Source organism: Equus caballus, chromosome X, assembly GCF_041296265.1.
Source record: "Equus caballus isolate H_3958 breed thoroughbred chromosome X, TB-T2T, whole genome shotgun sequence".
In the NCBI taxonomy this organism is placed as follows: Eukaryota; Metazoa; Chordata; class Mammalia; order Perissodactyla; family Equidae; genus Equus; species Equus caballus.
In genome coordinates this window covers 143,166,077-143,237,767 of record NC_091715.1, presented here as the reverse complement: position 1 = coordinate 143,237,767, position 71,691 = coordinate 143,166,077, and the positions used below count along the sequence as shown (strand labels likewise).

At 44.2% G+C, this 71,691-nt stretch overlaps 2 protein-coding genes across 3 annotated transcripts; both read right to left on the bottom strand.

The window, feature by feature from the left end:
* Window positions 1-5,854: 5,854 nt before the first annotated feature.
* On the bottom strand, window positions 5,855-10,759 carry LOC100063552 (melanoma-associated antigen 10). Of its 2 annotated transcripts, XM_070257103.1 has the most exons (4): window positions 10,600-10,759; window positions 8,791-8,885; window positions 7,890-7,959; window positions 5,855-7,759 (listed from the first exon to the last, which is right to left on the bottom strand). In XM_070257103.1, the coding sequence occupies exon 4, from the start codon at window positions 7,749-7,751 to the stop codon at window positions 6,645-6,647; it is 1,107 nt and encodes a 368-aa protein (XP_070113204.1). In that variant the 5' UTR covers window positions 7,752-7,759; window positions 7,890-7,959; window positions 8,791-8,885; window positions 10,600-10,759; the 3' UTR covers window positions 5,855-6,644. The 2 variants fall into 2 exon arrangements, with proteins under 2 accessions (XP_070113204.1, XP_023489824.2); XM_023634056.2 differs by lacking the exon at window positions 7,890-7,959 and having other exon boundaries at window positions 5,855-7,816; window positions 10,600-10,746.
* Window positions 10,760-35,960: 25,201 nt separating this feature from the next.
* On the bottom strand, window positions 35,961-56,172 carry GABRQ (gamma-aminobutyric acid type A receptor subunit theta). Its single transcript, XM_014729262.3, has 9 exons — window positions 55,710-56,172; window positions 53,597-53,685; window positions 48,182-48,249; window positions 46,384-46,604; window positions 44,478-44,560; window positions 43,857-43,994; window positions 43,391-43,543; window positions 42,437-42,684; window positions 35,961-41,836 (listed from the first exon to the last, which is right to left on the bottom strand). The coding sequence occupies exons 1-9, from the start codon at window positions 55,856-55,858 to the stop codon at window positions 40,913-40,915; spliced, it is 2,073 nt and encodes a 690-aa protein (XP_014584748.1). The 5' UTR covers window positions 55,859-56,172; the 3' UTR covers window positions 35,961-40,912.
* Window positions 56,173-71,691: the final 15,519 nt, after the last annotated feature.

Here is a 71,691-nt window from a genome sequence, read left to right as displayed (position 1 = left end):
AAGAGGACGATTGGAAAGGGATGTTAGCTCAGGGCCAATCTCCGTCACCAAAAAGAAAAAGAATAAAATAATGTTTAAAAAACCCACTAAACTGTCAACCAGTTATCTTTTTAATCTTTACAGCAGTTGATTGATCAATGGAGAAATGAAACCAAAACAAAGAAACTGTCAACCAGTTATTTTTTTAATATTTTACAGCAAAATTGCCTTGTGGCCAATTAGTTTTGCGGTGAAAATGCTTGCAGTGAAGACACGTATGGCAGAGATGTTCACCAAGAAAACACCGGACCCAGGAGTCTACATCTGTATACCTGTGCAGGAGCATAACGAAGTCCATGCCTAAAGGATATTCTTCTAGCAAAGAACTTTCCCAACTGTGCTCAAAGAGCAGCCTAGAGTTCTGTGGTTGAGTGTCAGGACCCACTGCCCCAAGGGGGAAGAAAGGGTGCTGAGTGCACAGGACTCTGGGTTCATAGTCCTCAACTCAACCAGACTACTGTGCTTTCCTCCTGTTCATGGGGTGGATTTGCGTGGGAGGCTTCAGCTGGAAGAGCTGGTTCCACCTCTAAAATTTTGACAACCAAGGTCTCCCAGTTAGATCCGGGATGCATCATGGAGGTTTTCCAGTCAGATGTAAAGGGATAGGATGGATTCATGGAATCCTAGCGTCCAGGTCCCTGGGCCCAAGGTTGCCTCCAGCCCCTTGCTCCATTTGTCCTGAGCAACTTTAGTGCCTGCAGAGCTGCCAGCTGCCCAAACCAAGGCTCGAGGAAGTACGTGTCTGCGTGTTGGTGGATGTATGCTCAGCCTTGACAAGGATGCCAGGAGCAGAGTGTTAAAAGTAACTCGAGATGGCATGTACATATATGCCTGTACTCAACCAGAAACCCACCAACCAGAGGAATAATTACTGGAGGGTCCCATTTGCTGATTTACAACGTGCAGCCTGCTCCTTGCCTGAGCCTCCTGCCTCCATGGAATGAGCACAAAGTGCGCAACTGCTCACGTAACTTCAGAATTCCCACGGGAAACGCTTACTGGGAGTGTCCTTATGGACGTGTCCTCCCCAGGCCCAAACACCATCTTAGAGGTGGGGATGCTCTCAACAGGATGGTCCACAGCGCTTCCTGCATTGCCCTGCACACGTCCCCATCAGTTTAACGAGGAAGGGTGCCACCTCCACGGGTTTTCCAACCACCCTGCAATCGTCTGCACCTGGGGCCAGTCCTCCATCACAGACAGTACCTGGTGGCAATGTAGGGCCGCAGTCATAGCCACAGGACACCTGCCCCTGGTGTGCCGAGAACTCAGAAACCCCAGGAGGCAGTCTGAGCCAGGGGCACCATCTGGACAGTTTTTTAACACCTGTCCACACCCAGCCCTTCATCTGCAGAGTCTGAGGTGATGAGTCCCCCCCTTGCCCTTTCCAATTTCACCCTCCTTGCAGCTGCACACTCCCTTACACTGCTCATGGTTATTCCTGGCCTCTCTCAGCTTTCGGTCCTCAGTCACCAACCCCACTCACTCACAAAGCCCCAACCTCTATGTATGGCTGCACTGCACCCATGGGGAAAGTCCCCAGCCCCCAGCAGGCTTCATGACAGCTCCCTGCCCTGGGACCCTGGCAAGAGTGCTCTGGACCACTCGAGTAGTCAAGAGATGAAGCTCACCCGAATGATGCAGGGAGCCAGGGGTACTCTTCCTGAGAGAGGTAGGGGGACTCTAAGTTAGTGGGGGGTCTGGGTGCCACTGGCCCATTCATCCAGTAGACCTGCCCACTCAGACCACTCTGTAACCTCCAGCTGGTGAGGATGATTCAGAGACTTCCCCCGCCTCCTCGTGTTCCTTGTCCTGAACCCCTCCCTCTCCCCACCTTCTCTCCTTCAGGTCCCTTTCCCCCTACACTGAACTCTGGACACAGGGCCCTGACTGCCAGCCTGGCCGGGGCTCCCTGGACTTGGTTTTGTACTTGGTCTCTCTCCTGGACTCTGGCACTCGCTCTCCATGGGATGCTCTCAATGCCCCTCACTAGCTGAGGGTGTCCTGTCTGGTCCCCATCCCTGGCTCCTGGTCATTCTGACCAAATCCTTCCTTCTCAAAGTAAAGGGAAAATGGCTTATTGACATTTCAGAATGTTAAATCACTTGTGATTTTTATGAGAATACAAATCAGTACAGCATTTTGGGAGTAAAATTTGAGAAGTTTTGGTAAAATATTAAACTAGTCACGCCCTTTCCACTCTAAGCAATGTCTATGTTAGTATGCTTATCTTCTTAGCAAACATTCACGTCTACCCAAGAATTCCTATTCAAAGTTGTTGATTTCATTTCATTAATCATACAACAAAGGGAAAACAGCCCTCTGTCAGGGAGAAATTATGTAATTGGTTGTGGTACATACATACTTTAGCTTCCAGGGAGCAGTTTCAAAAGTGAAGTCGATCTGCATGTGCTGCCAGGGGAAGACCCTCCATCCTTTTTATCAAGTGACAGAGGCAAGAGGCAGATCAATATGTACATCAGACCCTATGGACGTGGAATAAAACAATATGTTTTCATAGCATATCTATCTGTCTATGGAAAAGACCACGGATGGCTTTAAAATAACACACACTAGACTTTTAACTGTGGTGACCTCTGAGCAGGAGGCTGGATTGTGGAGAAACTTTGAAAAGGGAATGCTGTGATTTATCTGTATTTTTAGAATTTTTAGCAATAGGAACACATTCACTACTACCTTTGCAATTAAAAGATTTATATAAAGCTCACAATAGAAAAGTAGCTGTGTCAAAGCAACTGCTAGTTGATACAACAGACCAACCCTGACATTGAAAGGCTAACACAGGAAAGTGTATTTGTTGTGCACATAAATTCTGACATGGTTTGCGAGGGGCCTTCCCCTCTAGGTGACCCAGGGATCCAGGCTGCTTCCATCTTGTGGTTCCACCATCTCAGTACGGGGTCACTATGTTTACTGGTGAATCGAGGGAGAAAGCATGGAACCGGCATACTGGCTCTCAAATGCCTGGATGTGACAAACAATGTTTCTGCTCAGGTCTCCCTGGCAAAGGGTCGTCACATGACCCTCTGTAACTACAAGTGGCCTGGCAATGTAGTGTCTCCTGTGTCCAGGAAAGACAGCTAGACAATATATGGGTGAGCACTCTACAGGATGCCATGTTACACAGTAGGTGCCCAACATAAAGCAACCATTATAACTTGTTATGACAACATCCGTGTTCATTGTGTGGGTGAGTTTCTGAGGTCACATTTGCCTTCAAATTCTCTGAAGTGTTAAGTGCCTACTATGCAACAGATGCTCTCAAATACAGAACCACATCTCATTGTAAGAGGATCCTGTCAATCTCAGCAGGTAGGGTCGCCTTCTTCGCTCTATGGCTTTTTCTGCACTCCCTTTGCAATACCATCTATAATCTCAGTAGGCTTCCTTCTGATGCAGGGGTGAAATCTTAGCCTGTGAGTCTTGGCTACCCTCAACAGGACTGAACTTCCCTGAACAGCGTGACCTCAGGCTCACTGAAAGCCAGGACTTTCCTGTGTGGCAGGTACCAGACCAGAGACAGTGGGAGAATGGTTGTTTTTTCTTTGTAAATTTGACCTAACACGTTCACAAGGGAACCATTTCTCACCTCCTAGGAGGATTCCAGGGTTCACAGGAATTTGGCTTCAGTGGATGATTCCTCCTCATCTACTGCTTGTGATGAGGCGTTAGTTTCTGACCACTTTAATCAGCTCTTTCATCTGTGTATGTGTTCAGTTCCCAGCATCAAATAAGGAGCCTGTTAAAGTCCTACTGCAAACACCAGGATGGCTTCTCAAACCCTCTATGTAACTTCAGGGTTGTATCCCAGGCCCCAGTAGATTATAGGCACCATCAGACTCTACTCACAGCCCATTTGGCAAACAGCAAGTGTGTCGAAGGCTCCCAGGGAGGGATAACCAGGTGTCTAAATGTCACAGTCCAGAGTAACCTTTTCCATGAAAGCGGCTGTGCCTCTCCGACAGGATCGAGGGTGAGCTATGGGAGGGCCCAGGGACCCCTGCAGGGAGTAGGAATGCTCTGTGTCAGGGGGAGGGCAGGAGGTCCTGTGTAGCCTCCAGAGGAGGCAGCAGTGACGAGTATGTCAGCCAACAGGTTCCAGAGTTGGATGGGAGGACACACGGGGGAAGACCAGGGGAAGGGTGCTGTCACACCAGAAAGAGCTGGGACTGGACAGAAATGGCGAGACCTGGAGTCAGCTCTCAACAAGCCTGGGACCATCCCCAAATTGTATTTGATTCTCATTGTTGCCTTCCTTCTTTAGGCCTGTTTTCACTAACCGGGCCTCAGGGTCCTAATTTTGTCACCTGAGAGACATCATGGATAACTGAGAAGAGAAATGAATGATGAGTCAGAAGGGGGGCCAGAGGCTGGGATGGGTGGGAACAGCATGGGCTCTAGATGAATCTGGACAGGGGTCTAATCTGTCTGTCGCTTACTAGCCATGTGATCCTGGGAAAGTTAGCAAGTGCTGTGAGTCTCTGGCTCTTCCCCTTGAAGGCAGTGGGTTGGTGAGCCCTTCTTGTAGGACTGCAGGAATGGATGGGATGTGTGGAAAACATCTGGCACAGTGCCTGGTATATATGGGATCTTTGAGGACTGGCACTTATTTCTAGGATTATTTTTCTTTTTGCTGAGGAAGATTGGCCCTGAGCTAACATCTGTGCCCATCTTCCTCTATGTTGTATGTGGGATGCTGCCACAGCATAACTTGATGAGTGGTCCATAGGTCCGCACCCAGGATCCAAAGCTGGGAATCCTGGGCCGCAGAAGCAGAGTGTGAGAGCTTAACCACTATGCCACCGGGCCAGCCCCTCTAGCATTGTTTTGATCCCAGATTTTCCACTCTCTCCTCTGGAATTTTGCTTGTTTGTTATCCAGGTCATATCAGAGAATATGTAGCTTAAGAGGACATGGAATAGCTAATCAGCCAAAAAGGATGTTTCATAAATAAAACTCAGTAAATCTTCCCAGCTAGAGGATATATGTGAAAATTCGGGGGTGGGGGAGTCTTCCCAGCTGGATGGAACACAGAGCTCCTAGAAACAGAGTCAAGGACCGACTCCTTGCCTCCCTCCAAGCTGCTCTTCATCCAGACCACTACTTCCTTTCATTTCACCCCACCAAAATCTAGCCCTTGATTACAATTGGCCAATTAAACTCAATTAAGATTAACACCTAATTTATGCTGTGGGCTCTGGTTCTCCCAGGCCTGGGAGAGGAGTGCCAGGCCACTGACTTCTGGGCATCACTTCAAAGGAATGTCACCGTATTTCTCAGGAAATCCTTGGAGATGATGGCTGTCAAACACCACGTTCTTCACTGTGTTCAACGGCAATGCGACAAGAGCCCAGGACACCTTCCCTTCCTGCCCAGGTGGAGATTTCTCTCTGGTTACCTGTGATCCCTAAGAAACTCTTCAGAGAAATTTTCCAGTTCAGACTTGCCCCTCAGCCCTAAGACACACTGTGAGTCTGGCCATTGCCACCACCAAGCTTCATGACAACCAACTCCCACAGAAGGAATCACAGTTTCCTGAAGCCCCACACTGCCCTGGCTCGGGGCGTTTACACGTGAGCCCGCTCTCCTCGGGCCGCACCACCTCCCACCTTCTTTGACTTGTCCTGGAGGGGACACCTCACCATTTTCCTTCTAGGACTGCGGCTCCTAGACTCTCATTCTATGGTTGTGAGGGGGCCCTGCTTACCCTCGTGTCCCCACAGCTGACACAGAGCCACCAGAGAGCAGAGGCTCAGCAAATGTCTGGGGACGAAATGAGCCAGTGAGCAGAGAGTTGATTTGCTGCTATTTAATTTCTTCTACATTCTTGGATAAGTTAAGAAAATCTTGGTATATATCTCTTCATTTTACACAATGATAGTCTAAAAATGATAATTCAAAAAGGAACCATTTAAATTTTTTCTCTTTTACTGCTAAGTTCTTTCACATTTCCAGTGAAATTCCTATTCCAATGTCAAGTTATCTTGTTACAGAAGAAATAAAACAGAAGGTATTCCTCTTTTATTTTTTCACAAAATGGCAAAACTTTCTTTTAAACTGGATAAATAGCAATAAATGTGTGACCAATGTCATTCATAAACTTAGATTTGGAAGCTAACACATGTTCAATTAAAAGTAACAACATTTTAAAATGTAAAAAATAAAAGAAGAGGGGCCCGCCGGGTGGTGTAGCGGTTCAGTTAGTGTCCTCCACTTTGGTGGCCCAGTTTTCATGGGTTTGGATCCCTGGCACGACCTATGTGCTGCTAATCAAGCCATGCTGTGGTGGCGTCCCACGTACAAAAGATAGAGGAAGACTGGCATAGATCTTAGCTAAGGGACAATCTTCCTCAAGCAAAAAGAGGAAGATTGCCAAAAGATGTTAGTTCAGGGCCAATCTTCCTCACCACAAAGAAGAAGAAAAGCAGAAAGAAAAAGAAGATGATACATTTCAAAGTCACCCCTATGGAAAAGGAACACAAAGCTGTTATGCCCTATAATACCCTCAGCCCCAGCCTGACCCTCCACTGCTTAGATCATTGACTGCCTTCCTAAAACACAGAGTGAAGAATCTGCTTTAGACTTCACTCAGGGCAGGAGGAGCTACTGGGCACGGTACTACAACTTGCACTGGCCGTGTCAGTAGCATTATCCGTGCTGGCAATTCTGGCCTGAACTCTCTCTTCCTGATCTCTCAAAGCTTCCTCATACGACACTGGGAAGGACCTGGGGTCACTCCCAATGGCACTGGCCAAAAACTCCAGGAGACTCATCTTGCTGGTTTCAGCGTGGGCCCTGGGACCCCACAGGAACTCGTAGCGAGCAGGATCGCTGTTGGGCACCTGCCGGTACTCCACGTACTGCTCCTGCACCCAAACTTTAGTGATAAGCTCCCTGGGCTCCCCGTAGATGAAGTGCTCCCTCCCGGCATGCACCCCCATGACACTCAGTGCTTCCCAGACGTCCTCCTCGGGGGCACAGTCGCCCTGCAGGAGGATGACGCCCAGGAGCATCACCAGGAGGCCGGTATTGGGCATGCTCTGCTCATCGCTCAGCATCCCATTGTAGGTGAGGCCTAGGGTGGTGACCAGGACATAGGCGTGGTCGCTGGGGTCCACTTCCTTCACGTCAACGCCAAAGATGAGGTTCATGCGCTCAGAGGCTTCACTGAAGATCACAGGGAAGTGGTCCTGGTGATCTCTGAGGACCGTATTCAGCATCTCCGCCTTTGTGGTGGGCTCCTTTGTGCGATACTTGACAAGCAGGAACTCCACCAGCTCAGCCACCTTGCCATCAATCACGTTTCTGGGAAAGGACGCAGTGTATGGCAGGGCCTGTGAGGTGCTCGGACCCTCCTCTCCTCGGCTGCTGGAGCTGTCGTCTTCAGACTGGCTCAGTGGAGGGGAGGCCATGGCAGTGGGGGAGGGGCGGGCACTCTGAGGGCTCTGGGGAGGACTCGGGGCCCCAGCGACATCATCAACCTCCTCTGGTGTGCTCGACAAGAGAGGATAGCAAGAGGAAGAGGAGGAGGAGGGGAAAGAGGAGGGGAAAGATGAGGAGCAGGTGGAGGACGAAGAAGTATCCTCTTCCACAGCCACAGGAAGCAGTGCACCCACTGGGCCCTGCGTCTCGCTTTGGGACTGAAGGCCTTCCTCAAGCATGTAGCGCCGTCGCTTTGGAGCACGAGGCATGATGACTCCTGTCAGGGCAGCCGACAGGAGCGTGGGCAGGAGGCGACCAATGGGGACCCACGGGCCTGGGGGGAGAGGGAGTGTGAGCAGCCTTAGGTGAGAAACACACCCTTGGCGGCTCTGACAGAGGTGACTTACGGGCCTCCTCTTAGGGGCACTCTCGGCTTCACAGGGCTCTGTTGTCCAGGGCGGCCTGTGTCCTAGGGATCTGAAGGAAGAAGTGAGTCGGCCCCTCAGGGAGGACCCAGCACAGCCCGAGGTTCTGGGGCTGACTGTGGGCTGGGGTGGGGTGGGCTCCAGATCTGTGGGGTCTGACAGGAGGGCTGGGCTGGACTCTGTGAGGTCGCCAGAGCTCTGGGGTGGGCGGTCCCCTCTGAGCTCACTCAGGGTCCTCACCTTTCCCCTGGCTGGTCCTGGGCCCCACCGTGCTGCTGCCCTGAGGCAGACCTCTCAGAACAAGACCACGCACCACTAAGACTGAGTAGAAGGAAGCGAGGGGGCCCACATCTGGCCACAGTTGCAGAGGGGCTAACAGGAGGCACCAAGGGACAAGAAGTGAGACCCAACGCTGTGGGTTCCATCTGTCCTGGGACGGGTGGTCCACTCAGTCTTCACCTTGACACCCTGCAGGGCCTGGGTCAACTCCTCTGTTGACCTGAGGCCACCCTCCTTAGGACAAGACACCGGAAGAGGAAGTGAGGGGGACTGAATCCACCCACCGATCCCGGGTGTCCCCACGGCAGACAGCAGGGTGGGGCTGGCCTGGGCTGCACGTGTCCCGGTGTGTGGGGGGGTCCCCAAACCCTCACCATGACCCCGGCCAGGGCCTGGGATCCTGCCTCTGCTGACCTGAGTCCAGACCCTCACATCGAGGCCCTTGCCCCCTTCCCGAGACACCGACCTGGAAATGAGGAGGGGCTCAGCCAGACAGGCCCTGCCGGGGGTGCCAGAGCTGACAGTAGGGCCAGGCCAGATTTCCATGGGGTCCCACTTTGTCCTGGCGATGGGGGTACCCTCACTCCTCCCTCGGGGTCCTCACCTTGACTCCTGGAATGTGTGTCAGCTGAGCAGATGTGCTTCCTCAGATGACCTGATGTCGTCCTCGCAGACCAAGGTCCTCACCTCCCTGAGCCTCTGAGAGAAACCGGAGGAGATTGCACATCCACGCCCACCCGCCTGCCCCCACCGCCGCCATCCCAAAAGGCTGGCAGCAGGGACCAGCCCTGTAGCCTGGGGTGGGACTTCCCCCAGTACTCCTGTAGGTTATTCGTCTTTCCTCCTGGCCCCCCGTCTGGGACAGCTGACATCTCCCCCTTAGACCAGGCCCTCTCCTCCTGAGGGCCCCCCACTTTCCTGCCCTGGCTAGAAGTGAGCGTGCCATTTCGGACCACCGCTGACTGTTCCTTCCAGGGCTGAGAACAGGGGACAGCCGGACTATGTGCCATCCTTTCTTTGCTGAGGTAGGGGGTACACTCAGTCCTCAGGGGGGTTCCTCACCCTGACACCAGGCAGATCCTGGGACCCTGCCCTCGGCTGACCTGTCGTGCCCCTCAGACCAAGACCTCACCTCCCTGACATCCCCCATCCCCAACCATATGACGGAAGTCGGAGCAGGCCACGTCCAGCCCTCCCTGCCCCGGGGCCTCCCTGGGCCGAGAACAGGGGAAGCTGGCCTCTGTGAGGTCCCTTCTCTTCTGGGGTGGGGGGAACCTCCATGCCCTCTGTTCCTCCCAAAGGCTCCTTGTCTGGAGTCCGGGCAGATCCGGGACCCCTTCCTCTGCTGACCAGATGTGGCTCCCTCTGCTGACCCGCCGTCGCCCCACAGAACAAGGCCTCACCTGGCAGAGCCCGAGGCAGAGGTGAGTGGGCTGCACCACCAGCCGCCAACCCTGCCTGGGGTCTTCAGGGGTGACAGAGGCAGGGCCGATTTCAGTGGGCCCCCCTCTGCCTGGGGTGGGAGTCCCCTCAGAGTCCTCAAGGTATTCCTAGTTACTCCTGGCCAGGCCTGGAACCTTCCCTTCTGCTAACCCGAAGTAGCATCCTGCAGGCCAAGGCCACGATGCCACTGAGACCCCGAGCAGGAAGTGGACGGGCCACCCCTCCTGACATCCTGCCTGGCCTCCCAGGACTGACCACAGGGGCAGATTTCTGCTGGGGTCGCCTATGCCTGGGCTGAGGGTCTGCTCAGTCGTCTCTCGGGGTCCGGGGACCCCACCCTCGGCTGACCTGAAGTCACAGTCCTCACCCCCTGAAGACTCCGGAGGCAGAAGGCTGGACACGCCTCCTCAGGTGGCCCTCTCTGGGGCCTCCCAAGCCCGAGCGCAGTGCCACAGGAGGCCGCCCTCTCCGTCCCCTCATGTGCTGTTCCTATGACTGAGTCCCCAGTTTCTCTCAGATCAGGATGCGAAAGGCGGGAAAGGCCGCCACTGGTGATGGTGCCCCAGGGCCTCCCGGTGCTTACGGCAGGGGCGTGTTTCTGTGGGGTCCCCTTTGTCTTCCCTCAGGGTCTTTAGCTTGAGGCTGTCAGGTCCCGGGACCCTCCCTCTGTGGACCTGAGGCCCTCACTCCCCTGAGACCCCACGGGAAGTCTGTGGAGGTCACCTCAGGCCACTAAACCCGGGGACGCCCAGGGCTGATGGCAGGGGCCAGTGGGGGGTTACTCCCTGGGGTCCTTGGCCACCCTCTGCTCCTTCCCTGACCCCCAGCATGGCCTGGCCCCGCCTCTGCCCCTGAGTCCGCTCCCTCCCCCGGGCCCTCCCCAGCAGGCTCCTCTGAGGAGGGGGGCGGGGGCTCAGCCTGTCCATCCCCCGTCCCCCAGGGTCCCTCAAGGCTGACAGCAGAGGCAGACCTGGACGCCCTGGGTCTAGTGTTCTCCCTCCTGGGGCTCCCTGGGCCCCTGGCCGGGACTGGCCTCCTTCCCTCTGCTGCCCTGAATCCGGCCTCCCTCAGCTAGGCCCTCGGCGACCCCAGGCCTCCGAGGCGGAAGCCAGGGGACGTCACATCCGGTCACCGTGGCCACGGGTCTCCCGGAGCTGACAGCACGGGCAGAGAGGCATCCGGGGGTCCCTCTGCCAGCCCTCTGCTCCTCTCCTTGTCTCTGGCCGGGCCTGGGCCCCTGCTCCTGCACCCTGAATCTGTGCCCATCACCCCCAGGCTCTGACCCCCTGTTGGCTGCGGAGGGAGCGGGTAGCCCTCGGCTGGCAGCCCTGCCCGGGGCCCCCCAGAGCACACAGGAGGGGCGCAGGGCTTCTGTGGGCCTGTGCTCTGGGGCGGGGCAGCCCTCCGGCCTCCCTCGGGAGGGTCCTCGTCCACCCTGGCCGAGAAGGGCTGCCATCCCGGGGAAGGGCTGGATGGGGGCTGCGGCGCCCAGGGCCGAGGGGTTCACGGGAGAAACCCCCTTCCCGTGGGGTCTCGGCACCAGCGAGCCGGACTCGGCGAGCCATTTCTTTTCGGGATTGCGTTTGTGCTGACGAGGCTGAGCAGCTGCGGGGGCTTCAAGATGCTCCTCCGGGTTTATGGTGACCTCCCATTGTGTGCTCAGTGCAGGGATTTTCACTCATTTATCCTCCTTCCTAGTAAGAAATACATTGTACATGTCTGCCCACTGCGGGAGCCCTGTATCTACATCTAGAACAGGTTTGTAGCTTATATGTGTTTCTAGACGCGTGTGTGGACATGCCACGGGAGTATGCACCTAGGCACGTGTATATGCACGTATGTTCCTATTAGGTCTTTATAGCTATATGTAGACTATACGTGTGTATGCTTATTTCATGAAAGAATACCTTCTCTTTCTCTAATATGACTACCTCTGATACTTGCTATTCTGTTTCTTGTCTATTCTTTTTTTTTGTTACATAAAGATTGGCCTTGAGCTAACATCTGTTGCCAATCTTTTTTTTTTCTTTTCCCCAAAGCCCCTGCAGTACATAGCTGTATATTCCAGTTGTAGGTCCTTCTATTTGTGCTATGTGGGATGCTCCCTCAGCATGGTGTGATGTGCAGTGCTAGGTCTGTGCCCAGAATGGGAACTGGCAAATCCCTGGTCCTGGAAGCAGAGCTCACAAACTTAACCACTTGGCATAGGGCCGGCCCTCTTCTCTATTCTTTACATTATATTAAAATGAGAATCTTTTGAAAAGCCAGTCCTCACCCACTAAGATGGTTTTAGGTGATTATTAGCACAAACTCCAAAGTCAAATGCCTCAATCAACCCATCTTTCCTGTTGTCCATGTTTTGCCCCCGGCCACTGGCCCATGTGGTCTGAGGGCTTGCTTGTGATGTGTGCAGTGAAGTAGGAGCAGAAGTTTGAAATTTTTCCTCCTGCCCATCCTGACATCTGCATCTTTATAGCCTCCAGCCCCTCTCAACTTGGCTGCCTGCTACTCAGACCCTTACCCAAACACAAGTACTGGGCTCATCACAGTCTTCAGTCTCCCCCCAGGCTTTCTCCTGTTTCGTTGTTCAGATATTGTTGATCTCCCCCTCCCCTTCTGTAGTTTTCAACGATTGATTTGGGGAGCAGGAGTCAGCTGTCTGAGCTTGGTTGTTATCTTGGAAGCTACAAGTAAGGCACTAAATCTATAAATCATTTAAGCAGAATTGACATGGTTGTAATTTTCTAGTTTCCATTAATGAATAAGATATACTGGCCAATTTATTTGGGACTTCTTTTACCTGAATCTATCATAAATTTGTATACTTACATATATTTATATAGAGATATATATATATAAAATTATATAACCACATATATGACACAGATCATATATATGTATAATATACATTATTGTGTATAATTATAGTTTTATATATATAAGTACATAAATCTTGTATATTTTTGATTGGCTTCTTTATAGATAAATTTTGGGTGTTGTTGCTGTTGTGAATAGGATATTTTCTATCACATGTTCTAATTAGTTACTGATTTTGCGTGGCAGAGCTCTTGATTTTGCTATAGTGAGCTTCCATTTACTATCTGAAGTCTCATTCACTTGAATATCCTATGTACTTATTCTCTTAACTCTTCAAAATAAGTGATCAGGTTGCCACCAAACCCTATCTCTTTACTTTCCATATTCATACATCTTATTTATGTGACATCCATAGCTCTGGCTTTGTGTTCCAGTAGTTATGAATGGTAGAGGTGTAGTTGCTGACTTTAATAGGAATGTTTCTAACATTTCACGTTTAAGTATGTTTACTATCTATTTTAGGAAATAGAAGTTCTTCTAATCTTGGTTTGCTAAAACTTTTTACTATGAACTCGTTTTGAATTTCTTTAAAAGATTTTTTATTTAGCCATTGATATAATCAAATTAATTTTACTTCCTCTAATTTGTTAACATAGGGAATTACAGTTGAAAGTACTTTCTCATGTTAAATCTTATTTTCATTCCTTAGATACAGACTTTGGTAATTTAATTCACTACTGTGTTGAATATGCTAGAAATTTATCTAGGATATTTGTTGCTATGTGAGTGAACTTGGCACAAATATTCTTTTTGTTATATATCTACAAATAGGTTTTGAATCAAGAATAGTTAGCCTGGGAGAATGAGTTGAACAATTGTCCACCTTTTTATATGTTTTGAAGAGTTGACATAAGATAGTGATTAGTTTTCCCTGACTATTTGGTAGAATTGGCCCCCTAAACTGCCTGTCCTGGAACATTTGAGGGTAGCTTGAGCTTTGAGTACAGTTTCAGTTTGTATCGTTAGATTAAGGTTTTCTGATTCTTTATGGGCTAACTTGCTCACTTTTTTTCCTAAAAAGTGGTCAGTTTCACTTAGAATTTCAAATTTAATGACATGATAGTTACAATGAAATGTTTTCTTACAGAAAGTTTAAAACATATACAATAGTAGAGAGAATAGCATAATGAACCCAGTATACCTGACATTCAGAATCAAAATCCTTAAATACATGGCCAATCTTGTTCCAATTATTTCCCCATCTAGCTTGCATCTCAGCTGCTGGAATGATGTGAAGCAAATCCAAGACATCATATCATTTTATGTCTAAATAATTCAATATATGTTTCTAAAAGATAAGGACTTTTTTAATAAACCATAAACCCAATATAATTACCATTTCAAAAAAATTAAGTAAGCCATTAATATCATCAGTTATTTTTCATGTTTACTTGATGGTCTTATACTTTTTCAAAAATTTGAATTGGTGTCCAAATTTGTGAATTGGTTGTCCACACCAACAAGGCCAGCTGTGCCTGGCCCTGTTCTAAGTGCTTTGCATATCTTATCATAAGTCCTTAATGTGGAAAGCTTATGTGTAGGGAAAAGGAGGTCCAGAGAGGCCAAGTGACTTGCCTAAGACCTCACAGCAAGTTAGAGGCAGAGCCAGGAATTTAAATCCCAGGGTGTGAAACCTGTCACACCCTGGACCAAGGTGTGATGGTCCACACCTTGTGATTATTCATTATGTTCCTCAAGTCTTTTAAAAATCTATAAATTTTTATTTATAAAATAAACCAGTGGCCGAGTGGTTCAGTTTGTGTGCTCCGCTTTGGTGGCCTGGGGTTTTGCTGGTTCGGATTCTGGGCATGGACATGGCACCACTCATCAAGCCATGCTGAGGTGGTGTCCCACATAGCACAACCAGAAGGACCTACAACTAGAATATACAACTATTTACTGGGGGGCTTTGGGGAGAAGAAGAAGAAAAAAAGATTGGCAACAGATGTTAGCTTAGGTGCCAATCTTTAAAAAAAAACCTATAAATTTCCCTCACATCACCTCTTTTTCCTTATAATTTCTTTTGTTGGAGAAAAAAAAACAGGGGAGTGACTGGCCCCGTGGCCGAGTGGTTAAGTTCGCCTGCTCCACTGCAGGCGGCCCAGTGTTTCGTTGGTTCGAATCCCGGCCACAGACATGGCACCACTCATCAAACCACGCTGAGGCAGCGTCCCACATACCACAACTAGAAGGACCCACAACTAAGAATATACAACTATGTACTGGGGGGGGGGGGGTTGGGGAGAAAAAGGAAAAAAATAAAATCTTTAAAAAAAAAACAAACAAAAAAAAAACCAGGGGAGAGTGATGTCAGCGTGATGGAGGAGTGAGCTTTCCCAGTAATCTCTCCCCTCCAACATACAGCAAAAAAGACATTCATACTTCAACAGAGGACATCCAAACAACACAAAAACACCTGAGAGACCCATACAGCCATATGATGGAGGGCAGAGAGGCTGGAGTGCCCCCTCAGAGGAGGTGGAACAGGGTAATAGAAAACTTTGCTTCCTCCCCTAAAGACTGCGGACTGGGACCGCAGGAGGCCTTCAAGAGGGAAGTAACAGGGGAGGGGACATTCATTCGCAGGATCCCTGAAGTTCCTTGCAGCCTAGAGGGAAGACTTCTACCAGGGTGAAAGCTTTCATGGGGGGTGACCTCATTAAGCCAACACCCCAGGAGAACAGATAGTGAGAGCAGAGTGAGAAAACCTCAAGAGCACGCAGTAGAAACCGCCCCTCCTCCCACCCACCCAGCACTGGCTCCAGCACCTGGCATCTTGGCAGAAGGCACAGGGCTCAGAATATGTGGCTTGTGACCCCCACCCAGTAGCTATAGGCAGTAACTGCAACCAAATAATACCAGGATGCATCAAAACAGAGCCATGCCCTCTAGCAATATCAAACATTATATTAAATCTCCAGACCAGAGAGAAAATGACAAGTACCCAGAAATCAGTCCTGAGGACACCGAAATATGTAACCTAAATGACAAAGAATTAAAAATAGTTATAAAAAACTCAGTGAGTTAAAAGAGAATGTAGGGAAACAATTCAACAAGTTCAGGAGCTACTTCACAAAATTGAAACTGTAAAGAAGAATCAATCAGAAATGTTAGAGATGAAAGGCACAATGGAAGAAATAAAACAAAATCTGGATTCCCTAAACATTCAAGTGGACATCATAGAGTAACATATTGTCATAATTGAAGATAGACATGTTGAAATGCTCCAGATAGAGGAGGAGAGACAACTAAGACTAAAAAGAAATGAAGAAAGTCTCTGAGAAATATCCAACTCAATTAGGAAATGCAACATAAGAATTGTAGGTATTCAAGAAGGAGAAGAGAAGGAGAACAGAGCAGAAAGCTTGTTCAAAAAAATAATAGCACAGAACTTCCAAAACCTAGTGAAGGAGACGGAAGTCCATGTGGAAGAGACTGTCATATCTCCTAAATTTTTCAATGTCAAAAGACCTACAACAAGGCATATAGTAGTGAAACTGGCGAAAATGAATGACAAAGAAAGAATACTAAGGGCAGCAAGGCAGAAGAAAATAACATACAAAGGAACCCGCATCAGGCTTTCAGCAGATTTCTCCACAGAAACCTTACAGGCTAGGAGAGACTAGAATGGCATATTCAAATATTTGAAGGGCAAAAACTTTCAGGCAAGAATACTCTATCCAGCAAAAATATCCTTCAGATATGATGGAGAAATAAAAACTTTCAGAGACAAACAAAAGCTAAGGGAGTTTGTAGCCATGAGACCCCTCCCCCCACAAGAAATCCTCTAGAAGGCCCTCATACCTGAAAAAGAAGGGAGAAAGGGATTATAAAGCACAGAGTAAGGAGATAAATAGGTAGACAGAATCAGGACAGGTTAGCAAATACTCAAGTATAGCATTAAAGATAAAGGTAAGGACAACACCAAAAGCAAAGATAATCTTGTCATCTTAACCACAAACTCACAACATAAAATGGAATAAGATGTGATGAAAACAACTTAGGAGGGGCAGAGGAAAGGGACTGAATAGGTTTAGTCTAAGGAAGTAAGAGGCCATCAGAAAATGGACTATCTTATCCACGAGATTTTTGAATACAAACCTCATGGTAACCACTAAACAAAAAAGCAGACCAGAGACACAAATAATAAATAGGAGAAAACAAAGAATCACATCATAAAAAACCACATAATTCAACTGGTAGACCAAAATACAGAGGATGAAAAACAAAGTAAATGCAGGAGAACCAGAAAATGAGTGATAAAGTGGCAGCATTAAGCCCCCATATATCAGTAATCACCCTAAATGTAAATGGATTGAATTCTCCAATAAAAAGACACAGAGTGGCAAGATGGATTAAAGAACACGATCCAACAATATGCTGCCTCCAGGAAACACATCTCAGCTCCAATGACAAACACAGGCTCAGAGTGAAGGGATGGAAGATGATACTCCAAGCTAATGGCAAACAAAAGAAAACAGGTGTTGCAATACTTATATCAGACAAAATAGACTTCAAGATAAGACAGGTAAAGAGAGACAAAGAGGGGCAGTATACAATGATCAGAGGGACACACCATCAAGAAGAAATAACACTATAAATGTCTATGCACCCAACACAGGAGCACCAAAGTACATAAAGCAACTATTAACAAACCTAAAAGAAGATATTGATAATACCACAATAATAGTAGGGGACCTCAACACTCCACTCACATCAACGGATAGATCATCTAAGTAGAAAATCAACAAGGGAACAGTGGAATTAAATGAAAAGCTAGACCAGTTGGACTTAATAGACTTATGTAGAACACTCCATCCCAAAACAGCAGAATACACATTCTTCTCAAACGTGCATGGAACATTCTCAAGGATAGACCGTATGTTGGGAAACAAGGCACAAGAAGATTGAAATAATAAGTATCTTTTCCAATCACAATGCTATAAAGCTAGAAATTAATTACAAGAAAAAAACTGAGAAAGGCACACAGATGTGGAGACTAAGCAACATGCTATTGAACAAGCAATGGATCATGGACAAAATTAAAGGAGAAATAAAAAAATATCTGGAGACAAATGAAAATGAAAACATACCATACCAACTCTTATGGGATGCAGCGAAAGCCATATTAAGAGGGAAATTCACTAAAGATAAGACCTGAAACCATAAGACTTCTAGAAGAAAATATAGGCAGTACACTCTTTGACATCAGTATCAAAAGGATCTTTTCAGACACCATGTCTTCTCAGACAAGGGAAACAATAGAAAGAATAAACAAATGGGACTTCATCAGACTAAAGAGCTTCTTCAAGGCAAGGGAAAACAGGATTGAAACAAACAAACAACCCACCAATTGGGAAAAAATATTTGCAAGCCATATATCTGACAAAGGTTAATCTCTATACTACATAAAGAACTCACACAACTCAACAACAAAAAATCAAACAACCCGATAGAAAAATGGGAAGGGGACATGAACAGATATTTTTCCAAAGAAGATATATGGATGGCCAATAGACACATGAAAAGATGCTCATCATCACTAATCATCAGGGAAATGCAAATCAAAACTACGCTATCACCTTACACCCGTTAGAATGACAAAAATAACCAAAACACAAAGTGACAAATGTTGGAGAGGTTGTGGAGAAAAAGGATCCCTCATACACTACTGGTGGGAATGCAAACTGGTACAGCCACTATGGAAAACAGTATGGAGATTTCTCAAAAAATTAAAAATAGAAATACCATATGACCCAGCCATCCGACTACTGGGTATCTATCCAAAGAACTTGGAATCAGCAATTCCAAAAGTCCCATGCACCCCTATGTTCATTGCAGCATTATTTGCAATAGCCAAGGCGTGGAAGCAACCTAAGTGCCCATCAACTGATGATTGGATAAAGAAGATATGGTCTCTCTCTCTCTCTCTGTATGATGGACTACTACTCAGCCATAAAAAAGATAAAATCGTCCCATTCAAAACAACATGGATGGGCCTTGAGGGTATTATGTTAAGTGAAATAAGCCAGATAGAGAAAGACAATCTCTGTATGACTCCATTCATATGTGGAAGTTAAACATGTAGACAAAGAGGACAGATTAGTGGTTACCAGGGGAAAGGGGAGGTGGGGGGTGGGTGCAAAGGGTGAAGTGGCGCATCTACAACACGACTGACAAACAATAATGTACAAGTGAAATTTCAGAAGGTTGTAAACTATCATAATCTTAATAAAAAGTAAAAAGAAAAAAAGAGGGAAATTCATCGCAATACAGGCTCGCCTTAACAAACAAGAAAAATCCCAAATAAGCAATATCAAACAACACCTAACTGAATTAGAAAAAGAAGAACAAGCAAAGCCCAAAGTCAGCAGAAGGAGAGAAATAATACAAATCAGAGCAGAAATAAATGCTATTGAAATAAAAAAGGCAGTAGAAAGGATCAATTAAACAAGAGCTGGTTCTTGGAGAACATAAATAAAATTGACAAACCCATAGCCAGACTTACAAATAAAAAAGGAGAGAAAGCTCAGGTAAATAAAATTAGAAATGAAAGAGAATAAATAACAACAGATACCACAGAAATACAAGGTATTATAAGAGAATACTATGAAAAACTATATTCCAACAAAATGGACAATCTACAGAAAATGGATAAATTCTTAGACTCTTACAACCTCTCAAAGCTGAATGAAGAAGAAATAGATAATCTGAATGGACCAATCACGAGTAAAGAGATTGAAACAGTAATCAAAAGCATCCCAAAGAATAAAAGCCCAGGGCCAGTTGGCTTCCCTGAGGAATTCTACCAAACTTTCAGAGGACTTAATACCTATCCTTCTCAAGCTAGTCCAAAAAAATTAGGGAAGACTGAATGCTTCCTAACACATTCTACAAGGCCAACATCACTCTGATAGCAAAGCCTGACAAGGACAATACAAAAAAGGAAAACTACAGGCCAATATTGCTGATGAACATAGATGCAAAAATCCTCAAGAAAATATTGGCAAACCTGATACAGCAATACATCAAAAAGATCATACATCATGACCAAGTGGGATTTATACCAGGGACACAGGGATTGTTCAACATCCACAAATCAATCAATGTGATACACCACATCAACAAACTGAGGAGTAAAAACCACATGATCATCTCCATAGATGCAGAGAAAGCATTTGACAAGATCCAAAGCCATTTATGATAAAAACTCTTAACAACATGGGGATAGAAGGAAATTACCTCAACATAATAAAGGCCGTATATGACAAATCCACAGCCAACATCATACTTAATGGGGAAAAACTGAACATCATACTTCTGAGAACAGTAACAAGACAAGGATGCTCACTATCACCCCTCTTATTCAACATAGTACTGGAGGTTTTGGCCAGAGCAATTAGGCGAGAGAAAGGAATAAAAGGAATCCAAATAGGGAGTGAAGAAGCGAAACTCTCACTGTTTGCAGACGACATGATCTTATATATAGAAAACCCTAAAGAATCTGTCGGAAAACTGTTATAAATACTTAAAAACTACAGTAAAGTTGTGGGGTACAAAATCTACCTACAAAAATCAGTTGCATTTCTATACTCTAATAACAAACTTACAGAAAGAGAACTCAAGAATACAATTCCATTTACAATCTCAACTAAAAGAATAAAGTACCTAGGAATAAATTTAACCAAGGATGTGAAGGACTTATACAATGAAAACTATAAGACATTATTGAAAGAAATAGATGATGCCATAAAGATATGGAAAGAGGTGCCATGCACATGGATTGGAAGAATAAAGATAGCTAAAATGTCCATATTACCCAAAGCAATCTACAGATTCAACGCAATCCCAATCAGAATCCCAATGACATTCTCCATGGAAATAGAACAAAAAATCCTAAAATTCATATGGGGCAACCAAAGACCCTGAATTGCTAAAGTAATCCTGAGAAAAAAGAACAAAGCTGGAGGCATCACAGTCCCTGACTTCAAAATGTGCTACAAAGCCATAGTGATCAAAATAGCATGGCAATCATACAAAAACAGGCACACAGGTCAATGGGACAGAACTGAAAGCCCAGAAATAAAACCGCACTTCTACGGACAGTTGATCTTCAACAAAGATGCCAAGAACATACGAAGGAGAAAAGACAGTCTCTTCAATAAATGGTGTTTGGAAAACTGGACAGCCACATGCAAAAGAGTGAAAGTAGACCATATCTCACACCACACACAAAAGCAGACTCAAAATGGATCAAAGACTTGAAGATAAGTCCTGAAACCATAAAACTCCTGAAAGATAATATAGGTAGTATGCTCTTTGACATCAAACTTAAAAGGATCTTTTCAAACACTGTCTTCTCAGACAAGGGAAACAAAAGAAAAAATAAACAAGTGGAACTACATCAGACTAAAAAGCTTCTACAAAGCAGAAGAAACCAGGGTCAAAACAAAAAGACAACCCACCAACTGGGAGAAAATATTTGCAAATCGTATCTCTGACAAGGGGTTAATCACCATAATATATAAGGAGCTCACACAACTGAACAACAAAATCAAACAGCCCGATCAAAAAATGGGCAGAGGATATGAACAGACATTTTTCCAAAGAAGATACACAGATGGCCAATAAACACATGAAAAGATGTTCAACATCACTAATCATCAGGGAAATGCAAATCAAAACTACACTAAGATACCACCTTATGCCTGTTAAAATGGCTATAATCACTAAGACTAAAAATAACAAATGTTGGCTAGAGTGTGGCAAAAAGGGAACCTTCATACACTGCTGGTGGGAATGCAAACTGGTACAGCCACTATGGAAAACAGTATGAAGATTCCTCAAAAAAGTAAAAATAGAACTACCATATGACCCAGCTATCCCACTACTGGGTATCTACCCAAACAACTTGAAATCAGCAATCCAAAATAATATACATACCCCTATGTTCATTGCAGCATTATTTACAATAGCCAAGACACGGAAACTAGCCAAGTGCCTGACTGATGATTGGTATATATATATAATGGAGTACTACTCAGCCATAAAAAATACAAAATCATCCCATTTGCAACAACATGGATGGACATGGAGGGAATTATGCTAAGCGAAATAAGCCAGACTGAGAAAGACAAACACCAGTTGATTTCACTCATATGTGGAATATCAACAAACACATGGACAAAGAAAACAGTTCAGTGGTTACCAGGGGAAGGGAAGTGAGGGCTGGGCACAGGAAGTGAAGAGGAGAACTTATGTTGTGACAGACAAGAAATAATGTACAACTGAAATTTCACAATGATGTGAACTATTATGAACACAGTTAAAAAACTAAAATAAAAAAACACAAGCAAAAAAAATTTTTAAAAAACAGGTCATGCGTTCTGTCCAGTTTTTTATAGTGTATATTTTAGTTAATGTAACACTTTGATGTCCTTTAACATGTTTTTCAGCCTTTTGCATTTCTTTTAATTAGTGGTTACAGGTATAAGCTTGATTAGATTAAGTTGCTTGTGTGTTGGTTTGTTTTATTATTGTTGCTTTCCAAGATGAGTCCATAGGTGATGCTGTGTACTTCCATTAGCAAGCACATGATGTGTGGTTGTCTTCCTTAGTGCTGATGCTGGCAGACATTGATGGTGATACCTTTATCCTTTAATCCATTTTGGAGTTGCAGGATGGTCATTCTCTCATTCTCTCTGTCTTTTTTGGTTTATTAGCAGAAATACTTCTACTTGTAGAAACTTTTCCTTGTCCACATCCACGATTTGGTTATACTGAGGGAAAGGTATAACTTGTTTGTAGTATTCTCTTATAATATTTAAATCTTTTCTGCATCTGTATTTTGTACAATTTTATTTAACTTATATTGTTTATTTGCGTGTCTTTCTTTAGTAATGGATTGTATTTGAAAAAATATCTATTTTATAAGTATTTCCAAAGAAGTGGCTTTTGTTATTTAGCTCTACTCTTAGCTATTTCATTATTTATGCATTTATATTCATCATTTCTTACCTTCTACTTCCTTAGATTAATTATAGTATTCATTCCCTAGCTTCCTGAATTGCTTGGATGTTTTCATTACTTCTTATTTTCTAATACATTCAATTTCCCTCTGAGTATCACTTGGGCTATATCACACAGCTAGTGTTATATAGCTTTATGTGTATTGCTTAAATTTTTTACAAGTTGAGTATATCACTATTATTTTCATTATCAGAATTTTTTCACCATATGTATACAAATACTAGAGAGTGCAAAAATTATTATTTTAATTAATTTATTTTTATTAAGACAGTTTTTTTAAGAGAAGTTTAAGGTTCACAGCAAAATTATGGGAAAGCACAGAGATTGCCCATACACCCCCTGCCCCGACATGTGCATAGCCTTCCCCATTATCAACAGCCCTCATCAGAGGGATACAATTGCTATAACTGATGCACCTACATTGACACACCATAATAACCCAAAGTCAATAGTTTACATTATGGTTCACTCTTGGTGTTGTACATTCTCTGGGTTCTGATAAATGTATAAAATATATCCATCATTATGGTATCACTGCCCTAAAAATTCTCTGTGCCCATGCCTATTCATCCCTCTCCCTGCCTCAACTCCTGACAACTGCTGATTTTTTTTGTCTCCATAGTTTTGCCTTTTCCAGAATGTCATATAATTAGAATCATACAGTATGTAGCCTTTTCAGATTGGCTTCTTTCACTTAATAATATGCATTGAAGTTTCTTCCATGTCTTTTCATGGCTCAATAGCTCATTTCTTTTTAGCGCTGAATAATATTCCATTTTCTGGATGAAACACAGATTATTTATCCACTCATCTGCTGAAGGACATCTTGGTTGCTTCCAAGTCTTGGCAATTATGAATAAAGCTGCTGTAAACATTCATGTGCAGGTCTTGTGTGGACATAAGTTTTCAACTCCTTTGGGTAGATGCCAAGGAGAATGATTGCTGGGTCATATGGTAAGAGTATGTTTAGTTTTGTAAGAAACCTCCAAACCGTCTTCCAAAGTAGCTGTACCATTTTGCATTCCCACCAGCAATGAATAAGAGTTCCTGCTGCTCCACATTCTCATCAGCATTTGGTGTTGTCACTGTTCCAGGTTTTCGCTTTTCTAGTAGGTGTGCAGTGGTATCTTGTTGTTTTAATTTGAGTTTCCCTGATGACATATGGAGTATAGCATCTTTTTATATGCTTATTTCCCACCTGTATGTCTTCTTTGGTGAGGTATCTGTTAAGGTCTTTGGCCCATTTTTAAATTAGGTTGTTTGTCTTCTTATTTTTGAGTTTTAAGTGTGCTTTATAAACTTTAGATAACATTCCTTTGTCAGATATGTCTTTTGAGAATATTTTGTCCTACTCTGTGATTTGTCATCTCATTCACTTGACATTGATTTTCACAGAACATAACTTATTAATTTTAAGGAAGTTCAACTTATCAGTTGTTTCTTTCATAGATTGTGCCTTTGGTGTTGCATCTAAAATGTCATCACCATACTCAGGCTAATCTAGGATTTCTCCTATATTATCTTCTAGGAATTTTATAGTTTTGCATTTTGAATTTAGGTCTGTGATCCACTTTGAGTTAATTTTGGTGAAGGGTGTAAGGTCTGTGCCTAGATTAATTTTTTTGCATGTGGCTGTCCAGTTGTCCAACATCATTTGCTGAAAAGACTATCTTTTTTCCATTGTATTGCCTTTGCTATTTTGTCAAAGATTATTTGACTGTATTTATGTTTGTCTATTTCTGGTAGCTCTATCCTGTTTCATTGTTATATTTGCCTGTTCTTTCGCCAATACCACACTCTCTTGATTACTGTAGTCTTATAGTAAGCCTTGAAGTCAGGTAGTGTCAGTCCTCCAGCTTTATTCTTCTCCTTCAATATTGTGTTGGCAATTCTGGATCTTTTTCCTCTCCTTATAAACATTAGAATGAGTTTGTTGATATCTACAAAATAACTTGCTGGGATTTTGATTGGGATTGCATTGAATCTATAGGTCAATTTGGGAAGAACTGACATTGACAATATTGTGTCTTCCTATGCATGAACATGGAATATCTCTCCACTTATTTAGTTCTTTGAATTTGTTCATTGGAGTTTTGTAGATTCTTATATAGATCATGTACGCATTTTGTTAGACCTATATCTAAGTATTCATTTTGGGGGGTGCTAATGTAAATGGTATTGTGTTTTAATTTTAAATTTCACTTGTTCATTGTTGGCATATGGAAAATCATTTACTTATGTATATTAACTTTGCAACCTGCAACCTTGCTATAATCACTTATTAGTTCCAGGTGTTTTTTTGTTGTGTTGATTCTTTCATATTTCTACATAGAAACATTTCATGTTTTTACATAGACAATCATGTCATCTGCAAAAAACTACAGTTTTATTTCCTCCTTCCCAATCTGTATATCTCTTATTTCTTTTTCTCATCTTATTACATTAGCTAGAACTTGTAGTACCATGCTGTCAAGGAGTGGTGAGACGGGACATCTTTCCCTTGTTCCTGATCTTAGTGAGAAAGCTTTGAGTTTCTCACCATTATTAAGTATGATGTTAGTTGTAGGGTTTTTGTAGGTGTTCTTTATCAAGTTGAAGAAGTTTCCCTCTAGTCCTACTACTGAGAGTTTTTATCATGAATAAGTGTTGGATTTTGTCAAATGCTTATTCCACATCTATTGATATGATCATGTGATTTTTTTTAGCCTATTGATGTGAAGGATTACATTAATTGATTTTTTTTTGAGGAAGATTAGCCCTGAGCTAACATCTGCCACCAATCCTCCTCTTTTTGCTGAGGAAGATTGGCCCTGAGCTAACATCTGTGCCCATCTTCCTCTATTTTATATGTGGGACCCATGCCAAAGCATGGCTTTGATAAGCGGCTTGTTGGTCTGTGCCTAGGATCCAAACCTGTGAACCCTGGGCCATCAAAGCAGAGCGTGCAAATCCAACCACTGTGCCACCAGACTGGCCCTTATATTAATTGATTTTTGAATGTTGAACCAGCCTTGCATACTTGGTATAAATCTCACTTTGTTGTGGTGTATGATTCTTTCTGTACATTGTTGGATTCAATTTGCTAATATTTTGTTGAGGATTTTTGCATCTATGTTCATGAAGATATTGGTCTGTAGTTTTCTTTTCTTGTAATAACTCTCTCTAGTTTTAGTGTTAGGGTAATGCAGGCTTCATAGAATGAGTTAGGAAGTGTTCCTTCCACTTCTATACTCTGAAAGAGGTTGTAGAGAATTAGTAAAATTTCTTCCTCAAATGTTGTTTTGGTTCAGGTTCACCAATGAACCCGTCTGGACTTGGTTCTTTCTGTTTTGGAAGTTTCTTTTAATTTCTTTAGTTTGGAAGTTTTCTTTTCAATTTCTTTAATAGATATAAGCCAATTCAGATTGTCTATTTCTTCTTATGTGTGTTTTGGCAGATTGTCTCTTTCAAGGAATTGGCCTATTTCACCTAGGTCATCAAAGTTCTGGGCATAGAGTTCATACTATTCCTTTATTATCATTTTACTGTCCATAGGATCTGTAGTGATGTCCTCTCTTTCATTTCTGATATTAGTAATTTGTGTCTTCTCTCTTTTTTTGCTTAGTTAGCCAGGCTTATCAATTTCATTGATCTTTTCCATAAACTGGCTTTTAGTTTCATTGATTTTCTCTATAGATTTCCCATTTTCAACTTCATTGATTTATGCTCTAATTCTTATTATTTCTTTCCTTTTATTTACTTTGAGTATAATTTGCTCTTCTGTTTCTAGTTTCCTATGGTGGAAACTTAGATTATTGATTTTAGATTTTTTCTTTCATAATACATGCATTCAGTGCTATAAATTTTCTCCTAAGCACTGCTTTCTCTGCATCACACAAATTTTGATAAGTTGCATTTTCATTTTCATTTAGTTCAAAATATTTTTTAGTTTCTCTTGAGATTTCTTTTTTGACTCATGTGTTATTTAGACATGTGTGCTTTAATCTGCAAGTATTTTGAGATTTCCCAACTATCTTTCTGTTATTGATTTCTAGCTTAATTCCATTGTGGTCTGAGAACAGAAATCTTTTAAATATGTTTAGGTGTGTTTTATGGCCCTGAAAGTGGTCTGTCTTGGTGAATGTTCCATGTGAGCTTGAGAAGAATGTGTATTCTGCTGCTGTTGGATGAAGTAGTCTATAAATGTCCATTATATCTGGTTGACTGATGATTGTTTTGTTTTTGGCTGAGGAAGCTTCGCTCTGAGCTAACATCCACTGCCAATTTCTCTTTTTGTACATGAGCCACCACCACAGCATGGCCACTGACAGATGAGGGATGTAGGTCCATGCCTGGAAACCGAACCTGGGCCACTGAAGCAGAGTGCACTGAACTTAACCACTAAGCCACCAGGACTGGCCTGATTGATGATGTTTTTGAGTTAAACTATGTCCTTATTGAATTTCTGCCTGGGGGATCTGCCTGTTTTTCATAGGAGGATGTTGAATTCTCCAACTATGATGGTGAATTCATCTATTACTCTTTGCAATTCTATCAGTTTTTGCTCCAAACAGTCTGACATTCTTTTGTTAGGTGCATATGCATTAAGGATTGTTATGTCTTCTTGGAGCATTAACCTCTTTATCTATATTGAATGGCTTCCTTTACATGATAATTTTCTTTGCTTTGAAGTCTGCTCTGTTTGAAATTAATACAGCTACTCTTGCTTTCTTTTGATTAGAGTTAGCATGGTATATTTTCCCCCATCCATTTACTTTTAATCTATATGGGTCTTTGTATGTAAAGCAGGTTCTTGAAGACAACATATAATTAGGTCTTGTGAGTTTCTGCTCCGGTAAGTTTCGACTCCCTGTATTTGCCTGCCTGTCTCTCCAATATTGGGATCATGGCTTGTCCTGTGTCATCATCTCTCCTATGGATCCAAGAAGAGTTGCTGATTTTTCAGTCTGTTCAGCTTTTTATTCATTTTAAGGAAGGATTGGCAACTTTCAAGTTCCTTACATGTGGAACGGGAAACTAGACATCTAAAAATTATATTTGAGAAGGCTATGAAGAGGATAAGAGAGATAAAATGTAATTTGGAGGAGATTTCAGGGTTCAGGGATATTTTATTTTTTTATTAGTTATAAAGAGACAAACATATTTAACTGCTGGTCAGAGTTGGTTTATCCAAGGAACTCAAAGAAATTTAACACTAGAAAATCAATCAATGTATTTGGCCTTGTGTAACAGTCAGAGATTGCTGAGGAAAATAGAAGCCCCTCTAAATATTTAACACAGTGAAAAATTAATGCAGAGGACTGGTTACACAAGTGATGGAGAAGCCAAGTGATGGAAAGCGGGGGAACCTCATCTTTAACAACATGAGAAAGTCAATCCGACCTCCAGGCTGCAAGAACAAAGAGAGATGGTAGTGTTACTGGAAACTAGGTGTTTGATTCAACAGGATCTGGAGCCATGGTGGGCCAATGTGATGGTGACTGGACCCATGGAGAACATGTAGCCATTGAAGGAAAAGTCATCTGATGCAGAGGAAGAAGGAGAAAAACTCTGACTGCTCTATCCTTCTGGGTTCTAATCTCCTGCTGGTGCCTCCAGTTGGCTGAACTAAAATGTTAGCAAAAATTGGTGAGCCTAGGAATTGTGGCCTTCAGGGGTTAGCCTCTGTATAATAGAGAGCAGAGCAGGGGAAGAATGAGGAATGGATCTGGGGACAAATAGGCCTAGGACTGCCTTACTATAGTAACAGATTGAATGAGAAAAATCATATCTAATCTGATCAATAAAGATATTTAATAAAAATCTACATCCATTCATAATAAAAAGAAATGTTAGCCCTAGAGTATAAAATGTATATCCATGAGTCCATACTGATAGAAATAAATTACTGGATAAGTAAATAAATGGAAAATAGATAAATCTCCCACACAGAAGAATTACAAATCATTTATGTAGATATTTTCCACTTAAGGAAGGGGAGCATAACTCCTTACTCCTTAAGTGTGTGCAGTGCATAGTGATTTCCTTCCAAAGAAAGTACAATGTGAAAAGGGTGGGGAGAGTAACTTTACAGTAGAGAGGCCTGAAAAATATGACCTCAACTAGCTGATCAAGATTAAAATCAACAGTTATAAGTCATGTTGATTGTATGTACCCTTGATATGATGTCATGACAATAGCACTTTACCTCTGTGTTCTTTCTCCCCAAAACCCATAAGCCCAGTCTCATTATGATAAAGTCATCAGAAAAATTCCAAGAGAGTGGCATCCTACAACATACCAGACCAGTACTCCTCAAAATTGTCAAGGTCCTCAAAAATAAGGAATGCCTGAGAAATTGTCACAGCCAAGATTATCGTTGGGAAGCATGATAACTAAATGTGATATGGGATCTTGTATGGGATCCAGAAACAGAAAAAAGACAGATAAAAGCTAAGGAAATCTGAATAAAGTCTAGATTTTTGTTAATAACATTGCAACAATATTCATTCATTAGTTGAGACAAATGTACCATATTAATATAAGATGTTCATAATAGAGGAAACTGAGTGTGGAGCCTATGGGAACTCTTGGTACTACTATCCTTGCAATTTTTTGTAAATCTAAAACTATTCTAAAATCAAACGTTTATTAAAAAATGAGAAGGGGCTGTCCCTGTGGCCGAGTGGTTAAGTTCGCGCGTTCTGCTGCAGGTGGCCCAGAGTTTTGTTGGTTCGAATCCTGGGCGCGGACATGGCACTTCTCATCAAACCACGCTGAGGCAGCGTCCCACATGCCACAACTAGAAGGACCCACAATGAAGAATATACAACTATGTACCGGGGGACTTTGGGGAGAAAAAGGAAAAAATAAAATCTTTAAAAAAAATGAGAAAAGAGAAAATTTAGCCAACTAGGTAAAGTATAAGTATGAAAAACCTATAGCAAACATCATACTTATATGGAGAAAAGCTGAAAGCTTTTAATTTGAAACTGGGAACTAGACAAAGATACCTGCTATTACCATTTCTACTCAATATTTTGATAGAAATACTAGCCAGTGCAATAATGGGAAGCAGAAAGATAGAAGAGATAACATCAGAAAACAAGAAACAAAGCTTCCATGATTAACAGATGATTAGATTGTGTGTGAAGAAAATTAAAAAAAACTAAAGTTAAACTGTTCAATCAATAAAAGTGTATATAAAGGTTGCTGGGTTTAATATCATTATACAAAAAGTAAACTTTGTTTCTACAGCAACAAACAGTATGAAAATGAAAGTAAACAAAATGAAATTTGTAACTTATCATATCAAAATATAAAGTACCAAGAATATTCTAACCAAAGAACATTTAAGAACTTTATGGAAAAAATATAATGCTATTTAGACAAATTAATAAAGATCTACATAAATATAAAATATAATACCATCGTGGATGTGAATATTCAATATTGTAAATATGTTAATTCTCCATAAAATTAATATACAGATTAACTATAACCCCAATAAAAAGCCCAAAATGCTTTGTGGGTGAATGTGTGTATTTATGTGCATGTGCATATGAAATACGACACAATGATTCTAAAATTTAAAGGGACATTCACTAGGCCAAGAATAACCAAGACACTCTTGAGGTAATAGATGATAAGAGGAGTTATGCTACTAGATAAGTAAGAATTGCTAAAATGCTATAGTAATTAGGTTTGTGGTATGGATGCAGGGGTTAACAAACAGACCAGTGGAACCGAATAGAGCCCTGAAACAGACATGCTTATATATGGATCCATGATTTATGAAAAAAGCACAATTTTAGAGCAGTGGGGAAAGGACAGTCTTTTAAATAAATGACAGTGAAACAACTGGATACCCATATAGAAACAAAATGCAATTGAAACCCTCCTGTTGCTATGCAAAAATCAACTGCAGAGGGATTAAAGACCTACTTTTTAAATTATTATGAAAATTTTCAACCATACATATAAGTATACAGAATGGTAAAATATATTCGTATATTCTTTCATCTAGAGAGCCAGCAGTCTAGGTCAAGTAGGGCATGAATAATGCTGGAAGAGAAAGGACTGAAATATCTGGGGACATTGGTCAGATCAGTAACAAAAAGGGTGGAGATGATATAAATTGGGGAGGAGAAGAGGAAATGATAGTTCCTTCTGCCCCCTTGTCTCCATCATTGATGGCCTTGCCACCTTCTTGGGCCTTTGCTTTCAAAGAGCAGGACCTGGTAGTTAGTAGTGGCTTGGGAGAAAGCTACCTGGGCCAATGATCTGTTCATTTTGCCTCCCAATATACCAGTCTTTCTGCTGACCTCTGGAGCTCTGGAGAGTATGTCTTGACACACTCTTGCATGTATGACATAACAATGTGATTCCAGAGTCTCATGACAAGGGGATGTTGAATTGACTACAGACACTCTGAACAGGCCCAGGAGAGCTTTACTGACTTAGAGGTAGTGCTAGGTTGTGGACATGTGATTGGAGCAGAGTCCTACCTCCCTCTCCACCTGGATGAGAGCTCTTACTAGGAGAAAGGACTTGGAGGCCCTGGCCTCTCTCTCCTTTTTACTCCAGTCAAGGTGTCCTGCAGATCCTGTTGTCTTGCAGAAAACTCTTTCTGTAGACCCCCACCACTGGGGCTTGGGGTACTTAACGGGGAAATGAAGGGGTCTCTCTCTTTCCTGAGGTCAGGCAAACTCTAAATGGGGAAAGGACAGGAATCATGGAATGGTTCCACAGTGGTCAGGGATTTTCAAAATATCATGACTGCAGATGAACTACACAACTTTAACGTAGGCAGTGAAGACATTGAAATTGTTAAAGATTTTGTTTACCTTGGTTCAGTCATCAATTTAAATAGAGACTTCAGTCAAGGAATCAAGAGAAAACTGAGAATGTTGAAAGGGCAGCAATGAAAGAATTAAAATCATCATGTGTAAGGAAGTGTCATTAGAGACTAAAGCCAAGATTATCCAAACCCTCATATTCCCAATTACTATGTTCGAGTGCAAAAGGTGGACAGTGAAAGAATTTATTCATTTGAAATATGTTCTTGAAGGAGAGCTCTGTGGATACTCTGGACTGCCAGAAAGATGAACAAGTAGGTTCCAGAGCAAATTAAGCCTGCACTTTCTTTGCTGGAGGCAAAAAAAAAAAACAAAAAAAAAAACAAAACTGAGGCTGCCCTGCTTTGAGCATGGTTCTTTGGAAAAGACAATAATGTTGGGAAAAGTAGAAAGCAGCATGGAAAGAGGAAGACCAAATATGAGATATATTGATTCCAATAAAGGAAGCCATAGGCTTGAGTCTACAGAAGCTGAGTAGGGCTGTTGAGGATAGGACATTGTGGACATTACTCATTCATAGGGTTGCCAGGAGTTGGAGCTGACTTGATGGCACCTAACAATGGGGAGCTTCCAGAGATGCCAGTGGGAGGGCCTCCCCCTCTAGCACATGGACTATCACTAGTCTGGGAAGGATGTGTTGTCCTTCCACCATCAAAATGGGATTTGAGGCTCCTTATTGGAAAGGCTTCAGGCTAGCAGTCTCATTCTCTGAATTAAAATAGGGTCACCCATAAATAGGGCCACAAAGTCATTACCTGAGGGGGCCCTGCAGGAAGGAGTCTATTTTGGTAATCTCATCTACCCATGTGGAATTTCTAGCTCAGAACTGTACACACCCCTATCTCTGCTTCACATACTTCCTTTCAGCTGCTCTCACTCTTGACTGAATTCTAAGAAGAATTCAGAAACCCTGAGATTCCAAAAGAAGTTTACTTGTAGTTTTGTCAGAGACTTCCCTGAAGGCTTGGGTCATCTCCAGGTCCACTTTGCCCAGGACCAAGTCAGCTATCGTAGAGTTTACTTTCTTCCTCAGTTTTGGTTTTAGCATCTCAGGTGCAGTTAGCCTCTCCTTGTAGATGGAATTCGGTATAAATCCTCAGTGGTGAAGGTGGAAAGCTCACATAAGAAAAATCTTCTCCCAAACCTGGAGACAGCTAGGGGTTGAGTTTCAGCTCTCAGTCTCCATGACCTCTGGGATTTTGGTAGTGCAGCCCATTTAAAATAGCAAAGGGGCTGTCTTTCCTTTTCCTGGGGAGAAGGGATGAGAGGAATGACTGCCTGCTTGAAGCTCCTTCTGGACACTGTACCCACATCCACATGCCATGAAGGTGTGACCTTCAGCCAGTGGTGACTACCTTAGAAGGGAGTGGTAATTGGCCCAGAGTGGCTGGAAGGACAAATTGGAGTCCTGAAGATAGGGAGGGTGAAAATTCCTCCAAAGCCCAGAAAGCCCTCCTTCAAGAATGGCAGACACTCACTGATGAATGGCAGCATTTTGGAATTTTAACGTATGCTCCTGGCTCATGTGCCAAGGTAAAGACAAGAAGACTCCTACAAAAGAAGGGCATGAATACATGAGTACCTCTGAGTGAGAAGAGGAGCAAGCAACATTCTGGCAAAGATCAAGGGAAACTCCCAATGGTTGTCGTTAGTACCACTCAACGATGTGTGGTTCACCTCTCCTGGGCACCTAGCAAACTGAATGTCCTGGCTCCTTATAGCTGGCTGGGCAATAAGTTCTAGCTAATGAGTTCTGAATGTGAGTGATATGTGTCCTTTCTTACTGTAGCATTTAATCACTAGTGTGAGACCCCCCCCACTTTCCCTTCCCCTTGCTACAAAGATTGGAGGAGCACATGTTGGGATAGCCTCTATGAGCTTGTCTCTGAGTGGCTACAATAAGCAGAAGCTCCCCTGATGACCTGTATTGGATACACAGTTTGAGAAGAAAATAAAGATGTTTTGGGGTTAGGTCACTAGGATTTTGGGACTGTCATCACAGCAGCACCCACCTAATCTCTCCTGACTGATTATCCTCCAACAAAGTAAGCATTACATGTTTAGCCATTGTCTGGTGGTGTGATGGGGCAGAGTCCTTTCTATTCATTGGAGAGCAAGGTGGGGGTCTCACCTCTCTTAGCAAAGCATCCATATATTTCTCTATAGAGAGAGTGCCAGGATAGGGACTGTCCTGGAGTCTTGGCCTATACCAAACCACAACCACAGGAACAGAAGAGGGTTTTTGGGTATGTGCAAACTTGTAAGCTGAAAGAGGTAGACCAACATTAGCAATAGAAAGATGTGTTTGTGTCGTGACTATGGAAGTGTGCCACTCAGACCTCCAGCAAGAGAACCTATTGCGAGGGGCATAGTTGCTTGCCAGCCCCAACTGCACTTGCAATGAGGCCACACTTCCCCTGGACTGCTCCCATCTAATGATTCAGCATGGCAGGGATAATAGTGCTGGCCTGTCCCAGCCTAGGCAGGACCAGAGGGCTCAAGTAATGAGTAGATAGCTCAGACCCCCATATCACCCACTACAGTTGCACCATCATGCCTTCCCCAACTTGCACTTATGACTGTATAGGGTTCCTTTCGGCCCTGGCTGGTTTAAGCATGGGCTGGTTCAGTATGTGGGTACATGCTGAAAATGGATGGCACTTGAGGGTTGTCTTGAAGAGAGCGGCAAGGGAAAATCTTCTTAATGGGAAGAGCTTTGAGTACTGCACATGGCTTGGAGTGAGAATGTGCTGGCTAGTTGGTCAGAGGTTGGGAAAGGAGAGGACTGGAAGAGGCCTCCAAATGAACAGGGTCTTTCCCAAAGGTACACAGAGTATTCCAAACAGAAGGGGAGGCTGGGGCCCACTATCTCCAATAAATTTTTAACCTCCATCCCTTATGCAATATTAAAGGGAGACTATCTAAGAAGCTGATTTGTAATTCAAATTTAGAAATCTAGAGTTGAGGATGCAGAACTGCATTCTGCTGCAAATCTTAGCCTGGCCATTGGAAGAGTTCATGTTCAAAGTCTGGTACTTGCTCATTGTGTGGTCCCTGAGCTGCTTCCAGACCATTGGACAGAAACTCATTTGAGTCCCATGATGAATAGGTCCTTACCCCTTATTACTTTTAAACATATCAGTATAAAAATGAGCTTAAGGTTATTAAAATATAAAATGAACCTGCCTCAGTCCTGTACACCCAACTAATTCCTTGCGATTCTGATGAGGAGAGCTTGGGATACCTGGACTGGGTAAGCAGTACCATGGCAGTATCGAGGGGCCCCTGGAAGGCTTTGCCAGGGCTCGGAGGAAGCTGGGCCAGGATGGGAAGAGAGGTCTTTTTGAAAGCCTGGAGAGATTGTGGCAAGGGCTCTTTCATCCTGAGAGTTAGGGAAGCTATAAAGGGGGAGGGAGACAACATCCCCCTTCTTTCATCTTTTTTTTTTCCGAGGAAGACTAGCCCTGAGCTAACATCTACTGCCAATCCTCCTCTTTTTGCTGAGGAAGACTGGCCCTGAGCTAACATCCGTGCCCATCTTCCTCTACTTTATATGTGGGATGCCTACCACAGCATGGCTTAGCCAAACGGTGCCATGTTCGCACCCGGGATCCGAACCGGCGAACCCCAGGCCGCCGAAGCAGAATGTGCGCACTTAACTGCTGTGCCACTGGGCCGGCCAGCCCCTTCTCTCATCTTATCCCTTAGGGTAGTTGTATAATTGGTGCGCAGCAAGTGACAGTTGGACCATTCAAGTGCCACAAGCTCCACTTGGGGGCACGGGTCACCTTCAGAACCTGACTTGTTGGCAAAAACTTAGCCAGCAGAAAAGAATTCAGTAGCTAATGGCAGGCTCGAGGTGTACTGTGAAAACTACCCCCAACCCACAACTGCATTTTTTCCTTCTGCATCTGCCAGTGAGGATACCAACATCTGCCCCCACCCCCACGGGCAGGTCAGCAAAGCAGCCCCTGCAGGGTGTGAATGCACAGCTCTCCTGGCCTGCTTTGGGCACAAAAGGGACCACAGAGGAGGAGCCATTAGGTTAGGGTTCCTGTTGCAACTCCAAGGTTTTCGTCAAAAGGTTCTTGGAGGCGGGTGCACTGACAATTATGGGCCAGAGCAGGGACCCTCTGCACCATCATCAGGACATTTAAATGTAACTTTGCAAACTTTTTAAAACCTCAGCATGCCCTCTTCCCACTCCCACGGGGTTTTCTTGCTCTCTATTCTGCCTATCCACATTGGCAAAGGAGATTTTTAAAAATGTTCTTTATAAAGACCTTGTCCCCTCCAAAATGGAAATAAATGTCCACACAGTATTTTGGCACCACAATGGCTTGCCATATTTTAAAATTTTTGTTTCAAATGATTAGAATGGCTTGTGTAAAAGTGTAACCTGATTTCAACTGCAACATTATTATCTCCCCTCTACTTGGAAACCTCTGGATTCAAATATTCCAGGGAATGAGGTGGATGTGCAAAGCTGTGGGAAGGCAAAGGTGAACAATGGAAGCCAGAAGCTTCCTGGGCCCAGATGGAGCTCCCTCCCAATCCAAAACAGAGGAAACACGGTGACGCAGACGCATATTTGCCATTATATATATTTATTTTCTTCTTTTGGCTATTTACAAACCTTTATTTCAGCATATTTTTTAGAAGCATAATTTTATGTTTCTTCATGTTTTTCTTTTTTGAAGTCAGGACTGGTCAAGGTCTTTTTCACGCAAAAATGTACATTTAATGAGGACAAAGACGGCATTGGGTCATCTTGGGGGTTTCTCTCCTGCTCTGTAGCCCTTTGTGGGTCAGTTCATCCAGGACTCGTGGGTCTTGGTCCTCCTCTCACTGCCTGGGCCCAGCACCACTCCTGAAGACCTGCGTGTGTGTGGTTTTACCATATTTCATCTGCCTCCAGAATGGCATGCCTTGGCTGCCCTCTGAAGAATTCTTTGGCACTGCTGGACATCAGGCACCGTGGCCGGCTGCGCTACACTCGGACACCTTTAGTTCTGCTGATGACTACTGACCTCAGAGATGCAGTCTGGTAAGATGGTGGGTGCAGGGTCTCACACATGTTGAGTTAATAGAGGTGACCCTGATCAACTGGGGCTATTTCATAATTGAAGTAGATTAGGGAGACACTGTAACACCCCCCACCCTGAAACCCCAACACTGATCGTACAGATTTCTTATTGATCACAGGACAGTATACAATAAACACAAACACACTGCACTTTCTGTAGGACAAGTCACGATTTCCTTTGCTGCTCATCACTGCAGCAGGGTACCATGCAGGTGGATAGCTTAGCAAATGCATTCACCAGTTAATAGCTCAAAGGGTTAGCTCTTTTATGTACAGAATAAGGAAGCCTCATTAGGAACGGCCACAGTCTCAGCAAAATTCTGCTCTAAATATGCAAAGATTTTGTAGCCTTGCTATTAACAAGATGACACAGATTGTAAGAACACATTTGATAAGCTCCAGTAAGACCCAACAGATCGTCCATTATCTCTGCAAAGACACCCCACAGTGACAGATGGAACAGGCAAGACCTTGCTAGGAAATGTGTCATATATCCCCACAAGAAAGTGACACTTTTGAGAGACAGAGAGTGTCCTTCCTGTGGTAGTGGTGGAGAAGGGATTCTAGGGGGCAAGTTAATTGGATAGCCCATGTGAGGAAAAGAAAGGCAAGGTGGGTAGAGGAGTAAAGTGGGAGTTGCTCCATCCCAGACTCAGCAAGACCCTTCCCTCTTCCCAAGCCCCAAATTGTCTATCACTACAAGCACTCTCCGATTGACTGGGGCTGAAAAAGGCTCCATGGGCCTAACCCCAGGAGGGCCCTGCTAGATGCTCTGCATTTCCAGACTTACTTGGTGTGAGGTGAGGAGTGGGAGGGGATGTAGGCAGCCAGCTAGAGGAGGGTGTGCCTCTTTGGCTGGGGACAGCTAGGAATGGGGCTCAACGACGATGCTGACGACAGAACACACAGAGAACATGACAAGTGGAGATCTGGCAATTTTCAGGCTAAAAAAACCAAGTCCATGGCAAACCCAAAAGGTTCAAATTTCTGAAAAGGTGCAATTGCCAAACCTCCACCTCACCTTGACACTTAACCTCACACAGTATAAGTCGCAGTAGAGCTCAACTGCTCTTATTGCAGCACATTAGGGCAAGGTACTCTTTAAGGTATAAGATTATATCTAGCTATGTGGATCTATGGAGATATTTACAACTGGCCTCTCTGCCCTTCCTCTGTGCTCTGAAGCTTTCCTGTGCATTGCTGCCAGACACATCTTAAAATCCCCTTTTTTGTCCTCACTGCCCAATCTCTCTGTATGACCTCACCCCAAATGAACTGCTTGCCTCCCTCAGGGCTTAAAGGCCCTCCAGGATCCTGAAAACCCAAATCCAAATCAACCAACAAATGTTTAGGCCCCAGGAAGCAAGTCTTTCAATACCCACGATGGGAACTTCAGATGTGGGGTCATTGCTCTCCCCTCAACCTGGATCTCTCTTTGAGGGGTGTCCAAAAAGAAAGAGGCAATTTTAGACATGCCAGCAACAATTTCTTGATTTTAGCTGTCTTAGGAGATTTGCATGTGTGTGTGTGTGTGACAATATGAAGGTAAACATATGTGATTGTGCATGGGAATATATGTGTGACTGTATGTGAATGTGCATGTCTGTGTGTGTATATGTATATACTGCTGAGGGTGAGTGTCCTCATGTGTATGTATGTATGTGTGACTGTGTAGGTCTCTGTGGCATGTATGTGCAGGAGGCTATATTTGCATACTACCTGTATAGAAAAGAAGAGAGGTGACAAGCTGGACTGAACTAGGCAGTCAGTCCCTGGGGCTCCTTGTAGTTCTGTCTTTGGTCAGCCTTCTCACCCCTCTGACTTTCTCTTTCCCTGAAGGGGGTGGAAGGAGGGTGTTCTGGACTGAAATCCAAGGCTGAAGTTTAGCCAACAACCATCCCAGGATGGGATACTAAAGCGCCCCTGTCCCTGAATGGGCCCACCACCACAGTCCATGCCTGCAGCCATCTCCCAGGCACCTTTGGTTTTCTGCATCCAGCTGCTAGCAGCCAATCCCCTGGGCCATTTCCTCACATCACCCACGTGCTTGCGGCTGCCTCCAGCCCCAACACGTGTCAGGCTAACAAGGTGAGTGGAATAAAGGGATGAGTTATAAAGGCTATATACAACCCCCTCTCCAGTTATTTAGCTCTCCCACCCCACTGTCTACATCATATTTCTGTCCTCAATGCATCTTCAAGGCTTCTCCCTCCCCCCACCCCATCTTTGTTACTCCAAAACATATCTTTCCAGGAAAAAGCAAAATGCTCTGCACTCCAAGCTTATCCCACAATTGAGCACTTCCTTCCTCAAGGCACTAAATTATCACTTCCTAGGACTACAGTTACTTCTTCTACATCCTCTATGTAGGAGACAGCACAGGTGGGTGGAGGGAGGAGAAGAGGAGTGGATGGAGACTCGGAGATACTGCTCCCTGGAACAGGGAATTGGAAAGAAACAGTCAGTTAACCAGCCTGGCCAAATAGGAGTCCCCCTTATGTGGGAACAGGCCAAGGGAATTCTGGTGGCTCTAGAAAAGCCACCAACAGGGAATATATGTATTTCCTTTCACACTCATTCAAATCAGAGAAATAAACATGGGCATGCACACATGCACTTATATACACGCACACAGAATAAACCCATGTGTGTACACACAAGCACACATATATGTAAGTCACAAGTTTACACACTCTTTCATAGGGGTGCGCACACACATATATGCATTCATTCATTGTTATATATATACTCTTATATGCACCAATATAGATTTACACCGCTATACATAGAAGTACACAGCTTCTCAAATGGTTGTATGTGCATACAGAACTACCTTGAGGCACACACACATGCAAATATACACAGAAACACAAACACAGAAACACAGTTAAAAGGGTAGGTGGCTGAGGGGCTGTAGGAGAGGCTGCCTAGAGAGAAAGGAGGGACATAGGCTGAGTGCTTGGCAAATCTTGCTCCCTCACAGCCTCTGTCAATGAGGTGGAACTGCTTGGCAAGTTGGAGCATAGGCTACTTTCTATTTCCCTTACGAGCCCTACTGGGTGGGCAGTGCCCATGTTCCATGTGCTTGGTTCACACTCATTGGCTGGTCACCAGCCTCTTCCTGCAGAGATGCTACAGGTGCTGTAGAATGAGGTCTGGTGCCTGGCAGATAATCAGAATCTGATAGAGCACCCCCTTTTGTAAAGGGGAGGGGAGAAAGGGGAGCGCCTCGGTTGAGAGAGTTATGAGGACAAGAAGATGAGCAAGTGAGGTGGTTCCACCACTCACAGGTGGCATGTCCTCAAACATGGTACATAACCTCTATTTTTTCCCCTCGGAACACTGGGAATGATGTGCTTTGCCTTCCCTGGCTCACAGGGCTCCCGCAAGGCTTCGACGATGTGATGGGTCAGTGAGCTCATTGATACTTACTATGCACTAGACAAATAGAGAGGATTAGTATATAGATTCACAACAGTTTTTTTTGTCTGCTGTTATGGATTAGACAGTGAAATATCAAGTCAGAACTTTCCTAACCCTAGTCTTCATTCACCAAGTGCTTGCTCTGTGACTGGTGATCAAATCAGTATCTGACCTAGACAGAGGTATTGAGTCCCTCTTGTCAAGCATTCTGAAGCAGAAATATAGATAAGAGAAGTTCCAATCCCTCCAAAGATGCCAGCTCAATCTGACTAATCTCCAACCCGACATAATGCACTCCCTGCGAGCTCCTGCTGGAAACATGCTCTTTCACTTACCCTAACATCCCACTCAGCACCCCTATCCACCCTCCCACATTCCACTCCCAACCCCATGCCACAACACCACACTCAAAACACAACAGAAAAAACACTGGAGAAAAGGCACTTTCAAAATTCCCCAAGTTCCCTAGAGCCAGCTCCCTGCACTTACAAGCCATGGCTAGCCCTTTCCCTGTGCACCCCAGCCAAACCCAGCTTGATATTCTCCTGTAGAACCCTAAGCAGGTAGTGAGCAAGGACCATAATCCCTAGGAGGAAAAAACAGAAGAAAAAAAATAATGAAAAAGAAAATTCAACACCTCGGGGGGACAGAAACTCCCCCAGAAATGTTTGTATACAGGGAGTGGATCCTTCTTCTGTTCCCCAACCTGGCTCCTCTCTGTCTTCTAAACATTTCCGGGGATTTCCCATGCTTCTTAGCAGTTAGAAGTCTTTGAAAAGGTGATAGCCTTTTAGCAGAAAAGGAAAATCAATGTGCTATTTACCTCCAACTCCTCCTTCAATCTCTTTCCTTCTAGCCAAAACACATCCTTTCTAACTACTCCCACCTCATGTTTATAAAGAGAAAAGTAGAACTGATTTGACTGCCCACATAATGACAAAATAAAACAAAGTAAAGAAGGCAAAACAGAACAAAAGGAAATGTGAAAGGAGTAGAGCTCAGTGTCCCTGCCACTCTGGGGCACTGCGGGACTAAATGATATGGTATGCCCAGTAAACAATGTTGAATACCACAAAAGCAAGAGGGAAGAGGATCCGGGACCACTTGTCTACCTTAGGGACATAGTCAGGGTGAAAGAGCTTGGAGGAGAACCCTTCACTGAAGGAGCACCCAGGGCTCGGGGGGCAACTGTCATCAGACTCGGAGTTACTGTCCTTGTCTTGCTCAAAGCCCATGAAATCATCAACATTAAGGCTCCAGGTACTGGCAACATCATGCTTGAGGTCAAGGCAGCCACTCTCAACTTTGATGTCATCAGGCACGGTACGGATCTCATCAAGGTTGGAGCGTACTTCTCGCACATACCTCCGGCCGTGGACAAGCAGATGCCTCCCACTAGGGCCATGGCTGTGGTTCTCATCTGAGCTGGAGCTCTCCTCAGGGTCTTCTGGGTCACGGGACTCAGCACGGCCATGGGCTTCAGCACGGTTGCGGATTTCGGTAGGAATAATACTGTCATCAATCTTGAAACCATTAAAGCGAATGCCATAGCTGTGCAGGGGCTGCTCTGAGGTGGCCGGGAGATCACTCAGGCTTTCTCCAGTAGCCACCAAGGCCTGGACTGAGAGAGAAGACAGTGAGCTGAGGCTTTCGGAGGTGGCCAGTGGGGCCTGCACTGAGAGGGAGGTCAAAGACCCAAGGCTTTCTGGGCTTCCCAGGTGGGCCTCCTCTGGTCTGGAGGGAGGAGAGCCATTTTCATCTTCTATGTTAACCTGGTCATCCTTTGAGGAGACGGTAGATAGATTCCTGAAGTCGGTAGGATCAGATCCTACATGAACAAACACTGATGGGGAGGGAAGACGGTGCGGGTTTTCCTCATCAGCACTTCTCATGTGATTCTTCATCTCTTCCACTGAGAGAGTCATGTCTTCCTCGGGTCTCTGGTGTGCAAGGTACTGAGGAACAGGAGCAAGAGGCTGTTAGCATGCAAGGGAAGTCCATGGTGGCTGCCAAGCCTATATCTCCCTGGGGCAGCTGCTTTCTCTGGGGCACTGAGTGGTGGACGAAGGCAAGGCCTCCTCATGTAGTTAAGATTTGGCTCCCTGTGAAGGAGGGTGGTTGCTGGACATTAATGTACTTCCAGCAGCAAAAGCCTCAGCATGGCTTTGGAAGTGGGAAGAGCAAAGGAAGGAGGGGTAGGCCAACCTCTCTGGTGTCTGTGTCTTCCTTTCAGCTCCCTGTGCTCCTCTTCCCTCTGGCTGCATCACCTGCCCTTGGAAGCATGTTAAGTGGACTGGATTTGAAGTCCAGAGGTCTGGGGAAATCTAGCTCTGCCACTTATTAGCCTTGTGACCTTGGAAATGACTCAACCTAAAAAGGAGTGATGATAAATTGTTTTACTTCTTTGTTATCTGGTGTGTGTATGTGTGTGTGTGTGTGTGTGTGTGTGTGTTGTATGTGACAATTAGAGGACCTTAAAAATGTGAAAGGGTGAAGTGCTAAGCTTAGGCTTAAGAGGTGCTCAGGGAAATTGACTGTCAGTCAAAAAGCCAAACCTGACGCTTCATTTCCTGGTAGTGATAGCGGGCCATGACTCTTCGGGCTCTCCTGCGTCGCCTATGATGGCGTCGGGGTCTTCGGCTGTAGAAAAGATAGTTGATGTGGACGTATTCCAGCAAGGACAGGAACACGAAGAAGAGGCATACAACCATATAGATGTCAATAGCCTTGATACAAGAAACTTGGGGGAGTTTATCCCGCAGATGTGAGTTGATGGCATTCAGGACGAGCATTGAAGTCAGACCTATAAACAACATGGCACAAAGTTAGTCTCCTCAGGTGACTGAAGTTCTTGGCAAGCTATTGGGCCCACATCCCACATGAAGGGAGTGATGGCCATCTCTGGGGTGGGGAGGGCCCTCAGCCAAAGGCCTTTGGCTCTCTAGGCCTGGGGCCTTTGCTCAAGTGCTCTCTTTGCTCCTCTTCCCCTATCTTTACACCCAGCCTGTGCTGCATTGGTTCAGTGACTTCCTATTGCTCTTCAGATAAAGCCCCAAATCTGCAGCCATTGTTTCACAGTGGTTTACGTCTCAAGCTCTATTTTGCCCTGTGACAGCTCTTCCCCCCTTTACCTTCCAGTACGTAGGCTTTCCTTTAGTCCCTCATTACTAAATGAGATCACATCCCTTGGAAGGTTTTGTAAGCCCTAAAATATTTCTGATCTAAATGTATGACTTGTCCATTCATTTATATATCTAACAAATAATGAATTCTAGTACTTTGGGCCCAACATACCAAAATCCCAGCCTTGATTTTTTTTCACACCTGTCTCTGATGTTGGTCTATCTCTTGGGTATTGGCAGAGCACCTGTACAAATGCCTTTTGGGCAGGCTCTATCTTGTTTCCTCGCCTGTGCAGTCACAAACTGCTCCAGGTACTCCTCCCTTGCTCTCAATTTTTTTCTGAGAAGATGACCCAAGTTCCTCCCTGGGATGGGGACAGGACCTACCAACTGTCACCCTGGCTGCAGAGGATTCATAGTTCATCCAAAACGATATCCAAGAGACAACAGTGGTGAGGATGGTAGGCCAATAGATCTGCACAAGATAGCTGGTGACTTCCCTCTGGACCAGGAACCTCAGTATCAGGCGCACATAGGAACCTGGCAAGGAGACATACTGGTATTACTGGTGTGAGAGACTGGCCCTGAGAGGAGGCCTGTTTTTATCAACAAGAGCATGAATACTTTACACCTGTGGGGTGTTAAACTTGGCCGAGTGCTTCTAAACCCGTTTCCTCATTTGCAGAGGGTAAGCCATTGGAATTTTATGAAGGGGGTTTTGGAAGGTGTCCAGAACCAGAAGGACATAGGAAAGGAGGCAGCAGAGTGTAGAGGTCAAAGTCAGAGGTCCCCAGGAGTTTACAAGGGTACAAAGGGGACAAGAGACAGGAGAGAAGGAAGGGGTCAGACCCACCTGTGAAGAAAAACACCTCTTTGCTAGTCATTGTCTTCCCCAGGAAGCTGAACTGAGGGATCTGCAGCTTCTCAGTCCCCTGGATGGCATTCCCATTGCCTTCCCAGTATAATACAATGTCTTCAACCGTGTAGCCATCTGGGAGGGAGAGAAAAACAGAGTCAGTCAATCTCAGAAGGCAGGCAGAGGCAGATTTCACACCAGAGCAGGCTGTGGAAACCAAAGGATGGTTGGAACCTGTACTTTTTGGGGTTACTTTGTGTTTTGCTGAGCCTGAGCATGGGGGAGGGAGTACTCAGAAAGAGAGCTCTCAGTTTAGAGTTTCTCAGCCAGGAAGGAAAGCACAGCAAAGAGATGTGCTCCTACCCACTAGCTTGTGCACAATTTCCCAATAGCAAGGTATGATTTCCCTATGGGACTATTTGCATCCTAAAGGCCACCTTATCCCAGATGCCGTGTATATACCTGTTTGTCTGTCTATCTATTATCCAGGAGAGAGAGAAAGGGGAGAGGGAAGAAGTAGGGCAGATATGCCATCCCTCTCAATGTCAAGTCTGCTTTTGGTTTCCTGATGGCCACAACCCCAAGTTGGGAAGAAGGAGCCACAGGAGACATACGTACAGCTCTCCACCTCCAGCTTGCAGGTCTGCTTGTCCAGAGGGAATTTTTGTAGATTCAGGGAACAAGCTGCTGTGGTGGTGAGTCTGCAAAGGAAAAGCAAAAGGAAGGGAAAAGCCAGTCAAGCCCAGGCAAGCTACCCTTCCTGAGAAAACTGCAGGGGTGGGGAGGTGTGAGGTACCCCAAGGACTGACCCACCTTCCCATACTGCCTACACTAGAGCTGAGTCCTCTTTCCCTCTCTCCTTTTCTTCTTTCTTTGTCCTCTCCCTTTCCTTCCTTCCTTCCTAGAGGAAAGATGAGTTGGAGTTGTGTGGAGAGGAGAGAGGAAATTTGTATGTGACAAAGAAACCTAGTAATGTGGCAAGACTTAAGTAGAGAAGAGATGTATGACATGTCAGGAAACCTCAGGGTGTCAGAACAGGAAGGGCCCTTGAGGAAATTGAATGCAGAGATAGAAAAGGCACTTTCATGCTGAAGAAGCAGCAAGACCATCAAGAGGAATCTGTGCTACACTGAAGCAGCTGAAACTCCAGATTCGGTACGGGTGCCCATATGCGATGTGCAGGTACAGACGTGTGTAGGGGCCCAGGCCCATCTTTGGCCATGGCAGCTGCTCTCACAGTGCTCTCATCTGCATATCTTCCTATGAGGGTACTGGGGCCTAGCAAACACCAGTGGGTGTAAATAGGTTGGAGAGATTAACATATCTGAGGTGGACCATGGAGTGTTGGGCAGGGGCTTCAAGTTGCCATGTGGTGGGTCTGTGAGAGGAATCTGGGGAGGGGTCTTGGAGGAGCTGGGGAAGTGGGAGAAATGACCAGTGTGAAAGAAGAATAGTTACAAAAGCTCTATGCAGCTCCAGCTGGGAGGCTCTGTCCCATCCCTTATCCTGCCCTTCCCAGCTGCTAACCCAGGCCTAGTCTCTTTCAACCCTTGAAGCGATTTCCATTTTGTACAGCAGGTAGAGAGAGAGAGAGTGTGTGTGTGTCTTTTTCTCCCTTCTATGAATCTTCCATCCAGCATTAATCAGCTGAGGACCCTTTTAATGAAACAAGTGTGACTAGTAACCTGTTCCTTGCAAGCTTTGTTGTTCTCTGACTCCAGCGCCTTGGACCATGGAAAAGTGGATAGGGAAAGAAAAGGGAAACAAAGGGACAGAGCAGGAGCACCCCAGAGAAGAAGAGACCCAGAGATAGAGCTGGACACTGGCAGCTACCTCTTGGAGCAATTTTCTGAGCTAAGTTTATCCCTCGTGCTTGTCTTCAGAGATGGTTTGTAAGAAATGACACTGTGAGGAAAGCCTTGGTGACTGTCTGCTATGCTATAAATAGACCAGTGAGGAGTTCCAGTACGCACACATTCTGTGTGTACAGAGCCATAGACAACAGACACATACTGCACGTCCTCAGGCCCTCTGCATTATGCAAATATGACCAATGGCAGAGATTGGTCCCCCTCCCTCACTGCATGGGCTTCAGCATTCATCTGTCTCTCTCCCTCACTGGACAGGAGAGAAAAGACATAAAGATAAATAACAAAATGTATAATGCTAAGGTGGAGGGAGCACTCTTCTAGTTGAGAGAATAAAGGAGAATTTCTTGACAAAGGGGGTATTTGAGTTAGGGATTGAAGGATGGGCAAGGTTTAGACTCCTAGAAAGGGGAGAAGGGCCATTCCACACAGAAGCAGCAGCAGAAGCCAAGGTGTGGGGACAGGATAGCCAAAGATGGCTGTGGGACTCTGAAGGTTCCACTTTAGCTACTGGATAGGATGAGTGAGGGGGCAGTGCAAGACAGATTTGGAAAGCAATGGGCTCCTCTGTGTGTCCCTTAGAGTGCATTCCTGGAATACTCAATAGGAAGAAGGAAGCCTGCTGGGATGGTCCCCAGGCCCCTGGGCAAACTCACCGGATGCCATACCGCACCGTTCCATCTGGGTGAAGCTGAAACATGCGATTTTCCACAGTCACGTCATGCACGAAAGCATCCTTGCTATTTAGAAAGTAGCAGTCGGGGACCCACAACTTCTCAAGCATCCGATAGTCCAGGGTCAGGGTCAGGTTGGTCTCATAGTATGCTAAACGTGGATCTTTCCAGGTCTGATGAAAAATCATCGTGATTGTATAGTCCTGGGAAGAGAAAAGTAAATCCCAGTTGTAAGTGAGGTTGTCCACCTCTCCTTGCTCAGAGTGTGTATGTGTATGCAGGTGTACGAAATACATCATAAACATAGATGAGTAATGAAACATATGTAAGAATGTTAAATGTTAAGAATAACAAAATGAACCTCACATAATTAAAATCCAGGTTAAGAAATAGAATATTACCAATAACTTTCAAGCTTTAATGTCTCCTTCTAGAACATATTTCTCACACTTCCCAGCAGTAACCATTAGATTAGATTTTAATGATAATAATTCCCTTGCTTTTTGTTAGAGTTTAATTGTCTATGTATGTATTTCTAGGGAACATATTAGTTAGTTGGATCTATTTAAAAATTTTTTTCTGAATGGAATCCTACTGTATGTATTCATAATTTTCTTCTTTCACTTAACATTGTATTTGTGAGATTCATGTGTAATTAAATATGTTTGCATTGCTGGATAATATTCCCTTATATGAATATACTATGTTTATTATTGTGTGAACACACCGTACATACCAAAATCACAATGAAACAAAAACTACAAAGTGAAAGTTTCAGTTTACACGCTCCCCCCTGCAAAAGCAGATGAGTGTTTCCAATGCTCCTGCCTTGCCAACAATGGTATTATCCGACTTTTGATTTTTGCCAGTTTGGTGGGTATGTAATGGGTTCTCATTGTGGTCTTATTTTGCATTTCACTGATTAATAATAAAGTCAAACATCTTTTCATATGCTTATCTGCTACTTGGTCTTCTTTTCTTTTTTTCTTTTTTTGAGGAAGATTAGCCCTGAGCTAACTGCTGCCCATCCTCCTCTTTTTGCTGAGGAAGACTGGCCCTGAGCTAACATCCATGCCCATCTTCCTCTACTTTATACGTGGGACGCCTGCCAGAGCATGGCGTGCTAAGCATTGCCACGTCCACACCTGGGATCCAAACTGGCGAACCCTGGGCCGCTGAGAAGCGGAATGTGTGAACTTAACCACTGCACCACCGGGCCGGCCCCCTTGATTTTCTTCACAAAAGTGAAGTTACAGTTCAAATTTTCTGATCATTTTTCTATTGGTTTTTAAAATATTCTTCTTCTTAATTCACAGGAATTATGGATATCTTCAACATCAGTCCTTTGTGACGCAAATATCTTAGTCCACTCTGACTTATCCTTTCACACTTTTATGCTGGTTTTGTTTGTTTGTTTTGCAAAAAATAAGTTCCAGAATTGTTTAGATAAACAGAATTTTAATATAGTTGTAGTTTCAAGTATTTGTTTTTATGGTTTGTGTTTTCTGTGTCTTTTTAAAGAAGTCCTTACCGACAACAAAGACACAAAGACAGTATCCTATATTATCTTTTAAAAGCTTCATAAGCCCTTCACTTTGAGGTCTATAATCCATCTGGATTTATTTATTTATTTATTCCAGGTGGCTGTAGTTTCCAAAACCTACCGTGTTCTTCCATGTGGGCTCTGTTGCAGGTCAGAACAACTGGAGTTGGCTTATGACCCTGCTCCTTTTCCCATGTCCCCTGTCCCCAGCCCCATGGCTGGAGCTGACACACTTACCATAGTCATTTCTGAGATTTCTTCAATACTGGAGACATAAATAGATACTCCCACAGGCACAGGGGCACCTGTAATACAGGAAGACACTATTATATGCAGGGTAGGAAAAAGGATAAGAGCATGGACTCAAGGGCCAGACGGCCTGGGTTTGAACCTCATTTTGACACTTACTAGCTGTGTGACCTTGAATAAGTTACCTAACCTCTCTTAGCCTTAGTTTCCTCATGGGTAAAATAAAGAGAAAATAAGGGGATGAAGCACTCGTTTCCTAAATGTTTTCCTGATAAGAACTCAAGAGCAATGAGCCCAAAATACACGACCTAAGATTTGTGGTGTGTACATTTGTGTTACTGCATGTGAGTGTGTCCATGTGTGAGTGAAGGTGTGTCTGTGTGAATGAATGTGTGAGCTATGTGCATGAGGGTATGTGAGCATGTTCACATGTATGAGTAAATCTGTGAGTGTGTTCATGTGCAGGTAGATGTATCAGTGTGTACATGAGTGTATGTGAGCATATCCGTATGTGAGAGAATGCATGAGCAAGTTTGTGTGCTCGAGTGTGTTGTGTGGGAGTAAATGTGTGACCATGTGTATATGTAGGTATGTTGTGTGGGAGTAAATGTATGAGTGTGTTAACGTGCAAGTGAATATGTTTATGTGTGAGTGAATGTGTGACTATTTGTGAATGTATGTGAGCTTGTTAATGTGCAAGGGAATGTTTGAGGATGGGTGTATTTGTAAGCTTACCTATGTGTATGAATGTGTGTTTGTGAGCATGTCTGTGTATATGAGTGAATTTGTGTGTTCATATGTGAGTGAATATACGAACATGTTTGTGTGCTTGCATACATTGCATGTGAGTAAGTGTGTAACCACATACAACCATATAGGCATGTTGGTGTGTGGAACCATATGTATGAATGTGTTCATGTGCAAGTGACTGTGTGAGCATCTGTGTATTTGTGAGCTTGTCTCTATGTGTGAGTGCATTTCTGAGTGTGTTTGGATATGAGCACATTAATGTGTGAGTATGTTCATGTGTGTGAGTGAATTTGTGTGTGTTTTCATGTATGTGAGCATGTTTGTGTGTGAGTGAATGTATGAGCATGTCAATATGTGAATGTGTCTGTGTGTGCAACCTTGTTCATTTACAAGTGGTAAGTGTGATAAGTGATCACACTTATATACTCATACTTATCATACATTTGAGTGTATAAGTGTGAGTGTATCTAAGCATGTTCACGATCTTGACTGAATCTGTGAGCATGTCCATGTGAGTGAGATTGAATGTGAGTATATGTGACTGTGTTTGTGTGTGACTGAATGTGTGAATGTATGTGAGTGTCTTTGTGTATGAGTGAATGTGTGACCATACTGATATGCAAGTGAATCCATGAGCATATTCATGTGTGTTTGCATGTCACTGTGCAAGTATGAGTGAATGTGTGAGCATGGTAATGTGTGAGAGTGTGAATGTGGATGTCTATGTGTGTTAATGTGTGTTCATGTGTGAGCATGTTTGTGTGAGTTGGTAAATATGTGGACATATTTGTGTGAATGAGCATATTCATGTGTATGAGCATGCTTGTGCATAAGTGAACACACGAGCCTGTTTGTGTGCAAGTATGTTAATGTGCATGTGTGAGTGTGTGCGTATCAGGTTACGTGTATTTTTGTGTGTGCGAGTGAATGTATGTGAGTTATTTATGTGTGCAAATGAATGAGCATGTTAACATGGAAGTACGTGTGTGAGTGTGTGCATGTGTTTGTGTGTGAGTGTGTTTGTGTATGTGAGCATGTTTGTGTGTGAGTGGATGTGTGAACATGTTCATGTGTGTATGTGAATGTGCTAGCATGTTCATGTGTGTATAAATGTGTGAGCAAAAGTGAATGTTTAAGCATGTTCATATGAGTCTATGTAAGTATGTGTGTGAGTGAATTCGTGGGTGTGTTCATGTATGAGAGCGTTTGTGTATGAGTGAGTGTGAGTGTGACTAATTGTGTGAGTCTGTGTTTGAGTGTGTTTCTGCCCCCTGATTTTCTTTTTCAGGCCTGGGTGTTATAACTGCCCATTCAAATGTGATCATGGATGTGAAAATATGTAGTAAACTATAGGGTACAGTGGAAAAATACATTTTTATTGTTTCCTCATTGGCTCAAAGCTGCCTCCACCAAGCCTCATAGAGAAGTCATTATTCTATGTGTGTTACATCACACTGCTGCTATGAAAACACGCATGACACTTGCATTTCAGCTGCTGCCATCACCGCAAGCTGATTGTCCAGAAGCTGAGCTGCAAAGACGGAAACGTGTTATTCCTATCCCAATGCTTCAAAAAGCAGAGTGCTATTGGGAATCAGCATACAAATGGCAGCTGAGAAGTAAATGGGCCTTTGTGTGAGGGCATAGCCCAGTCTCCAGCATTCAGTGCAATTGTGAATGATCCCCAGCGAAGTGCTATGTAGTGACAAGGGTTTCTAGAACCACAGTTGTTTATTGCAGCCTTTCAGGCTTCCCACATGCCTTTAGAGGATGAAAGCTGTGTTCGGCAGGGAACAAGCTCCAGAGAGGCCAAGCAGCCATGTTCCCCCCACCTCACTCTAGTGTCAGACTTCTCTTCCTAGACCATTCTTTGCCACTCAGGCCACTCCATCCACTACAGAGGAATCCTGGGGACCCAAACCCTAAAGGGCCAGAGCACAGCCCTGTCCAAGGGCTCCCAGTGCAAGGGACAAGTAGGAGCTGAAATGCAGCCATGAATCCTGGCCCAGGGATGAAGCCTGGAGGAAGGGGACCTGAGAACTTTTTCTAATTTACCCGCCTAGAGGGGACACCTTACGTGCTAGCGGTGGTCAGAATGAGAACTTAGCTAATGTACCCCACATCCCTGAAAAGATAAGGGAGGGGAGCAAGAAGCTTCCAGATAAAGTGTCTAAATGCTATCTCTGAAGTCATGGCCTCAGCTCCATATCCCATCACTGTCCCTCCTGATGGGGCTCAGGAAGGCAGGGAGGGGGTAACCACTTCCCTCCCTCTTGGAAATTTTGCTGCCCCAATTCCTCTTCCTCCCTAGTATCCATCAGAGTACCAGCAGAAGAACAGATAAATGAAGGAATGATGAAGATGTCCCATTCATTCCTTCACTCCACACCTGTGTCATGCCAGGTGCAGGAAGTCCTCAGGGACCTGCCTTTTGCAACAATGTGGAGTCCCACTTTTCTTGACTAGAAAGAAGCAGCTTTGTTAACTTTCCCTGGATCCTCCTCCTCTTCTTCATCTTCCTCCTCTTCTCAAGGAAGAAATAAAGCTCCCATTTGAACCTGACCACAGTTAGGTGAGGCTTCTGCATGTGGGTGTGTGTGTGCCTGTGTGTGTATGTGTGTGAAGCCCTGAAACTCTACTTCACCTCAGACACAGAGGGGAATTTGACTCTGTGTCTAGTGGGAGGCCTTACAGGGAGTCCTGGGTTCCCCCAATCCAGAACCCCCTGGCCCAGCTGTCCCACTGATTGCCCCAACCCCCACCCCATACAACAGCCCCAGACTTAGGCCCTGTAGTGCCTCTCCTGTCTAAATGCTAAAAAGTCCTGCATTGTCCTTGCCCTCCCACTTTCACTTACTGTTTGGCCAGATCAGGGACCCATCTTTTCTCATATGCTTCAGGTCTGCATGCCCATAAAGCTTAGTGTAATCCGAGAGGTTAGGCATCAGGTGTAAACAAATCTGAGTTAGCTCAAAAGATGCTAGTGAGGTGCCTTGGAGATATTGTGGACCACACACACCTGACAATACCCAGAGATTGGTACTTGCCCCTGTTCCCTCCCCTGGCCCTGGATGCTGATAGAGATGACAACCTGAAACAGTGGGGAGAACGTGCTTGGTGTACTTAAATGGCTGTTGGTCAGCCTTTGCTGAGAAACATGAGATAGGGGAAAAAGAGAAAATGTAGTAGCTACTCCCTTGACACGCACCAGTGCTTGGTACAAATGATTGAAAACTGTGGTCATGCAATGGAATGCTGGCTGTACCCTAACACCTGAATTCCCATATTGAAAGAACTTGCCTTCTACGCTCTCTGCTCCAGCTTCCCAGTCCTCAGTGCACACTCACCTTGGGTCCTGGGGCTGCGCCTTCTGCCCTCATACTCAGAGGGAACAATACAGCAAAGGGGACACCAGTCAAATGTCTCGCCAACAAAGCTTAAGGCCCAGGGTGACCACTCTGGTTTTCAAGGCTGCTTCCTGGGCAAATCACAGTGCCTCCACTGGTCTACCACAATGGTAAGTCCTCACAGCTGTGTGCCCTTCGGGGTGGAAGCATTGTGTATTCAGAAGACCTCTATTCATATGTACAAATGTGAACCATTAACATTCATTAACCCTTTAGAGTGGGTGTCGAGTTCTACAACCTGCAGGAAGTAGTGTACTTTCTCTGGCTTAGACACTCTGCTTTTTAGCTCTTCCTCCGTTTCCTTTGAGCTGAAATGTGACTAACCTCTATTTAATGCACTCTTTCTTTTGTCTGTCCTTGGTCTAGGTTTCCTTGATGTGCCCTGTTCTGTGAGGTCTGGGCAGGTTGCCTGTCTCTTAAAGCTGTGTGATTGAAGCCAGCCACCCTTTCCAAGAGGGGAGGCTAGGCAGAAATATATGGAGAAACTGATGTATTGGCTCCCTGGAGGTTTGTGCTTCAGTTTTCTTCCCATTTCTCATCTCTGTGCTTGAGATCTGAGTGTTACGCTAAGGAGCTTGGATTTTATTTTGCACTTAAATAAAGCCATCAAAAGTTCCTGAGGTGGTCAGGCTGGATTTATAAAGATCACGCTGACTACAATGCATTGAATGGACTTAACTTGGAGGGAGTTGAAGGCTTGGGGAGGGGGAGCAGAGGCAGAAGTGCCTGGGACCTGGATGGGTGAAATAAACTAGACAGAGAAGACCATGCTCTTAGTTTTGAATTAGCTGAATGGGATGAGTGTCTGGGAGCAAAGAATGTGCGCTCAAGAAGAAGAACATGTGCCCTCCCTATAGATGAGGCAGAAAACTCTAGCCTGAGAAGCACGGTGTGTTTTGTTTTGCACACCCATTTCTGTGGTTTGCACTTCTCCAGCCAAACCAGGGTGCACACTTCAGGCTGGTGGAGGGGATTGTAAGAGAGCATGAAGAAGGCAGAAGGCCCCTTGCATAACAAGGCAGAGAAGTGGGAGAAATTCCAGGGGCAGAGCAAAAGGCCTGGGGGTTGGGAGTCTAAGAGTGCTCCACTTCAGGTCTGCGCAGGGTCAGGAAGGCAGGGTCTGGAGAGGCAGAAGTGTTGAGCCTAGCGGAGAGTCACTGGTCAGTTTACTGGGTGGGGCTAGCTTGTTGTGTCTCAGCTCTATTCCACCTAACACAAAGGCCTCTAGTGTCTGGATGTGTCTTACCTCCAAAATTTGGTCTCAGACGGGCATCATATCTCGACAGCACCCTGTCCAAAATCTTGTGAACCACAGCTTCATTTGCACAATTTTTGCTGAAACAGAGAAGTCGTCAATAAATGCCGGTCATCAGTAAATGCCACATTGCTTCTCAGAGAACAAACAACAAAGAGCACCTCAGACGTCAACTTGGCAGGGCCGTCGCTTCTCCCGCACACACGCAGACACGTACAGTCATACATGTATGCATCTCTCCCGGCTCCCCTCCCTCCCTACAGTGAGTCAGCCAGAAGCGCAGCAGTGACGCAGACTCCTTTTTCTCCCTTCCCATCCCCAGCCTTTATCCACAGGGTGGGGCACAAAGACTGGATCCTTGTTACCAGGCAGGATTGGGGGTGGGGAGGAGGGGAAACTGTAGGGGAAGTGGAGAGGGGAGAGAGGGGACAGGTACAAGCCCTCAGATAAATGCATTACGTCAACTCCCTGAGGAGCCTCACCTTGCCATCAGCCTGGAAGCAGCTTTCCGGGTTGGTGGGACTCCTCCTTCCAGGGGCACCTGATTGCCCCAGGAAAGGTCATTTTTCACTTTCAGTGCCCTCCTGAGCTGAGCCAACCAGTCTATGTTCTCCAGCTCAGTCACATTTCCCCGATCTGGGTTGGGGCTGGGCATTTTGTTGCCATGCCCTTGGTTTTGTACATCTCTGTTTTTAAGACTTGGCATATGACGCAGAGAGAAAGCCTTGTTCACATAGCAGAGATTTATGACCGTTGCCCAACCAAACCATTTCAGATTCTTGGGGCTCAGGACTGTCTTCAAAAAGACATGTATTCTGGGAGCAGGCATCTCTCTGGCTAAGCATGTGCTTCCAGCCTAGACGTGTCTTGGGTGAGCACATGTAAGTGGACTCAGCTCAGCCCTGCAGAGATCTGGCCTTTCCAGAAGTCTCTGACGTGCTCACCCCATTCACCTAGACCTTTCGCGGAGCTCTTCTCCCCCAAAGGGCCTTGTGAATGAGAACAGGCTCTGGGCATCACTATGACTCCTAGGATCTTTGGCGCAATGACCAGGGAACTTCAGCCCCTGCAATCTCAGTGTGTGTGTGTGTGTGTGTGTGTGTGTGTGTGTGTTCACTAGCGCAGTCTGGCATGTTGGGTTGAGGCCATTGCAGAGCTGTTTGCTGGAACCTTGCCCAACTACCACCCCCCCCCTTTTCTGAATACATGTTCATTTCTGATTTGCCATTAAAAAATATTCCCAATAATCTTTAGTGACAAAATTTCATTTTGCATCATTCCAAAGCGTGCACATGAATCATTCCCGCCTGTTTAGGACCACACATTACCCATGTGCCAGCGCTCAGCGTCTGTGTGTGATATACATGTAAGGCTGACTGACTAACATCTCCTCAGATATTTGTAGACCCAAACAAACTTGAAATCAAACACAGAAAAGAACCATGAATCTTCAAATGTTTTTACAGGAGTAAGTGCAAAAGCACATCCATCTCAGGCCACACGGTTAAACAGTCACACAGTAACACAGTCACCTATCACTGTCTGGGCTCCGATAGAGTTGAGTTCATAATTTCCATCTGCGGCATCAGAAAAGGTCCCTCACTGCTCAACACACACATGCACAAATATACATGCATGCCTCAGGGAACAGACTAAAATCCGGACTTAAACAGGTGTCTCTACTGTCTATGTTTTGAGAATTGCTCATCACCTTGTACACCCTCCCCCCCACAATCCCACAGGTGCCGAAGGACGTAACTGGGAAAAGCTGCCCAGGGCCTTAGCTGCCCAGGGCCTTAATACCTGAGGATGGATGGCAGACCCTGGGGTGAGGGCATCCTCCCCGCTACCCTTGGGGCTGCAGTTTGGGCACAACACCGGGCTCCGTCAAGCGCAGCAGTAACAGGTGGGCTGAAGCACAGGGCTCTAAGTCCGGCTACCCTCACTCCTACCCCACCCTCCTCCAGGGACGCGCAGGCAGGGCCCAGGGGCCAGGGTTCGCAAACCCGGGTCCAAGTTTCCCCCAGCCCGCTCCGTCCAAGAGGTCCGAGGCCACCCGCCCGCCCCTGTCGCCTTCATGCCCAGCCTGAGGGCACCCGCTTACCAGTTGAAGAGGTTCAGGACGACTTCGGGCACAGTGGAGGAGAGCTCAAAGTGGAATTTCGGGGTAGAACTGGGGTCGTTGCTCTCCGCGAGCCAGGTCCTGATGAGCAGCAGGAGCACGGCAGCTCGAAGCATCCCTCGGATGCCCATGGCCTTGGTGCTCCGGGGACCAGAGGGCGCGAGAGACGGCCGGACGGCCGAGGAATGGGACGGGGTGGGGGCAGTGTGGGGTGAAATGGAGCTGGGGGCTCGCTAGAAGTTGCCTCTAAGGAGACAGTAGCGAGGGTACGCGGAGCAGAGAGCGCGGAGATCGGACCAGAGCCCAGAGCCTGGGAGGAGCAGCCCCCCAGCAGCTCTGCCCGACGCAGCGCCCCTAGGACACGCCGGTCAGCCGCGAGGTGCGCTCCGTCTGCAGCCGCTCCAGGATGGGACTGGGCACCCCGGGCGCCCAGCGGGCTCCGCCCACTCCGACGGCAGCACCAGCGGAACCAATCCTGCAGGTGCCAGGAGGCGCACAAAAAGGCGCGCGCTCCTGCCTCCGCCCGCAGACTGCGCGCAACCCAGCCCCCCGCCCCTCCAGGCCTCTGCAGCAGTCCCCCGGCCAGCCTCAGACAGGGGCGGGGCCAGACCAGGGGAGAGGGAGGGGAGCTGGCTGCTGCAGGGCTCTGCACCGATCCGCAGCTGAGGGCACCCGGTCGGTCCTCCTCTTCCTCTCACGCAAAAATGCAAAATGTGCGCTTCTCTTGGAGGTGCATGTTCCCAAGAGTTTGTATTTTTCTGGTGAAGGGAGTGAGGTGATTTGACTGCCATGGCTGAATCTGCTTTCTGAAAGAGCTGGACACATTGGGGGATCAGCAGGTGTTCGACTGCTGCTCATTCCCAAACCTTTGACCCTCCAGTAAGCCACGTGCCTTGCCTCTGGGTGGGGAAAGGAGGATGGCCAATGGGTTTTATAACAGAGCTCTGGCCAGAGCACGAGCGCCTCTCCATCAGGATGGAAAGTGGGCTTCAGAAGGCCAAGAGTTTCTTGAAAACTTTAATTTCCCAGAGTACTTTTGGCCCCAGGTTTGGGTCCCCAGGACAAAACTCAGGGAACTGGAAGGGCTCACTAACTGAGATCACCCTGAGATATGACTCTGTCCCATAGCCAGGGCATGTAAAGTTGAAGTGAGGGTCCAGGGCTGACACCACAGAATGGGAAAGAAGGCAGAGTTCAGTGTTTCAGATGTTCAAGGGAGTTAGCTCCTGGAGAGCAGGCCACTCCGGTGCTCCTGCATTCTGGCCCCATCATGTGGAAAAGCCTGGAATTTTGACTAGAGGGCTCTTATTCTTTCCACTACCTCAAATACTGTCCTATGAAACAGAAGGCTCTCAGAGGATAAGGAAATTCCTCTACTAAATCCCTCTGTCCTTCCCATCTCAGATCCATGACAAAGCAAGATCACAAAGAGGTCCCTGAGAGCCCAGGGGACAGAAGGGCAATCAACAAAAAGACCTCAGTCACGTTTACCAGCTGAACCTCCTAAGGCATGCCATTGAGAAGGGTTGCAATGAAAACGGATTTCAGGTTCCCTCTTGGTTAGCTGTGACATTCACACAGAAATACAGCCCGCTTCCCTTTTCCCTCAGTGAAGTGAAGTGGGACTGCTTGTGCCTAGCAAAGCTTCAGTTGTCTGGTTGGCTGAGTGTTTCCCACAGCTCAGGGTTTAACTCTTTATCAACATTTCTTGACCATTTAAAAATCAAACTTTAAAAAATAAGTGTCATAATTCCCTGCCTTCTTCTAACCAGCAGAGCACCTTCACACCTTCCTTTCCCTTCTCCCTTTGCCCCTCTTTCCCCTGGCCTTGCAGCAAATGCTCTCCTTCCCTCATGGGTGCTGAAATTAAAAAGGATAGTGGGACGCATACATCACTGGCTATCACATACAGGAGTGGATCAATCCAACTCACCTCTACTGCTATTAGTTCTGCCCCCATCATCCCTGGTCACCCAGGCATCCTTGTAGAGACAAACCTTGCTTGATAAAAGTGGAAGGGCCCTTCCAGGTCATTTTATTCAACCATCTGGATTGTAATATGGGGAAACTGAGATGCAGAGAAGGAAAAGAGATTGGCCCAAGGGCACATAACAGTAGAGGCTCCAACTAGAATCCCCGTTTCCAGGTTTGCCTGTTTCTAGAAGTTGTGTTTTTTAGTGTGATTCAGCTTTGAGTGGAAGTTCAGGCAACCACCAGTAGATGGGAGTAGATTTATTTAGATACAGGATGTTCCCAGCACCCTGGAATCAAATTCCACAGGCAATCTGTCTCTCATTTGTCAGGGAAAACAAACCTGAAGCTTGAAGTTTTATTCCTGGATGCCCTTGTGACTGTGAAGATTGCCAAAAAGTTGATAATGATAATGAATTCACTTCCAGACCTTAGATTCCAGAGGCCCTCCCTGACCTTTTTTTTTAAAGATTGGCACCTGAGCTAACATCTGTCGCCAATCTTATTTTTTTCTTCTTCTTCTCCCCGAAGCTCCCCAGTACATCGTCGTATATTGTAGTTGTGGTCCTTCCGGTTGTGCTATGTGGGACGCCGTCTCAGCATGGCCTGATGGGTGGTGCCATGTCCACGCCCAGGATCCGAACTGGCAAAATCCTGGGCTGCCGAAGCACAGTGCACAAACTTAACCACTCAGCCACGGAGCCAACCCCAACTCCTTCCTGACTTTTACTCTTCCTAGAGGTAATGCTTGGTTGAATTTTTTTTTTTCGGTGAGGGCCAATCCCTATTTAGAAAAAGAAAGAGAGAGAAAGAGAGAAGGGGACGGGGCAGAGGAAGTAATCAAGATTAACTGAATTAATGGAAATTCATTACTCTTTCCATCAAATGTTCCTTTGTGGCTAAACACACGTTAAAGAGAAAGGCCTCCTGCTGGTACAAATCACCATGTGTCTAACCAATGTTTGCAGGTTGAGGTACTGAATCTTAGTGACTCAAATCTTTTTTTAATTAATTAATTAAAAAAATTTTTATTACAGTAACATTGGATTATAACATTATATATCTTTCGGGTGTACATTGTAATATTTTTCAAATTCTGTGTAGATTACATCATGTTCTCCACCCAAGGACTAATTACAATCCATCACCACACACATGCACCTAATCACCCCTTTTGCCCTCCCCCCTCCCCTCTTCCCCTCTGGTAACCACCAAGCCAATCTCTATTTCTATGTGTTTGTTTGTTATTGTTTTTATCTTCTACTTGTGAGTGAGATCATATGGTATTTGACTTTCTCCCTCAGACATATTTCTCTTAGCATAATACCCTCAAGGTCCATCCTTGTCACAAATGGCCGGATGTCATCTTTTCTTATGACTGAGTAGTATTCCACATCTTCTTTATCCACTCATCCCTTAATGGGCACCAGGTTGCTTCCAAGTCTTGGCTATTGCGAATAATGCTGAAATGAACATAGGGATGTATCTCTATGGATTTGTGTTTTCAAGTTCTTTGGATAAATACCCAGTAGTGGAATAGCTGGATCATATGGTAGATCTGTTCTTGATTTTCTGAGAATAGTCCATACTCCTTTCCATAGTGGCTGCACCAGTTTGCACTCCCACCAGCAGTGTACAAGGGTTCCGTTCTCTCCACATCGTCTCCAACACTTGTTGTTTCCTGTCTTGTTAATTATAGCCATTCTGACTGGAATGAGGTGATATCTCATTGTAGTTTTGATTTGCATTTCCCTGATAGCAAATGATGTTGAACATCTTTTCATGAGCCTGTTGGCCGTCAGTATATCTTCTTTGGAGAAATCTCTGTTCAGATATTTTGTCCATTTTTAAATTGGGTTGTTGGTTTTTTTGTTGTTGAGATGTATGAATTCTTTGTATATTTTGGATATTAAATCCCTTATCAGATATATGGTTTGCAAATATCTTCTCCCAATTGTTAGGCTGTCTTTTCGTCTTGTTGATGGTTTCCTTTGCTGTGCAGAATGTTTTTAATTTGATGTAGTCCCATTTGTTCATTTTTTCTTTTGTTTCCCTTGCCCGGTCATGGTACTTGAAAATATGCTGCTAAGACCGATGTCAGAGGGCATACTGCCTATGTTTTCTTCTAGTAGTTTCATGGTTTCCAGTCTCACATTCAAGTTTTTAATCCATTTTAGGTTAATTTTTGTGTATGGTGTAAGATAATGGTCTACATTCAATCTTTTGCATGTGGCTGTCCAGTTTCCCAACACCATTTGTTGAAGAGACTCTCCTTTCTCCCTTGTATGCTCTTGGCTCCCTTGTTGAAAATTAGCTGTCCATAAATGTGTGGGTTTACTTCTGGGCTCTTGATTCTGTTCCATTGATCACTTTGTCTACTTTTGTGCCACTACCATGCTGTTTTGGTTACTATAGCTTTGTAGTCTATTTTGAAATCAGGGAGTGTGATACCTCCAGCTTTGTTCTTTTTCCTCAGGATTCCTTTGGCTATTCAGGATCTTTTGTTGTCCCATATAAATTTTAGGATTCTTTGTTCTATTTCTGTGAAAAATGTTGTTGGAACTTTGATAGCAATTGCATTGTATCTGTAGATCGCTTTAGGAAGTATGGACATTTTAACGATGTTGATTCTTCCAATCCAAGAGCATGGAATATCTTTCCATTTCTTTGTGTCTTCTTCAATTTCTGTCAACAATGTTTTATAGTTTTTGGTGTACAGATCTTTCACCTCTTTGGTTAAGTTTATTCCTAGATACTGTATTCTTTTTGTTGCAATTGTAAATGGGATTGTATTCTTTTCATTTTTCCTGCTTTTTCTCCCCCAACCCCCCCAGTACATAGTTGTATATTTTAGTTGTGGGTCCTTCTAGTTGTGGCAGGTGGGACGCCGCCTCAACGTGACCTGACAGGCAGTGCCATGTCCGTGCCCAGGACCCGAACCAGTGAAACCCTGGGCCGCCGCAGCAGAGCACGTGAACTTAACCACTCGGCCACAGGGCCAGCCCCAGTCCATTGACTTTTAAAGTAGCTATAGATAACTATGTATTTATTGCCATTTTGTTCCTTTTTTATCTGGGTGTTTTAGTAGTTCTTCTCTGTTCCTTTCTTCTTCTCTTGCTCTCTTCTCTTGTGGTTTGATTGCTTTTGTTAGTAATATGTTTGATTGATTTCTTTCCTCTTACTTATTTGTTTACTTATTATAGGTTTCTGGTTTGTGATTACCATGAGGTTCCTATATAATATTTTATGTATATAGCAATTTATATTGAGTTGATAGTCTCTTTAGCTGACCTCTTTCTAAAAGCTCTACTCTTTTACTCCCCTCCTCCCTCATTTTATGTTTTTGGAGTCATATCTAATCTCTTGTTTTGTGTGTGTCTATCCATTACCCTCTTATCATTGAAATAGGTAATTTTAGTTCTTTTTTCTTTTAACCTTCATATTATCTTCAGAAGTGGTTGGTCTGCTACCTTTACTGTATTTTTGCCTTTACCAGTGATTTTATTGCCTGGCTTTTGTTTTTTAATAATTTTCTTATTCCTATTTGTGGTCCTTTCTTTCCCACTTAAATAAGTCTCTTCGGCATTTCTTGTAGAACTGGTTTCTTGGTGATAAACTCCTTTAATTTTTGCTTGTCTGGGAAACTCTTTATGTCTCCTTCCATTCTGAATGATAACCTTACTGGATAGAGTATTCTTGGCTGTAGGTTTTTTCCTTTCAGCACTTTAGCCTGTAGGATTTTGGCTGAGAAGTCTGCTGATAGCCTTATAGTCATTCCTTTGTATGCCACTTGTTGCCTTTCTCTTGCTGCTTTTAGGATTCTCTCTTTATCTTTAATTTTGGACATTTTAATTATAATGTGTCTTGATGTGGGCCTCTTTGGGCTTATCTTGTTTGGTGCTCTCTGTGCTTCCTGTACTTGGATGTCTGTTTCCTTCCTTAGGTTAGGAAAGTTTTCAGCTATTATTTCTTCAAATAGGTTCTCTGCCCCTTTGTCTCTCTCTTCTCCTTCTGGGACACCTATAATATGAATGTTAGTGTGCTTGGTATTGTCCCAGAGTTCCCTTAGACTGTTCTCATTCTTTTTAATTCTTTTTTATTTTATCTGTTCAACTTGGGTGATTTCCTCTAGTCTTTCATCCAGGTTGCTGATCCATTCTTCTGTATCATCGACTCTGCTATTGAGTCCCTCTAGTGAATTTTTCATTTCCAGTATTGTATTCTTCATTTCTGATTGGTTCTTTTTTATATTTTCCAATTCTTTGTTGACATTCACTGTGTTCATCTAGTCTCCCAATATCAGTGAGCATCCTTGTGAGTTTTCATTTGAACTCTTTGTCAGGTAGATTGCTTATTTCTGTTTCATTTAGTTCTTTTTCTGTGGTTTTGTCCTGTTCCTTTGCTTGGAGTGTATTCCTTTGCCTCCTCATTTTGCCTCTTTCTCTGTGCTTATATCTGTGTATTAGGTGAGTCAGCTATGTCTCCTGATCTTGGAGAAGTGGCCTTATGTAAGAGATGCCTTTTGAGGCCCAGCAGTGTGCTTCCCACTTGTCACCAGTCCAAATGTTCCAAGACTGACCCCAGTGTGGGCTATGCTTGTCCTTATGATATTGCAGAGTTGCTGGTACTGCAGGTGCCCAGGGAGTCTAGTCTTCCCTTCCCTGGTTGGCTGTTTGTAAATTAGGTTTGGAGAGCCCCAGCACCATTGGCTACAAGATCTAATAGCACACTCCTGTTGCACTTTTCCTGTTAATTGAGTAGGTACCCAGTGTAGCTCGTTGCTAGGCTCAGAGGTTTACACTTGCTGTAGGCCTCAGGCCTGCAAGGCTATTGTCAACTCTCTTAGTATTGCAGCTGAGTGTGGCTGACCCTAGGCACGGGAGTACCCCATTGCTCCAGGCTTTGGAAGGCGGGACCAATCCCCTTTGTGGCTGTTTGTGAAGCATAGGTCTTCTGCCACTGATAAGCTCCACCACCCACAGGTCCACAGACACTGTCAACACAGTACTTGCACACTTCCCAACCCCCTGGAGCATATCCAATTGCCCCACTACAGAGGCCCCCACCTTTCCACCAATGCCCACCACAGTTCACTTGATCCTCACACAGGTCCTACCCCAAAGAGGCAGAGATACTCACCTGCCTGTAGAGGATCAAGGCACCCAGTCTATGCCAGCTGACAAGTAGTCTGAAGGCTTGCTGTTGGGTGGGGCCAGTCCCTAGGACAGGCTGCCTGCCCTGGCTAAACTGGATTAAATATGCATGCTAGAGGGTGTGGTAGACCCCTGGGCTAACACGCCAGGGGAAGAGCTTCAATGACATCTGCCAGCGTCTGTCTCAGCACGACTGTACTAGGTCACAAATACGGCCACCACCAATGTCTCAGTCTCCTGAGAGGTCTCACCTCTCACTCAGATGTACTCAGAGCCTACTAGGTCAGACTCTTTTCACCAAAGGATTGTGCAGCCTTCTTTCTGGTGATTTTAGGTTGCTTTTCTACATAGGTGAATTTGTGCATGGGCCACTTAAGTGCCGGGTTTTTTTTGGCTTTCCTCCGATAGCTTTTCTGGGGGTTAATAAGCTGTTGCAGTTAATAGCCAGTGAAGCCAGATAGTAGGACATTCGTCTCAGTTGTGCTGAGTTTGAAGGATGCTTATAGTGGTAATGGACCCCTGCTCAGGACCCCATTCCTCCAGGGAGGGCTGCGTATGTTAGGGTTGCTCCCACCTGGCCAGCTGTGAGGCTCTGTGGCTCACAAAGGTGGCTTTTATTCTCTCCAGAAGGAGTTTCTGCCTCTACCACCTCAGCCAAGACTGTCCCTTGTTGCGGGGATTCTTTTTATCCCGTTTTCAGTTTTCTCTCCAGGGTAATTTTTCCAAAAATAGTTGTAACCTGGTTGTGTTCATGGGAGGAGGTGAATTCAGAGTCTGCCTCTGCTGCCACCTTGATGAGATCCCTGAAATTTCTAACTCACAAGACTAACAGACCTAAAAGCAACAAGAAATACAAAAATGCCACTATAATTTGTACTTATTAGCTTTTGCCCAGTTAATATATTAGACTATCCATAAATATTCAAGTTGAATGGGCTGAAACCTGAATATTGGATCATGGTGTAGGGGAAAGAGCACTGTCTTGGAAGTTATCCCATCTGTGTTCTGGACCCAAGTTTGCCACACAGCAGTGAATGTTCCAGTTTGGCTGGAGTGTAGTATAAGTTTGGAGTAGAACAGGAGGTAAGAGAGGTAAGAGGTAAGGCATCAGGCAAAATCTGGCCTAGTGAGCACCACACATTCAGTGCACAATAAATACATGAAGCAAGAAAGAGAGTTTGGGACCTAATAGTCCAAACTAAGGAATCTGATTTTTATTTCAGAGTCAACTGTAAGCTTTTGAAGGGTTTTAACCAAGGAATGAGTCAATTAGAGTGTTGCCTTGGAAGAACACCCGGTTTCTTTGTAAAGGAGATACTGGAAGGGAGAGACTGAGGGCAATGAGAACAGTTAGGAGAGTATTGTGTACCACTGCTGCTGGTAATGACAGCCTGGATAATTTGGACTAACTGTACCAAGGAGGATAAGTAAATAAAATGAAAAGCAGGATGAAATATAGGAAGAAATCATCTTCATAAAAACCTAAAAATAGTGAGGCTAATTTATAGATTCAATGCAATCCCTATGAAAATTCCAATGGCATTTTTTCACAAAAATAGAAAAAACAATTCTAAAATTCATACAGAACCATAAAAGATCCCAAATAGTTAAAGCAATCCTTAGAAAGAAGAGCAATGCTGGAGGCATCACACTTCCTGATTTTAAACTTTATTTCAAACAGTATAGTATTGGCATAAATATAGACACATAGAGCAATGGAACAGAATCAAGAGCCTATAAAAAGCCCACACATATATGGCAAACTAGTATTTGACTAGGGAGCCAAGAATACTTAATGGAGAAGGTATTGTCTCTTCAATAAATGGTGTTGGGAAAACTGGATAACCACATGCAGAAAAGTGAAATTGGACCCATTCTTACACCACTCACAAAAATTAACTTGAAATTGATTAAAGACTCAAATAAGAAGTGATACTCTAAAACTAGTAGAAGAAAACATAGCAAGAAAGTTCCTTGACATTGGTCTTGGCAACTATTTTTGGATATATGACACCAAAATTGCAAGCAACAAAAGCAAAAATCAACAAGTGGGACTACATCAAGCTAAAAAGCTTCTGCACAGAAAAAGAAACCATCAGCAAAATTCAAAAGCAACCTATGAAATGGAAGAAAATATTTGCAAATCACATATCTGATAAGGAGTAATATCCAAAATATATAAGGAGCTCATGCAAATCAATAGCAAAAAACCCCAAACAATTCAATTAAAAAATGGGCAGAGAAACAGAAGATGTTTTTCCAAAGAAGACATGTAAATGGCTGACAGGTACATGGAAAGGTGCCCAACATCACTAATCATCAGGGAAATGCAAATCAAAACCACAATGAGATATCACATCACACCTGTTAGAATGGCTATTATCAAAAAGACAAGAGACAACAAATGCTCATGAGGATGTGGAGAAAAGAGAACACTTGTGCACTCTTGGTGGGAGTGTACAGTGGCACAGCCACTACGGAAAACAGTATGGAGGGTCCCCAAAAAATTAAAAACAGAACTAGCATATGATCCAGCAATCTCACTTCTGGGTATATATCTGAAGGAAATTAATCAGGGTCTCAAAGAGATATCTGTACTTCCATGTTAATTGCAACATTATTCATAATAGCCAAGATATGCAAACAATCTAAGTGTTCATCAATGGATGAATGAATAAATAAGATGTAATATATATGGTATATATATGTATAAACAATGGAATATTATTCAAGCATAGCAAAGAAGAAATCCTGCCATTTGTGACAACATGGATGGACCTTGAGAACATTATGCTAAGTGAAATAAGTCGGAGAAAGACAAATAGTGTATGTTTTCACTTATATGTGGAATCTAAAAAAGCTGAACTCAAAGAAATAGAGAGTATAGTGGTGATTTCCAGAGGCTAGGGGGTTTGGGGGAAATGGGAGATTTTGGTCAAAGGGTACAAACTTCCAGCTATCAGATGAATAAGTTCTGGGGAGCTAATGTCCAGCATGTGGACTACAATTAATAATAATGTATTATATACTTGGAAGTTGTTAAGAGAATAGATCTTAAAGGTTATCACCACAAAAAAGTTATTTATGTGATGGGATGGAGATGTTAACTAACCTTATTGTGGTAATCATTTTGCAATATATATGTGTATCAAATGATCATGTTGTACACCTTTAACATACAAATGTTATATGTGAATACTATCTCAATAAAGCTGAAAAAGTGAAATAATGAAGCTAAAATCTAGAAAATGTAAGAATCCAGTGAGGGAAGTCCAGCACTAGAAGCCACCTTGCCCTGAAGGCATTTGATGAATCAGAAGAGAACTGTGAAACTGAGCTCTGGTTTTGGTGGTCTCATGAGCAAAGGGGACAAAAGTTGAAGACCAAGACCCAAACAAGTAGGAGATTTGATAAGCCTTCCTGCCACTTTAAGCTGACACCCTGAGTAGTTACCCCTTCAGGATAATGGTGAACCAGAAATAACCAGCCTTTGCATGGACTTGCAGCCTAGATACCCATCACCTGGGTGGTCCCAGGAACCTGAAGCCCTGAACTTGGATTAAAGAGTCCTTGTACAGGTACTGTTGCCAGGCATTTGTCAGAAGCAAATGAAAATACCCTCTACAGAAGGGTGCTATCATCCAAGGCCTGAAATCATTCTTGCAAATAATTTTTCAATAACATGTCAGCACATAGTCAAAAATAACTAGGCACACAAGGAAAAAATACATGTGAGTTATGGTCAGCAGAAAAAATAGTTGACAAAAACAAATTCACAAAGATTTCAGAAATCAGAATTATGAGACACAGACTATAATAGCTATGATTACCATATTTCAAAAAATAAATAAAAGCTTGAAAATATCTTCAGGGGACATAAAATGAGATACAGCCAATTTGAAAAAGCATCAAATAGAACTATAAATAAAAAATATAACAATGAAACTTAAGAATTTAATGGATGGATGGGTTTAACAAAAGGCAAAACCCAACAGAAGAGAGAGTTATTGAATTAGAAGACAGGTCACAAGATATTGCACACAATTCTGCCTGGAGAAACAAATTATATGGACAAAAGAAAAAGGTGGAGAAGAGACACAAAGCATAGAGTGAGAAGAGCTAACATACATTCAATTGAAGTCACAGAAGAAGATGAGAGAAATGGGGAAGAAGATGATGGCTGAAAATTTGAATCCACAGGTTTAAGAAGCCCAATGAATCCCACATAGAATAAATAAAATTAATTCCACTCCTAGAAACATCATAGTCAAAGTGCAGAAAATCAGAGACAAAGAACACTATGATAATATCCAAGTTAGAGATAATGAGGCCCCAATCAAGGGCACAATCCCTGAGATTGACACAAGGGGATGGGAGTTAGAGCATGGCATTTAGAGTGCCCTTTATTCAAAATTTCCTTGAAAGCAATTTAATAAAGATGTTTTCCATTTCATTCCCAATTAATAAATATATTTGTTAAAAATTGGATTATTTAGAGCACCCTGACGTATAGAAGCCCTTCCCAGTTGTCATGCTTAGAAGGCCATCTTCCTATAAGTATGTCTCTCTCATCTCATGGGCCATGAAGGAAGCAAGTTTTCTCCATGGGTCTGAAATGCTAGTTGAAGTTGTATTCAAAAGCTGGAGAAATGTGCTTATATAAGGCTTTCTAAGAGTAAGCAGAATAAAAGTGGATCTTTTATAAAGGCTTCCTTGTGCTTATCCTCCCCTAAACTTTCACTCTGTTTCTAAGGAAAAGTATATAAAAAGAAACAGTTCTGTGCTTCCTGGGGAGTTTTACTATACCCTTCAGGCTTGACCATGTGTACTCATTCACTGGGCTATCTAATGCTGGACAGCAGCTAAATTCCTGCAGGGGTTTATATTTGTAACAAACAGAGCTAAAAATACAATGGACTGTATTTTGAGAGAGTGAACTCCTGACTTGTTGCTAGAGCTGTTCATACAAAGACTGACTGACAGAATGCCACCTGTCAGGGATGTCCATATAGGAGCATCGGATTTCTTAGGTCTCCTGCACCTAAGCTGAAAACATCTATTTATAATGTCTTCTAAGAAGAATTTCAGGTGTTTTTGCTCAAAATCTGTCATACATTTCTTCTACTTGAGGGATAAAATTCATATATACCCTCTGGACCGCCTCTCCCTAGAAAACTGTTTCTCCAAGAGAAGATACTGTGAGGGTAGGAAAGCTTTCTCTGTTGCCTGATCCCAAACCAGTCAGAAAGTTGTCCAATAGTGAACACATAAACCTACCTTCATTTGTGGCATGCAATATGTCTACACGAATTTTGACCAAATGTCATTAAGAGAGGAGTTGCTGGAGTTTTGATTCTGAGTTTGTAGGGTTTATCTTCACTATTTCTAGGCATTCACAATTTGTGTAGGTCACAATTCCCCCCAAAGTCTGGAGAAACTTGCCTTTTAATATACAGCATCTTCAAGCAGTATCTCCTTCCCTTACTATGGAAGGACAGGAATGGGGAGAATGCTCCACTAACTCTAAGGTTTTTCTCCCAGGGACTGGTTGTAGCATAGTGTGCTAAAAGATTTGGCTACAAATCTGAAGATCTAGATTGGAGCTCCATCACCAGCTTCCTAGGCATCTGTCACTGCCTCTGAACCTTGGTTTTCTTATCTGAAATATGCAGTTATAATAATGCCTACTTGTCAGTGGAACAATCCAGGCAGAGAGGAATCCCTGTCCATCCCAACTTCGTAGCTCTGGGTCTTCACCTCATTTATTCCCTCAACCCCATCAGGTTTCCCCTAATTTCCATTTGGAAAGACTGCTGTCATTGCCAGTGCTAGCCATCAGGGGTCCTCAGCTCTCTTGGTCTAATTGTGGACTGAACCTTTCTATTTATCTAATTGTTTCTGGCTGAATCCAGACAAGCCAGGCTGACATTTACTAAAAGGACCTTCTTTAGAAACTCAGTGAAACAGAGGTGGGTAAGCACAAGAAGCAGAGATCCTTCCGAGGGAGGAGGTTTCAGTGCACAAATGGATGAACCTCTTCTTCTTCACTGAAGTCCTAGCTGCCAATAGCTATTCTGCCCCTCAGAAGGGCTGCTTCTATACGGCCTTGGGCACTCTTGCTCCTGTTCCCAGGGAGTGAGAAGCAGGGATCCTGTACAAATGGTGAAGGAGTAGCTCCTGGAGTTGTGCAAGGTGCAGCCTGTGTGGCCATATGAGGTGCCTCTGGTGAGAAGGACTCCTTTCTTATGTAACTTTCAGAGCCCTCCTAGGTGTCAGAGGGCCTATACTAGTCTTGCACTAGCCCTCAATTCCTTTTTGGTTCCACTCTCCCACATCCTATCTTTGGCTCCTAATTATTGTGTCCTTAGCCATGTGCTCTCTACTCTTCCCTCAGGATAAGTTCTACCAGACCAGGGGATTTTCTTTTAGAGTCCTAAGATCTCAATATAATCTACATTTGTGGTAACAGCAATAATTCAGAATAAGGCATTTAATCTGTCAGCAACTCTTGTCAGCAACCTCTGTTCTTCCCCAAATTGCTCAGAACATCCCTTTTCTCCATGATCTCAGAGTCAGTAGTGCTCACCAGGTATTCCAGGTGCTGCACTCCACAGCCCCCTTTTATTTAGCTGAGGCTATGTGACTGGTTCTAGACAATGAAATGCAAACATAAGTGGTGCAGTCTGTTCTCAGGAGGTGGCATTTAAGAGCCAGTATATTATCCCTAAGCTCTCTCTTCCCTTGCCCTGGTGATGTCAAAAGCCAGATGTCGAAATGGTGACATTAAATATGGAGGGAAACTAGATCCTGAGCCCTCAGGTGGAAGAGAGAGCTGATGACCTGCATCTGATCTTGTGTGAGCTGGAAATCAAGCTTTGTTATGCAAAACTGCTTAAATTTGGGGACTTATTTATTATTTCAGCAAAACCAAGTCTATCTTGATAAATACAGTATTTCTCCTGCACTCCTAAAAATACCTGTACCACTATTAAAAAGGCCTATGGGCGGTTCTTTCTGCTTGTTTCATAGGTAGCTTGAATCCAAAATATTCCAAGATCATCCGAGTCCCCTGCAAATATGGTACTTTTTGAGTATTCTCAATCTCTGTGAACTGATATTCTGTTGTGACCTGATTGTGACCTAGAAGTCACCTATGCCATTTCTTTCTATCTCTCCACATCCATATCGATTCATTTATTCATCAATAATTTAATGAGTACCTATTATGTGTCAGGCACTTTTCTGAGAACTGAGATATAATAGTAGGAAAAACAAAAACCAGTCAAAAGTCCATGCCATTATGGAACTTACATTCTAGGAGGGGAAGGCAGACAACACACAAGTGAAATGAGTAAAACACCTTATCTGTTAGATGATGATTACTGCAACAAAGAAAAATAAAGCAAGGAAGGGTGTTAGAGAATGCCGGCTGAATGGGATGGTGATGGTTGGAGGATGAGGATGTTATCTTAAATAAGGTAATCAGGGAAAGTCTCATTATTAAGGTGGCATTTGAACAAAAATACCTGAAAGAGGAGAGGGTGCAAGCCATGCAGACATCTGGGGAAAGAGGATCCCAGGAGAGAGGACAGCAAGGGGAAAGGCCATAAGGTGGAAGTGTTCTTTGTGTGTTCAAACAACAAGGAGGCCAGTGAGGCTAGAAGAGAATGAGTAAGGGGGAGAGGAATAGGAGATGAGGTCAGAGTGGAAACAGAGAGGCCAGATCATGTAGGGCCTTGTAAACCATTGTGAGAACTTTGACTTTTACATGGAATGAGCTGGGGAGGCAATGACGGATTTTGGATATAGGAATGACATGATCATACTTATGTTTACAGGGATCACTCTAACCGCTGTGTGAGGAATAGGCTGTGAGATGCAAGGGCAGAAGCAGGGAGGCCATTTGGGAAGCTACTGCGATAACTCAGGTGGCAGATGATGGGCCCAGAACAGGGTGGTAGCAGTGGAAGTGGTGAGAAGTGGTCATTTTCTAGATATCTTTTCAAGGTAGAACTGAAGTATTCTCTGACAGTTTGGATGTAGGACATGAAAGAAAGAAGGAGTCAAAAAGGACTCCAAAAGTTTTGACCTGACCTTTTGGGATAACTGACTTGTCATTTACAGAGCTTATGTAAGACACTAGGAAGAAGTTAAAGTACATGGGAAGCCAAGGATTTGGTTTTGAACATTAGCAGTTTGCTTTGACTATTAGGCACCTAAATGATGATGTTGAGTAGGAATCTGAATATATGATACCTCCCTTCTCTGTCCAGCACATTCATACTCATCGTTCAAGACTCAGCCCAGCTGTTATGAAGATTTTTCCAACTGGCAGGCAGAAATAGTGACTCCTTCCTTCATGCTCCAAGGGCACCTTCAACAGTCCTCTAAAATAGCACTTTGTTCTTGAATTGTCATTATTGCCTCTCATCTCTCTTCCATGATGGACTTGGAGCTCCTGTAGTCTTGGACCTGTTTCTGATTCATCTTGTGACTACCTGGAGCCCAGCCCAGAGTCTGTCCTATAGATAGCAACTCAAGAAATGTCTGTTGAATGAAGCATCCCAGGAATGAAGAGAGGAGAAAATTTCCCAAAGTTGGAGCTCATGGAAGATACTACTACTGGCCATGATATTTATTGGTTAGAAGGTTCAAAGATGACTCTTAGGAGAGCAGGAGACCAAGTGCCACATATTGAGGAGTCAGGCTTTGCTATGTGGCCTTGTTTGGCTCTCATTTTGGTGAAGGGGATCCAGAAGATTTATGTCTCTAACTGTACCCCAAAGAGGGCATCCTCTTCCCAAGAAGGGATGTTATAACTCTGTCATTGGGTGGGATTT

What these genes read in the sequence shown, in the direction of transcription:
- LOC100063552 (XM_070257103.1), bottom strand. Translation starts at nt 7,751, where the DNA reads ATGCCTCGTGCTCCAAAGCGACGGCGCTACATGCTTGAGGAAGGCCTT.
- GABRQ (XM_014729262.3), bottom strand. Translation starts at nt 55,858, where the DNA reads ATGGGCATCCGAGGGATGCTTCGAGCTGCCGTGCTCCTGCTGCTCATC. An exon ending in TCTGAGACCAAATTTTGGAG is followed by an intron (nt 48,250 to 53,596) that starts GTAAGACACATC and finishes CCTGTATTACAG; the next exon opens with GTGCCCCTGTGCCTGTGGGA. An exon ending in AAATCTCAGAAATGACTATG is followed by an intron (nt 46,605 to 48,181) that starts GTAAGTGTGTCA and finishes TTCTCTTCCCAG; the next exon opens with GACTATACAATCACGATGAT.